At 32.2% G+C, this 72,089-nt stretch overlaps 2 protein-coding genes and 1 long non-coding RNA gene across 4 annotated transcripts; 1 reads left to right on the forward strand and 2 right to left on the reverse strand.

Annotated features, from left to right (window-relative positions):
• The first annotated feature begins 475 nt into the window (after positions 1-475).
• LOC134680974 (uncharacterized) lies at positions 476-15,611 on the forward strand. Of its 2 annotated transcripts, XM_063540299.1 has the most exons (4): positions 476-1,551; positions 6,776-6,929; positions 13,082-14,494; positions 14,528-15,611. In XM_063540299.1, the coding sequence occupies exons 1-4, from the start codon at positions 496-498 to the stop codon at positions 15,577-15,579; spliced, it is 3,675 nt and encodes a 1,224-aa protein (XP_063396369.1). In that variant the 5' UTR covers positions 476-495; the 3' UTR covers positions 15,580-15,611. The 2 variants fall into 2 exon arrangements, with proteins under 2 accessions (XP_063396369.1, XP_063396368.1); XM_063540298.1 differs by having other exon boundaries at positions 13,082-15,611.
• Positions 15,612-21,610: 5,999 nt separating this feature from the next.
• LOC134727685 (uncharacterized) lies at positions 21,611-40,357 on the reverse strand. Its single transcript, XM_063592067.1, has 3 exons — positions 40,345-40,357; positions 36,507-36,878; positions 21,611-22,032 (listed from the first exon to the last, which is right to left on the reverse strand). Exons 1-3 carry the CDS (start codon positions 40,355-40,357, stop codon positions 21,611-21,613), a joined length of 807 nt encoding a protein of 268 aa, XP_063448137.1.
• A 10,671-nt stretch (positions 40,358-51,028) lies between these two features.
• On the reverse strand, positions 51,029-53,219 carry LOC134681925 (uncharacterized). The gene is made up of 3 exons (XR_010100722.1): positions 53,166-53,219; positions 52,247-52,363; positions 51,029-51,108 (listed from the first exon to the last, which is right to left on the reverse strand). It is a non-coding gene; the product is annotated as an uncharacterized LOC134681925 (long non-coding RNA).
• Between the last annotated feature and the right edge of the window lie 18,870 nt (positions 53,220-72,089).

Below are 72,089 nucleotides of genomic sequence, written 5' to 3' on the forward strand. Positions count from 1 at the left end.
ATATTTTGTTGGAAGAAATATAAGAATGAGTGTTTAATTGGCAAGAGTTGGTGCATTATATAATTTAGTTTATACTGAAACTTGAAATTTTCAAAAAAGATGGTTGAATAAAAAAATAATTGCTGGTGAAGTGGGGGACATAGAAAATCGACTTTTTTATATATTGTCTCATATATAATATGAAAACTTTCTATAGCATGTTTTGGGAAATGAGCGAAAAAAAATCTATTATAGATTTAAATTTAGACACCATCCCCTATTTCCCCCTCTTACTTATCCATGAAAGTAAAATATTATATTTTATTCAACTGACTGTTCTATATTGATGAACTTTATTTAATTATTATGCAGCTGTAGGATGCTAATTTGCGGGTCAGGAGAACATTGATTTAGGCCAATCAGATCGCTTCTTTCATATCACTGCAAGTTAATCAAGTTTATCGGAACTCCTCGGTGTTTACTTTATCATGTTTATGCGATGACAACAACAACAAAATGGAAGCGCCCAGGGTAGAACCTTTGACCAAATTTGTAGAGAATATATGTGTCATTTGTGGGTTTGTGTTTGTACAAAAAGAAACAAAAAGCGACGGGTTTGTAATAACTAATAAATTTCTTCATCGAAAATTGAAATTGACCACAGAACGTTTTTGCGAGATAGAAAAAGTAGTTGGAAATTTGCAAAGGAAAAAGAAAGATGATAACGGTGTCTGTATAAATTGTTATAGAGCAGTCGAAAGAGTGTTGCGATTAGAAAAGGAAGCAAAAAAGACAAGGGCTCGATTATTAAAATTGATAGAAACGGTTGAGCAATCAGGTAAACAAAGTGACACTGAACGTTTACCGGGGAACACCACAAACCGAGTAGGAGCAAATAGCGGTTGTAATGTAACATGTAACAAGGCTATTCCATTTAATGAACATAATCACTTAGCAAAGTATGTACTCATTGCTGTAAAACCCTCTACAGTTAACAATTGTGATCAAAATGTATCAAAACAAGCTGATAGTACAGAAACGGTTAGTCGCTTACTGGGGTTTGAACAAGATGATAATATTAATACAGAGACTTTTGGTCGCTCACTGGGACTTGAACAAGCTGATAATACAGAGACTTTTGGTCGCTCACTGGGACTTGAACAAGCTGATAATACAGAGACTTTTGTTCGCTCACTGGGACTTGAACAAGCTGAAAATGTAGACAATGTTGTTTGCTCACTGGGACATGTTGGACGTGAACAAGCTGATAATATAGTTAATAGTGGTTGCTCACTGGGACTTGAACAAGATGATAATATACAGACTGTTGGTCACTCACTGAAACTTGATCAACAAGCTGATAATACAGACAATGTTGGTCGCTCGATTGGACTTGAACAAGCTGATATGTATACAGAGACGGTTAGTTGCTCACTGGGAATTAAACAAGCTGATACCTGTAGTTCCGAGACCGTTGGTTGTTCCCTGGGACTTGAACAAGCTGATACGTGTAGTTCAGAGACCGTTGGTTGTTCCCTGGGACCTAGAAGTGGTTCTGATGACAGTAATCAGGTAATGAATGGGAAAGGTAAAACATTTGTAGTGTTGAATTTATTCTGATTAGAAACCAAAAAATGAAAGACACACATGCATGACATGTATGTTTGCCAGTGAGAGGGAAAAATATACATGATATATGCCCTAATGCCACCATCGATCAAGCATGAAAATGTCATTTTCAACATGTTCAAATACAAATTGGTTGAAATTTTACCATGTTTACAGTGATTCATCAAAATAAAATATACTTATAACAGTCAGGGGTGCTACATGTACAAGTTATTTTTATTTACTTCTTCATTTTAGTAAAGAAAAATTAATTGTACAAGTAGGACCCCTGAGTGACTTACCAATACGTGGATCATGATTTACTGGAATTTTCAGGAAAAATTAACACGATTTGTCAAAATCAGTAAATTTTAAAGAAAGTGTTCAAGTACATGTATAAATGTACCTTTTATCGTCATGCACTAAAAAATTATCCCGTCAACAGCATATAATGGCAAGAACTTTTTATACAATTATTCTACATGAAGGTGCGTACCCCATTATGACCCTCTCAGACAACTATCCACAAGAGACCAAATTGCATTATATTTTGGCTTTCTAGTAAGTTTGGAAATAACAAGGTGCAAATGACTGATATATATATTTATCGCTATTTTGTGCATTTTTCGTTTGATCTTTTTTTGTGATAATTTTCATATCATGCTTCTCGCTTGAGATGAAAAAATTACCACTAGAAACTAAGGAGGCCACGTGGCGTTGCTAACGAAATTGACATTGAAATTGACAACGTTGTCATAGGTAAAATAGCGATAAACAGATTATCATTGGTCATCTCAACTCGATTGCTTTTCTCGCTTTCGCTGTTCCAGCTCAAGCGTGAAAATCAATCTCGTTGAGATAATCAACGATAATCTATAAATACAATATTGTATTGACACAAACTCATTAAATAATTAAAAACCACGATTGTTCAGAGAAACATTGAGAGTCTTTCCATCCATACAGATCTAATTTGATATGGAAGTATTAAAACTTGGTTTAAGGGGGAATAACTCTCATATGGATATACATTTACAAGTGTCTCCATAACGCTTCGGCGTAAATGAAATTCAACATCCTGAAGTTAATATAGAGAGCATAATTTGGTAAACTTAATTTGTCGTAATCCGTTACGGATGCGAAGTAGTCGCTACAACAAAAATCAGGGTGCTTAATATATACTAAGGCGAGTCCATAAGTCCTGGACTCGTGAGAATCTGACCATTTTCAAAACTGGTGATGAGTCCAAAGATGCATCAAGATTGAAATATTTGTATAATCTGAACACATGAAATAACCTATTAATTTTATAGCAATATTTTAAAAGAAATCTGAATTTAATGTATTTTTATTGCTCAATTAAAGGTAATGTAGACTAAAATGATAAACTATATTTCAAATGTTGCAATAGAATACATGTAATTCCTGTTTCATTTGGACTCACCATGGACTTGCCTTCAAAAATCCTTAGCGAGAGCCCTGAAAAATGGTGTTTTGGGAGATAATTCTTCCAAGAAAAAGTGTTCTGTGTAAACACTGTCAGTCTTATAAGCCTATAAACTGTTTGATATGATCATTTACCAAATATCTAAGCTTCATCTTGTGAAATAATAATCATGATTATACTGTGAGAGAAAAAAAGATAATCAGAACAAAAGCAATTGGTCTTTCCATGGAAAATGGAAAGACCAAATAAACAATAAATGATTTATTAATACAAAAAATTTAGAAAATGAAAATGATACTACATGAACATTGTGTAAGTGAAGAAGAGCATAAGTTAAGGAACATAATTATAAGCCAAGAATTTCATATGAATGCTAGGTTATGGAGCTTCTTTTCGAGATGTTTCATTATTTGAAATGGTGAGAATTTAAGGTGGCTCAGGACTTAATTCGCACCTGGAGACGTCCTTCAGCTGGCCCCTAAACAAAAACTTTGCATTTGTATTCAGATATCGCAAATAAAATTTATTCGTTCATTGTGTAATCATACGTTTTTTGATTGAGTTAAGTCTGCCAATTGATATTTTATCGTGTGTTTTTCTATGTTGTGATGTTATGCTATTGTTTCAGAAAAAGGGAGAAGGTTTGGATCCATTAAAACGTTTAATCCCGATGCAAATGTTTGCACCTGTCCTAAGTCAGGGATCTGATGTACAGTAGTTTTCGTTTGTTTATGTAATATATATACATGTTTCTCGTTTTGTTTATATAGATTAGACCGTTGGTTTTCCCGTTTGAATGGTTTTACACTAGTAATTTTGGGGCCCTTTATAGCTTGTTGTTCGGTGGGAGCCAAGGCATCGTGTTGAAGGCCGTACTTTAACATATAATGGTTTACTTTTTAAATTGTTACTTGGATGGAGAGTTGTCTCATTGGCACTCACACCACATCTTCCTATATCTATATATGATATTTTATTGTGTGTTTTTCTATTTTGTGATGTTATATGCTATTGTTTCAGAAAAAGGGAGAAGGTTTGGATCCATTAAAACGTTTAATCCCGATGCAAATGTTTGCACCTGTCCTAAGTCAGGAATCTGATGTAAAGTAGTTGTTGTGTGTTTATGTAATATATATGTGTTTCTTGTTTCTCGTTTCTCGTTTTTTTTATATGTATACATTAGACCATTGGTTTTCCCGTTTGAATGGTTTTACATTCAGTCTGGTGGTTTTGGGGCCCTTTATTAACTTAAGAAGTTAAGTGTTGTTCGGTGTGAGCCAAGGCTCCATTTTGAAGGCCATACATTGATCTATATTCATGTATTCATGATAATGGTTTACTTTTTTTTAAATTGTTATTTGGATGGAGAGTTGTCTCATTGGCACTCACACCACATCTCCCCATATCTATATATACTAGTTTAGTGATAATGAACACCATACTAACTTCCAAATTGTACACACAAGAAACTAAAATTAAAAGAATACAAGACTAACAAAGGCCAGAGGCTCCTGACTTGGGACAGGTGCAAAAATGTGGTGGGGTTAAACATGTTTATGAGATCTCAACCCTCCCCCTATACTTCTAGCCAATGTACAATGATGTAGAAAAGTAAATAGTAAATGCATTTTGCATTCAAAATTGAGGATTATTGCGGCCACTCCATAGTACATTGTAGTATACTTATTTCAGATTTCAAGAAAACCAGGGGTTATTTTTAGTGGTACCTCTATTTGGAAGACCTTTTCTTTTTTATATGATTTTAAACATGAAAATTGGCATGTAGAAAGCTGATACATACAAGTACATGTACAATTCAGCAATGTTCAGGATATACATGTACCTGATTTCTATGAAGTTAAACTTAAGGTAAAATATTTAAAAAGCTGTGGAAATTGCAAAATTTGGTTGAACAGATAGGGACTTTTAATTTGTGGTATGACAGCTTCATTATAAATAAGTTATAACACATTATAATATGATTTAATTTATGTGACATGCAAATAGATAAAACAAATTGTGAAAATGCAAGATGGGTAAAAGAAAGATAACTCAAATCTTTATTTTGTCACTAAAATTAAACCTGCAAATTACAAATTTATTGATTTTCCTTAAAAAACCTTCTGATTTGTAAATTGATGAAAAAAACACATTCTATCAGTGAGGGGTACTTCTTATGCAAATAAAATCATAGTTTGCTTGCATTGAAAGTTGAAGAAGTAAATAATATACTTATATCAGTCATTCAGTAATATTGTTTTTTACAATCCCACAAATCACAAGTTTTGAGATGTAAAATCATTCCTTTTACAATTTTTCTCAGGTTAGCTCATAATTAATCTATTTACTAAAGTACAATGTTTCATTCCAATAATTCAACATACACTTATTGACCTTGAGTAATTGTGCAAGCTAGACTAAATAAAATGCACCTATTAGGGGCTTGAACAAAAGCAATGTTCTGAACATGCTGAAGATATTACAGACAAATGAGATTTTCGTTGTCTACAAAATAACACTTACATGTAAATGATTTACTGTCAACCAACTTATTTTCGCGGATACTTTATTTTGCGTTTAGCCCTTTCGAGTCCATTTCGCGGCAATTAAATTTCGCGATTATCTAATTAACTTGATGTTGTTAAATAATGAAAGGTCCAAGTTTTACATAATCGCGACAATTTAACTTCGCGATATTTTTCTACTCGCGAAAGTCGCGAAAATAAATTGCTCGCGAAAATAAGTTGGTTTACTGAGTAATAGTAGAGACATCTGCAAAGGAATTAGACAATTAAAAATTCTATAAGACCAAAGAAGTCGTTAGAATAATATAAGTAATAAAATCTGAATGTCTAGCTATATATAGGGACATATACCATGTATACATGTAACTAGGCCAACAAATAATTTACTTATACAAGTGTATTTTATTTACTTGTATTGGTAAATTATTTTTTGGCCTATAGTTACATCTATGTCCCTTTATATAGCTAGACATTTACCAATACAAGTAAATAAAATACACTTGTATAAATAAATTATTTGTTCAAAAAAATAAAAATTACTAATACTTGTACAAGTAACACCCCTGACTGTCTGTTCAAGCAAACAAATATACATGTGTTGTATGCTGCTTTAGATTTTCCCCATACCTTATAGTGTAATATTTTTATCAAAATAATTCGATTGAAAATTTAAAATTTAAAACAATTTAAATTCTTTAAAGCGTTGAAGAACTTGACAAAATTGTGAGCCAAAATCTTTTTTCTAAAACCGACAAAAAAACATAACCCCCCTTAAGTTAAATGTTTTTTTCCATTACTGAATAAAACTGAGAAAGGAAATGGGGAATGTGTCAAAGCAACAAAGGTGTCCTTCAGCTGGCCCCTTAAAAAATATGTATACTAGTACAATGATAACGGACATCATTCTAAACTTGAATTATACACAAGAAACTAAAATTGAAAAGCAAACAAGACTGACTTGGTGCAGGCACAAAATTGGGGCAGGGTTAAACATGTTTATGAGATCTCAACCCTCCCCCTATACCTCTAGTCAATGTAGAAAAGTTAATGCATAATAATACGCACATTAGAAGTACAAATGTACAGTTACAATGTATATATATACACACTGTAAGAGAACATATTATTACATGTATTAGTGTCAGCAACTTTTGATAGTAGAACTTCTTTCCATTAATCCAAGAATTATTAAATGTACATGTAATTTTTATTTTAGACATTTATTCCTGAAAGCAGAAAAAGAAAAAGAAAAGTGGACATCAGACCGAATAATACAAGGACCAACAGAAACAAAGATAAAAAGGTCAAATCTGTCCCTGCAAAGAATTTAACCAATCAAGATTCAAATCAAGATGTCACATGTTCTCAAGGTATAACTCATGTTCATAAAAGAAAATTAAGGGAGTGGGGCTGGATGGAATAACAATCCTATTAAGCATGGCTAACTTGATAAATTTTGAGGATTTTTATCACGAGATAAAGTAAAATACAATGCATTAGACGGGGGAAAAATTCAAACATTGAATTTTAACCCAAGTAAACTGCTCCAAAAGTTTGTCATTGCAACTTCAACTTGCATTACTCCTGAATTTCAGGACAAACTATACACCTAATCGCTATTTATTCCATTCCTGATAAGTTCTAAAATTACACAACTTTTTTCATCCAGTTGAAGCTATCTGGGACCCTGTTTAAACAATTCACCATGCATGATACTTATTTTGAGACCTGTTTAAACTACCGTAAATACTTCAAACAAAATATTTTTTTACTTTAATTTTAATTTTGAAAAAAGTGGATCATACTATATCAAAGCTTCTTGATGATCACTTTATAAAAATTTTTCTCCCTCAGCTCACTACTGATGACCTCCATTTTTCGGCCGGTGACCTAAACAGGAAGTTGTATAAATGACTGTTTTTCCCGGAATGGACTAAATAGCGATTATAAGGTGTATTTGTAGATGTGTATTTCAACAATAATTCTATTAGTAGCACAGTGTGAAATTGTCCTAGTACAGAAATTTATCTGGTCAATAAATTCAAGGCTGAGACAAAGTTTAACTCGATTTAAATTTTATTGACCCAAAAAATTTCGTATTTAAAGGACAATTGTACACTGTCATGACTGTCTAACTGATTTATCCTGATTTTGTTATCACACCACACATTTATAGTCTAGTCAAACTAAAATTTAACCTCAAACTAATTGCAACACAAAATGTTTTAGTTCTAATCTATAGCATTATGTCCTTTATATACACAAAAAAAGTCAAATAAAATTGAAACCTCAAAATCAGCATTTTTAATTTCCTATGGAAATTAACATTGGAAGGGGAGATAACTCTCGCAAATATAAGTCATTTTTGGTCAGTTTTTGGTTGTTTTTCTTGAAATTTATGTAAAGTATGATACTTTGATGGGGCAATAAATAGATATAGGAAGATGTGGTGTGAGTGCCAATGAGACAAGTTTGTACAATGTTGTATTTGACTAAATTATATAATCTTCATGATCTTCAACTCATGAAATGTACAAAACTAAAGTGTTATGGTTAGTTTAATTTTTTTCATGTATTTTTCATTAAAGATTTTAATTTTTGACCATTTTGAAAAAGTAATGTGAAAATATGGTATTGTTAATATCTGTATATTATATTTTTAGCTCACCTGGCCCAAAGGGTCAAGTGAGCTTTTCTCATCACTTGTCGTCCGTCGTCTGTCATCCGTTGTCCTCCGACGTTAGCTTTTACAAAAATCTTCTCCTCTGAAACTACTGGGCCAAATTAAACCAAACTTGGCCACAATCATCATTGTGATATCTAGTTTAAAATATGGGTGGCGTGACCTGACCAACCAAACAAGATGGCTGCCCTGGCTAAAAAAAATACATAGGGGTAAAATGTAGATTTTGGCTTATAACTCTGAAACCAAAGCATTGAGAGCAAATCAGACACCAGTTTAATTGTTTGACAGGTGAATATCTATTTGCTCTGAAATTTTCAAATGAATCTGACAACCTCTTGTTGGGTTTCATCCCCTGAATTAGTAATTTTAAGGAAATTTTGCAGTTTTTGGTTATTATCTTGAATATTATTATCATGATTAAAGATTGAGATAAACTGTAATGAACAATAATGTTCAGCAAAGTAAGATCTACAAATGAGTCAACCATGAAAAAAATTGTCAGTTTGCCCCTTAAGGAGTTATTGCCCTTTATAGGGATTTTTTAACAATTTTCATAAATTTTTGTAAATTTTTGTAAATTTTTTCCCACTGTAATAACTTGGCCATGTTCATTATAGATAGAAATAATTGTAGCAACAAGAATGTTTAGTAAAGTAAGATCTACAAACACATCACACTCACCAAAACACAATTTTGTCATGAATTTATCTGTATCCATTGTGTAATATGCACTTAGACCAAGGTGAGCGACACAGGCTCTTGAGAGCCTCTAGTTTACTTATCTTAAGAAACTTTAAACCACAAATTGAAGAATACATGCTTAATTATTTTTTATTAAATTTGAGATTCTTTACCTTGACATGTTGAAAAATTCAATAAATTATCATGCAACTAATGAGTTACAAAATCTAGATTATAGCTTAATAAAAGATATAAAAGTTGATTTTCATACTCTAAAGACCCTAAAAAATCAAGAATCAATACATTCTGATGAATAGGAGTGGTAAAGTTATACTTTTGTATCAATTTAAATTTATATTTCTGCCTTTTTAGCTCACGTGGCATCCATCGTCTGTGGTTGCTGACGCCATTAACTTTTACAAAAATCTTCTCCTCTGAAACTACTGGGCCAAATTAAACCAAACTTGGCCACAGTCATCATTGGGGTATCTAGTCTGGTGACCTGGCCAACCAACAAAGATGGCCACCATGGCTAAATATAGAACATAGGGGTAAATGCAGTTTTTGACTTATAAACTCTGAAACCAAAGCATTGAGAGCAAATCTGACACGAGTTGAATTGTTTGACAGGTGAATATCTATTTGCCCTGAAATTTTCAGATAAATTGGACAACCAGTTGTTGGGTTGCTGGCCCTTAACTAGTAATTTTAGAGACATTTTGCTGTTTAGGTTATTATCTTGAATATTATTATAGATAGAGATAAACTGTAAACAGCAATAATGTTCAAAAAAGTAACATTTACAAATTAGTTAACATGACCAAAATGGTCAATTGACCACCTATTAAAGGAGTTATTGTCCTTTATAGTCAATGTTTAACAATTTTCATAAAATTTGTAAATTTGTACTAATATTTTCCACTTTAACTACTGGGCAAGGGCCAAGTTCATTATAAATAAAAATAATTGTAAGCAGCAAGAATGTAGATGATTTCAGCTTTCCAATTGTGAACTTTCCATTTCTAAGTAGCAACATTCCAGCAGCACCTGCATACGGGGTATATATCTCCCAATTGATACAATTTTCCCGTGCTTGCATTTCTTATCATGATTTTCTTGATAGAGGGTTACTGCTCACATTAGGAAGCTATTATAAATTAAGAGTTCCAGAGTGAAGTTGAAATCATCCCTTCGTAAATTTTACGGATGCCATCACGAGTTGGTTGACCATAATGGAATAACTGTTCACAAATGATTTCGGATATATATGTTCCTTACGTTGCAACTACAATCCCCTCCCCTTTCATGAATTTGACCTACCAAATTAGACTATTTACTGGATTTGTAATCACATAAGCAACACGACGGGTGCCGCATGTGGAGCAGGATCTGCTTACCCTTCCGGAGCACCTGAGATCACCCCTAGTTTGTGGTGGGGTTCGTGTTGTTTATTCTTTAGTTTTCTATGTTGTGTCATGTGTACTATTGTTTTTCTGTTTGTCTTTTTCATTTTTAGCCATGACGTTTTCAGTTTGTTTTAGATTTATGAGTTTGAATGTCCCTTTGGTATCTTTCGTCCCTCTTTATGTATAGTAAGATGTACCAACACATCACCATCACCAAAACACAATTTTGCCATGAAACCATCTGCATCCTTGATTTAATATTCACATAGACCAAGATGAAGAGTTATCTCCCTTTTCAATGCAAATCTCAATAGGAATTTTAAATGATGATTTTTAGCTCACATGGCTCGAAGGGCTAATAACTCTGAAACCAAAGCATTTAGAGCAAATCTGACATGGGGTAAAATTGTTAAGTAGATGAAGATCTCTCTGCCCTGAAATTTTCAGATGAATCGGACAATGGGTTGTTGGGACGCTGCCCCTGAATTTGTTATTTGAAGGAAATTTTGTCCATTTTCGCTTATTATCTTAAAAATGATTATAGATAGAGATAAACTGTAAAAAGCAATAATGTTCAGCAAATTAAGATCTACAAATAAGCCAACATGACCAAAATGGTCAGTTGATCCCTTATGTAGATTGACTGGACTATTATTGTTTTTTGAAAATAGTATTAAACCTATCAATGATTAGGACAATATCAACCAAATATATTAATATATTTTTTCTAAAACTGTGATGAATGCAAAATATTTAGACTTATAATACCACCACAAATTTTATTTGCATTGTAAAATTATATCATGGCGTATTCGTCTGCGTTGTCGTCATCCGAAGACACATTTAGTTTCCGGACAATAACTATAGTTTTAGTAAATGGATCTTTATAAAATTATACCAGAAGGTTCATTACTACTAACGGAAGGTTTGGTTGATTTTGGGGGTTATGGTCCCAATAGTTTAGAAATTAGGGGCAAAAAAGGGGGCCCAAAATAAACATTTTTGTAGTTTTCAAACAACAACTTGTGTTTAAGTGTATGAAGCTCTCTGAAATTATACCACAAGTTTCCATACAATGAAGGGATAGTTAGTACTGACTTTGTTGGGTTATGGCTCAAACATTTTTGGAATTAGGGGCAAACAAAAGGGTGAAACTAGGTTTTTCTGGACAATTAATATAAAAAAGATGTGGTATGATTGCCAATGAGACAACTATCCACAAAAGACCAAAAATGACACAAACATTAACAATTATAGGTCACCGTACGGCCTTTTAAAAGACAATTTAAAAACAGTGTAAGGGAGGTAATTGAAAAACATTTAACATACAATGTTGGGTATGTTGTATTCATCTCCCTAAAACTATACATGTATATAGCTACTTGTAAATAATGTATAAAGAAATGTCAGGTTTTAGACTAATTGCCAAAAAAATGGGTGTGTGGTAGTTTTCAAATATTTTCCCCAAAATTAAAAAAAAAAATTGAAAAGTTTCAAGAAGAAATCTTTAATTGCACAATATTGTGCAATAGATTTGTAAGATCTTGATATTTGTTTTGTGTAATAAACCCCAAGTATGTCAAAAATTTGATCACAATGCAAATTCAGAGCTGTATCAAGCTTGAATGTTTTGTCTATACTCACCCCAACTGTTTAGGGTTCGACCTCTGTGGTCGTATAAAGCTGCACCCGCTGGAGCACCTGTTTTATTTATTAGGACAATGGTATAAGGGAGATAATTGGAATTGACTCATAAATAAAAAAATGCACTGAAATGTTTTAGAAAAATATCAGCCAATCAAATTACAAGGAATTACTCTTAATCAGGAAAAGATTTATTTACTATAAAAAACAATGTAGGAATAACCTTAAAGTTTGTTGTGTGTCATGGTAGCCTGCTCGTCTCATTGTTGGAGGCCACAGGTTCTGTTCCCAGCTTTGTTATATGGAAGACTTTAAAATTAGTATTTGCTGCTTCACAATATTCACTACATATAGAAGAAAGAGGGAAGGCTGTTCGGCTCACAGTCAGAATAAAAAAGATCCTCTGGCGTTGTATGTTAGTCTTGTTACTCTTGTTTGATTTTCAATTTTAGTTTCTTGTGTTAAATTTGGATTTTAGCGTCCATTATCACTGTACTAGTATAGATATTTGTCTACGGGCTAGCCTCTGGGTGCGGGACTTTCTCACTGCATTGAAGACCTATTGGTGACCTTCTGCTGTTGTCTGTTCTATGATCCGGTTGGTGTCTCTTTGACACATTCCCCATTTCCATTCTCAATGTTATGTCTGTGTTGGGTGATACATATTCATCATGTTCATGTGAACTGTTACATGGTTGTCTACATTATTTAATTGTGCATATATACATTTAAAATGCTATTACAATTTAAAAATCCTCCAACCACTTATCCAAGTTTAAATGAAAAGAAAAATGAAATATAGACAAAAAATACAATTTAAGGCAAATCAAACTCATAATTACATGTAGATGAAAACAAATTGATACATGTATTATGCTTTGGCAAACAAGAATCAAAAAACAAACAACAGTTAATACTATTAGTTACATGGTCATGATGGTGTGTTAGTGACCTAATAGTACCATATATACATTTGATATATGGGGTCAATAAATTCCATATGTTGCTAATATAACAACAACAAAATTGTGAAATGTTGCATTCATCCAGGTTTTTTTCATATAATATACATGTTCATTGCTTTATCACTTGAATTATTTTCCAGACACAGTTGATGATGATGATGATAGTAACCCGACTATGTACCTAGTAAAGACTAGACTGCCCAAAGGTGCTGATGAAATCCCCAAAAATAATTACCAATTTGTTAGATCAGATTTTGAGCACAACTATACCAAGAATGCTAAAGTATTACCCTGGGTCCAAGGAAAGCAGTTTGTTTGTCCGTATTGCTGTACTGATAAAACGGGAAGATCATTTGATACAGAATATGAGCTCAATATGCACAAAATAACTCATACTGGTACGATGCCTCAGATTTGTCAATCATGCTGGAAATGCTTTGGAACAAAGGAAGAATTATTTAAACATAACTTTATGGTACATAATGATTTATATCGAAAGCAAATAGAAGCACAAAAAAATAAATATTATCGCAAAATCATTCCTGTTGAGGAGGGAACAAGTTTACAAGCAATCCTTTCTATGGATAAGTTCAAGGAATCACAAACACAGAATAAACTTCAGGTATTTTCTGGCGATCGTGAAACAATAGAAATTCATATTAATGAAGAATCTGCAAGCTCTTCCAAAATTAATCCTTTGATCCAAGATGCAGTAGATCTCATTGATAAATCACCAGCACAACTAGAAACAGTGAATCCTTCTTTTGATAAAGATGCGTCAGAAAATTATATAAAGATAGAACCTGAATCACCAACAAGTTATCCTTTGAATCAAAATGCAGTACACAATAACGAAGGACAACAAAGACCCATTGAGGATTTTTCTTGTAATTATAATGCAATAGAATCTCAAGTTGAGGAAACATCTGGATTACCCACAATGCATCCTTTGAACCAAGATGCAGTACACAATCGTGAAGGATATGAAGCATATAAACTTTCATATGATTATAAGTTGATAGAACCTCAATCTCCCACATCTCGAAATTTGCATGAACATGGAAAACATAATAATGACGTATTGAAAAAACACTTTAAAATGCAGAAACTTTCAAATCCTAATTCAATAGAGTTTTGTATTAAGAAAAAACCTGAATCATTCAAAATTTATCCTATAAAATTGGTTGCAGTTCATCCAAGTGGCAATGATAAATTACAAACTGAATTAGAAACAAAGGAATTGTCTAGTCGTTATAATAGGATAGAAACTCAAATTGAGGAAGCACCTGAAATACACTCAGTTCATCCTTTAAAACAAGATGCAGAACACAATAATGAAGGACAAAAATCACCAGGAGAAACACAGAAAAGATCTGAATTAAATACAGTTTATCCCGTGGAATTAGTTGCAGTACATACCAATGATGGATTACCATCCGTTCATCCTTTAAATCAAGATGCAGTACACATGAAAGAGGGATTTCAGACACACCTAGAAACACAGAAAGTCGTGTCTGATCATGATACAATTGAAGTGCACATTAAGGAAGAACCTGCTTGGCCTAAAGTGCACATTAAGGAAGAACCTGCTTGGCCTGAAGTTCATGTGATAGACCAAAATGCAGTACATATCAATGAAGGATTAAAAAATCACCAAGAAATAAAAAACCTTTCTTGTGTTCCTAATACATGTAATAAGAAAGAATCTGTAACTATGGAAGAAACTGAATTACCCACAATGCATTCTTCGCAAGGAGATGCAATGTACAATCACGACAGAATACAAAAACACCTAGAGCCGCATAAACTCTCTTTAAATCATAATCAGGATAATACAATTGGATTTTGTATAAAGGAAGAACCTGAATTACCCACAATTCATCCTTTGGAACAGGATGCAGAAGCTATTCCGGAAGCATCACAATTACAGGCTCAAGCTAGTGCAACTATTTTTGAACAGTTGCAAAAGGAACCATTGATTTCACACATGGACTGTTTATCACAAACAGAAGACAGTAACCATGGTAACTTACACATCTGTTCAATATGTAACAAAGAGTTCAAAAGTTTAAAAGGCCTGCAGTGGCATCTTTGCAAAAAGACCTATACATGTGAAATATGCAATGCAGAATTTGTAGCTGATTTTCTTTTACAAAAACACATAGAAAAACAACATAGAAATCAAAATATATTTTTGTGTGGTATATGTAAAGCTCCCTTTGATGCTAAAATTGATAGAGAAAACCATGCAAAATTGGTGCACGGAAAAAGAAAAAAATTTCACTGCAAAATGTGTTCGATTGATTTTCCCAACAAATACAGTCGGAAGAAGCATAATAGGTTGATTCATACAGGGCAAATTTTTTTTTGTAACCTTTGCGAAAAAAATTTGGCGACAAAAAGTTCTCTAGAGAGACACAATGCTGAAACGCATTCGGGGCTTGCGAAAAAAAATTTTGCATGTGAAATATGTCACAAGACTTTTTTGCGCAAAAGTGGCCTTGTTAGGCATATGGCAACTCATAAAAAGACAAAGTCATTCACTTGTTCAACATGCTCTGAAACATTTGATTGTGAGAATGATTTGTGGGAACATTACAAATTATGCAAGAAAGATGTTTTTCAGGAATCAAGTTAATGTTATATTTAATAAAACCTATATGTCATTGGTGATTAATACTATGATAAGATATAGTGTATTAAAAAAATCTTTTTCATATTTTGATTAAAGATTTAAATTGGTATAACATTGTATTAGTTATAGTGAACCATTTTAGTTTTTTTTAAGGTGATTCTCACAGATTTTATATCCCTACCTAAGAGTTATTCAAGAAATAGCAATTTGTGATAAACTTCCATGCTACAAATACCAATTATGCTGGCTTTTTCATCAGCAATCAATCTTGAAAATAAAACTGTTCGATCATTGGGAATTAAAAAGTGCACATGTTGAACATGCAACAATTAATAGATGAGTTTTGAAAATAAAAATCAGATTTGACAAAAACATATTTGTTCTAGATATGGCAATATCATCCCATCCCTTTCCCCCATTTTTTTTTATAAAAACATAAAGAAATCTATCTTCTTGTCTCTACCTGACCTCAAGGTCATGGATCAGTGATCAAGGTTAAAGTTACATGATTTCGCATAATCTCAGATACTGTATAAGCAGTTAATGATACTCTATCTGTGGAATGAATGTAAGGTGTACATATAAACATTAAAAGATGTGGTATGATTGCCAGTGAGGCAATTCTCCACAAAAGACAAAATGAAACTGAAAATAACAAATATAGGTTAATGTATGGCCTTCAACAACGAGTACAACTAATACCGCGAATTCAGCTATAAAAGGCCCTGAAAAGACAAATGTAAAACAATTTTAACTAAAGAACTAACTGACTGATTTATATACAAAATAATGAACGAAAAACAAATATGATATACGGAAACAAATACATGTATTACAACCACTGAAGTACAGGCTCCTGATTTGGGAGGTATCATCTGTTGTCTCATTGTCATGATTCAGTTGACAAAAGTAAAATCACAAAAGTACTAACCTCCGAGGAAAATTCAAAACGGAAAGTCCCTAATCAAATTGGAATTTCTCAAACACATCAAACGATCGCATGGATAACAACTGTCATATTCTTGACTTGGTGCAGGCATTTTCTTATTTAGAAAATGGTAGATTGAACCCAGTTTTAATGTCAAGTTTCAGTGTTTAGCTGTAATAGGTTATCTCCTATAATCTATAGGGCAACTTTGTTTGGTGTATGATATGATTGTAAGAAATAATTTTAAGGCGGTTTCATATGCCCTTTGATCCTATTTTCGTGGTCAAATGGTCAAAATAAAGATTTTGTGTTTTTATCTGTTTCTCAAGTACTATTAGCAATAGCGCCCCTTTGACGTCCCTTCGGTTTATTTATGGACGTTCACTGAGAGTAAAGGGCAGTATATCGCACGTATAAAAAAGGAATCTGCAGAAAAGTTGTGGAGAAAATAAAAACATTCATGCCAAAATACATCAATCCGGGTCTGTGGCAGTGTCTGATGATGAGTCCACTCTACATTGGTTCATTCTTGCATGTCTTAGGTTTAACTTTGTGATGTGTAATTATGATAATGTAATGCTTTTTGTATGATTACGTCTATCTGAATAATTCTTCACTGGCCAGAGTCCCAATAAAGCGGATTTAGCAACTACAATGTATATGTCACACTCATAGGCACTTGTCTCAGATTTTTTTCTATATAAATACCTAAATGGTATTAAGGAAAGCACAATTCTGAGACAGGTGAATGTGGTCACTGTACGGGCTTAAACAATGAGTGAAGCCTTGAGTTATGCACATAGACAATGCGGCGGGGTCAAACATGTTGATAACTCAAACAACCAAACGACGACCACTCAATAATCAACCGTTTATAAAACGTTTTGAATTTTGAAATACTAAGGCTTTTCTACCTTAGGAGTAGTTTAACTTAACTGTATTTGGCAAAACTTTTAGGAATTTTGGTCATCAATGCTTTTCAACTTTGTACTTTATTTGGCCTTTTTAACATTTTTGGATTCGAGCGTCACTTTTGAGTCTTTTGTAGTCGAAACGCGCCTCTGGTGTAATTACAAAATATAATCCTGGTATCTTTTATGAGTTTATTTACAGGCTCCTGACTTGGGAAGGGTACACACACACACACACAGAATGTGGCATGGTTATAAACATAACGGCGTCAATCCCTCCCATAACCTTGATCAGTGTTGAACATAAGAATTAAATATAAACATCAGTTGAAAAAGACTCAACTCATAAGATGGGTACAAATAGAAATGTATAATACTAAAACATAGAGTGCATGTGGCTGTGTACTTGTACATTCCAACAAAAAAAGGAAAAAAAAAAGATCTGAGAGTACTCTCAGTTACTGACAGCTTGTTCAAAGCCAAAAAACAACTAATCAACAAATCATGCATCTAAGACTAACTTATTCAACTGCACACATCCAACATCAATATATTAACTGTGAAGACGGCATAAACAGGTCAGAGAAGACAGGACCTTGTGCGATGCCATGACAGATTGCAGATCCACGCATATTTACATGTATATGAATAAAACAATTATATTTAGTTTGATTAAAATTAAAATTAATACTAATAAAACACTATTCAACATGTTCAAAAGATCTGATTATAGTGCTGTATTGAAAGCCTTTTGTGTGTGATTCCAGTTCTGCCATTTCTGCAGAAGCTTGTCCTTTAGGTGCATCGAACTTGGCAGAAGTTAAACATATAGTAGTGTCAATATTTCGTCGTATAGGTTTGCCAGATCTGGTCATCAAAATATGCACCACTAACTCTTCAGAATTTCATTCAGCTTCAAAGATGTATGTTACCTGATCAGTTAATGCAGGTTCGTTCATGGTATATTCATCCTGAGTGAAACTACTTTTGACATATGTTCATATCTTCGATTGTCTCTCTCTATTTTGCCAACTATTTTGTAAAACTTGCAGAGCCTCTCTTAAAGCGAATAAAGCTAAGGCGGCTCTATATAATAAAAGAAACATGAATTGGTCGGTCTTCCAAATCAGGGGTACATTTAAAACGAATAAATGACTTACATTCGATCAAAAATCTTAAAAGGCATTGGTGACATTTGAGGTTTACATTGTTAAACTGTATTCTGCATAAATTACAGTAATTTTTTTTCTTTTCCGAATTGATTTTCCTTTAAGTTCAGTATTTTTGTGATTTTACTTTTTAATTCTCTCTTCAGAGGGATATGGAGTATAGTTACTATACCTTTGCCCAACAGTTATATCACTTAATTATCTTACGATTTCAGCAGGTTCATTTGTAGATTCCTGACATACACAACATTTTCCAATCAGTTTCCCCAACTATCTGTGGAGGAAACTAAAGTAGATTCTTTTCGCCATATCAAAAATCAACTTCACGTTTTACTATGTTTAATAAAATAAAGTGAATAACAATATAACAAGAGAATAATAACTCATATATTGTCTGAGTAAAATATCTGAACATATCTGAATTTCACTCCGAAGGATAACCCCCTTACCAATGCAACTGTGTACAGGCCCGTAGCCAGGGATTTCCAAAGGGGGTTCGTTGGACTCACGAACTCGACTTTAACAGTCACAATTCGAACAGAACATTGACTTTAACAGTGATTATTTGTTTTCAAAAGGGGGGGGGGGGGGGGGGGGTCGTCCGAACTCCCTGACTACGGGTATGGTGTAACACCTTGTTGTATGTGATTCAACTGATTTCGGTTATTTTATTACAATTCGTTCAGTGTCATTTGACTTCCATGCGATCTGTACACCATGCATGCAGCTGAAAAAGCTTCCTTAGATCTGCTCTCCTGCGATGGCATATCCTGTCGATTCAATAAAGACTTCAGGACTTAAATTGATTATTATCAAAGCACTAGCATTTAAACATTAGGGTATGGTACTGATATAGGTCAAGTTTTAAATCATTTATAAAACCGGAAGTGAGTTATCGGTCAATATTTGACTGGAAGTTATGTTATGTTACTACAGCCAGACGGATTAACCTTCATTCATTTCACCTAGTCACTTTTTTTTTTTATAAATTACAAGCATTATGTATGCAAAATGGACCAAAAATTCGATGTGTTATACTTGACATACGCCAGTTTAAAAATCAAATATAGTCTCTATGATCGAATGGATTGTGCTCGTGGCTATACCCCTTTATGATTAAATACACATTAAGGCATATTCCTACGAAGTTTCATGCTTGCATCAACATTTGCATGATTTGTGTGGTACACGTATGCTGCTTCATGGAAGAATTTTGTAAAGGTTTTATTCCTTGACTTAATAATTTATTAGTAAAACATAGATTACGTTTATTAAAATTACAACAGCAATGGTAGAGCGAACGAGTTGTGACATATACACATCCTGATTCGTAAGATGGTGTCAGAGGATCATCACTATCCATAAAAGGAAAATTTATAATGTAGAACGAAAAATCATCCCTTTTGTCGTAAATTTTCATTTGTAAAACTGAAACATTTAAATGTAGGAAAAAGCAGTTATATTTGAATTATTCAAAGTAGGATCCTTTGGGGGAAATTTTGGCAGTACAGTTAGACAAGTCTTGATTATTTAACAAAAAAATATCATTAACATAACAGAAAAAAAGGGGACGAGAGATATCAAAGGGACAGTCAATATAAACTGACAACTCCATGGCTAAAATAAAAAAAAAAACCAGACAAACAATAGTACAGTAATTGTTGTTGGCTTTATTACTTGAATGCAATTTCCACGAGTCTTCACGGAGTCTCGTCATAAACTGTGTTTTATAACAGTACAATAACAAGTCTGTTATTAAAGAGGCACACTTGGTGCCCATTTAAATTCCCACTACAGTACCTGTCGATAATTAATATTGACGGAACGTACATATATTTTATCAAGGAAAAAATTACAGCTTCAATCTTCTCATCACACCTCCAGTTGGTATATATAGCATATTTACTTTTTTTTTTTTTAAAGAACAAGGATTAAAATGAGTTGCATCAAATATATTGGCATGACTATTTACAGTCAATTAAATAGAAAACATTGTGTGTGATAAGGTTGAGTGAAAGTGTAGTGTAGTGTAAAGAGTTGAAAAGTCAAAACTGTCACAGCATTAAAAAGACCACAAAAAGCACGTAATTTTATCAACAAAAAAAACAACCAAAGAATTTATCTAATTCGACTATTTTCATATATTTTATTTCAAAAGTTAATGATATTTACTTTGATAGTAGTGAAGAATTTAGTCAAAATCACTTAAAGATAAGTCGTAGAACACTTTCTAGTGACCGAGATGAAACCAGGTTTTCTTGTTTTTTGTTTAGTTTAGATAATCGATATATACATTTCCAATTTGTTTTTATATTTTAGCTCCACGTTATTTTTCAGATCTATTCTTAAATTTTTTAGATCAATTTTCTGTATTCTTAGTTATTTTTTGCCACCTATTTTTATATATTCTGTTAACCAACATCCACTTACTCATTAATTTAAGAGTATAATACATGTATACGTCCGCTCATTTTGAAATACGCACTTGCTTTTACTTTTAGTTAATTTTGTAGGTTGTTGTATTAACATATGCTACTGATCGAATTTAAAAAAAAGGGGATGAGATACCATTAAAAGTAGTTGAAACCTGCAACATCAGCATCTACCTGTTCCAAAAGAGTAATGAAGGATATTTCTTACTTGGGTAATGAATAACATGCAAATAAAGAGATTCGATATGATTGACAATGAGACCACTAATGTCCAAATAAAGTGGATGCACGCAATTATAGGTAATTATACAGTCTTCAAACACGGGAAGATTCATACCGTCTGGATTGCTATAAAAGGCCTCGACATGAAAAGTATGAATCAATTCTTGAGGAAACTAACGGCACTATTCATAACAAAACAAATACGACACACATAAACCCACGACAACCATTTAACTACTGGCTCCTTATCTTACTTGTGACACGGTGCGTGTTTTATCTAAATCTTTTTTTTTTATATATATTTAATGAGGGAATTTGAATGTTTCTATTACAACGACAAAACATAAACACACTGCAATTGAATATTTGTCTTTATTTTGAAATCAGAAAGCCAGAAAATGAGCTGTAGATATCGGCATTACTGTGAACTTTGAAATTTCCACGTGATCTTATTGCGACTTTGTCTCCTTTCTTTAGATCTAATACCATATTTGTTGTGCCCATTTCATAAGTGGCATCTGCAGGACTGACCCATATACTGGTTATCTTCATATCATTGTGATACATACTAACGAACAGCTTTCCTCCTTTGGGGCTTGTGACGGTACTCGAGATATGATACACTCCATCAGTAGGTGCGGTGAAAATACCTGTAGCTGGATCATAGCCGTCTTGTATATTTGTTACAACTTTGTCAAACTTGACAGCCGTATTTGTTGCAACGTTTTGTGCATGCGTGGGAACAGCTGAAAACGCTGGAGTGGTGTCTCTGTTTAGACACTGACATTCTGCGTCTGAAATTATATCGTAAATATGATAATTGAAACTATCTTCCTATATAATGTAATATTTTTGTTTGATCATGTTTTTTAATCAACTGTTAAATAAAGGCAACAGTAGTGTACCGCTGTTCAAAATTCATAAATCGATTGAGAAAAAATCAAATCCGGGTTACAAATTAAAATTAAGGGAAACACATCAAATATAAGAAGAGAACTACGACACAACAAAAACACAACATTAAAATGTAACATACACAGAAACGAACTATAATATAACAATGGCCATTTTTTTCTGACTTGGTACAGGACATTTTAAGAACAATATGGTGGGTTGAACATGGTTGTGTGGCATGCACAACCTCCTAACAAAAAGTACCTGGTTTAACCAAACGATGTAACAATAAACTAACATAGATGTGATATTATTTGAAATGAGACAACTCAACACCAGCGACCAAACCAAAAAGACAATGCGTACAGATCTGCGAGTTCTTGCAGTTACTGACAGCTTGTTCTAAGCCAATTAGAACAAAATTTAAAAAAAAATATGTATCCCAGACTGCCATACCAATCAGTACACATTCAACATACAATGCATATACTGTAAAGACGTCATTAACAGTAAGAAAATATGCATGTTTAATTCCAATATACTGGTATCTACAGATTGATGGACCATTAATATGTATATGTACCAAAGTATTAATATATTGTGTACAAGTTGTAATGTTGTACAAATTATAATTTTTACAGTTTTTTTTTGTGTCAGTTATCAGTGTTTTATTAAACGCTTAACACAAATGGTTATAATTTACCAACAACACAACGCATCAATGTTTAAACAAATAAAACCAAAATTTAAAGACTCAGTTACAGTGTGTTATTTATATTCTTTCAGAAGAAGTAAATTTATACGATCGATAAATTTACTCGGATCGAATCTAAATGTCTTTGCTCGGTTATCAACATATCCGTCACAATATAATTTCAAAGGTTATTTCCTTTAAATAGCAAAAAAGGATCACAAAAAAAGAAACACATTATTAGAAGCACAAAATAGATACATGTTGTGGCTGAATATAGAAATTAGAATTGTACCAGAATTTCTATCTAATCGAAATTCCATATTTCATTTCTTTGAGGGAACGACAAAGTCTCTCAAACATTTGAAATACGCAGTAAACAAATATCCGTGAAAATAAAGAAAAAAAATAACGAACTGACAACTAATGCAGAACTAAGAAGATGATGATTTCCAGCTCCGTTTGTTGTTCCTGTCCTTATTATTTATGCATTTATGCATTTGCTATAAATATGCTTAAGTCAAAATGCACGAATAAAATATATTAAGCAATAAAAATTTAGTCATAATGTAAATAGTAAGCACTTACATGTACATGTTTTCTTATACCAATAGGAGTTCCCTAAAATATAAAGCATAACATTTGATGCAAATGAATGGAAATGATGAATTTCCTCAGAGCATCCTAACTGAAAAATTTTAAAATTGGTTTTGGATTAAGTACTACAAAGTATATATTTCGATCTTGACCACGGATTACTTTTCAAACGATGTGAGAAAAAAAAAGTTTGAAAACCAGCGAAATTTTACCATTCACAATATTGCTCAACTACTGCGTAATGCTTTTACATATAACTGTTGTGTTTTTATTTGTATTTTTTAATGTTGTCTGCTAACAATCCTAAATTTTGATTTACGTTTTTTAACAGCCTAACTATATTTACTGATTAAATCTTGCTTGTTACAAATTTCCTCAAGAGTTCAAGCTACTCTTGATTTATCTGTTACCCGCCACTAATTGTCCAGGGAAATAGACAGCTGATTCAACTGATTAACATATAAAAATAATATGAAGGATGTACAATTTTCCTATACAGAGGCTAATTAATTGTCAATAACATTGAACATCTTGATTTAAATGTATCACTGCACTAGTATACATATTTGTGTAGGGGCCAGCTAACGAACGCCCCCGAGTGCGGGAGTTTTCGCTGCATTGAAGACCAATTGGTGACCTTCGGCTTTTGTCTGCTCTTTCTTTGACAAATTCCCCATTTCCTTTCTTAATTTTATCTTCACTTTAATTAAATTAATTTTCAAAAATACTAAAGACATTAACAATTTCTGTTCTCTGCTTGGATACATAGTATCACTTATAAATAAAAAAAACGCAGTATTGTTAATAGATAATTCAAAAAGTAATATTTTTATCTGTGATTTTATTTCCAAATACAAGATGTTGCAATTAAATATCTAATTCTATTGTACTTCTTTTAAAAAAAATTAAGAATTTTAAACACAGGCAAAAAATCCATATACATTCTCTTTAACATCACAGAAAGCAATTAATATGTCTGTTCATTTACAGATAACTTTACCAGTTTACTCGATGTTGCCAATCCATTGTAAATCTTGTTTGATTTAATTATTTCTATCTTTAAAGTGTAGATCACTTTATGAATTTGACCTACCGAATTAGACTATTTACCGGATTTGTGGTCACATGAGGAACACGACATGTGCCACATGTGGAGCAGAATCAGCTTACTCTTCAAGAACACATGAGATCACCCCACTCTTTTGGTGGGATTAGTGTTTCTTAGTCTTTTTTTATGTTTTGTCATGTGTACTATTATTTGTCAAAATTGTTTAATTTTAAGCCATGGCGTTTTCAGTTTATTTTCGATTTATGAGTTTGACTGTCCCTCTGGTATCTGTCATCCCTCTTTTATAAATGGAAAAGAAAACAAAGTATAAATGCATTTCATGAAACCACTTTTCATCTAAATCATTATCATTATTGTTATACAAATACTAACCAAAATACATAAAAAAATATTGGTTTTACCTTTCCTTTTGTTATATCTTGTATTATGATATCCCATACGAGTTCCACCAACTATCTCGACCAAGAAAATCAGTGTTAGAACATTCACAATGCTTATAAGCTTCATGGTCTTTGTCATGATTGAAATCTAAAAGAACAAAATAATACATAAATTTTCGATTATTAAACATTTAGATGTTATTCTCCACGTCCTTTTTTGCAATACTATCCGTATAAATTATCACCGGGTTGTGTTTTGTTTCCATTCTTTAAACGAAAAATCAAATTCAATATGGCAACCTCTTTCTTGGACTCGCTCGATTCCATCAGGTTTTATTTTTATGCAAAGATATAATTATATACTCTAAATAGCAGCACAACAATGTTAAATCTGCAAATTTTCAGAGGCACATTTTTGTTCTTCCCGTATTTCCAAAATAAATTATGAAACAAAATGGTGTACATATGAACTGTACCATAGTTAAGTGTGTTTATATTACTATAAGCATAAGAAACATTAGTGATGCGCGAATAAAAGCACTTGAAATGCCAAATCAAATAATGAAGTTGAAAAGCAATTTTTAGCGAAAGTTTCGAAGTTGTGCCGAAATCAGGCAACAATATGTTACGCAGATAACTAGAAAAAGGTACAGACTATTAATCCAATTATGAAGAAAGGTATTTTCAGAACCCAACTTTCAACTTTAAGAGAAAGAAATGTAATTCAAATAAAAGCATCATTGCACACACACAGAATAAGATTAATAAGCGCGTTCCAAGGATATGTCAACTGTAGATTTTGTAATTTCAAAAACAAAATTATTTTCTAATTCACATTACCTGTTCTTGGCAACACTCAAAATGTTTGAGTTTTGAAATGGAAATATAATTATACGGTAATAAATGCATGGTTATATGAGCACATGCTGAGTAATTGATTTAAGTAAAATCAGCTGTTTCCAGAGACTTCAAAAATGAATGAAGTGCGTCAAAGTACAATAATGCAAGGAGGTAGAACGTGTTTACATGAACGCATGATGATTAATCGATTTAAGAAATGACAGCTGTACACAAACATGAAAAAGTAAAGTTACAAAAATACCAAATGTAAAGAAAACTTATAATAAAACAATCAGACTCATCTTACGAATGGAAAACAGCTGCCACATTCCTAACCTGGTAGATTGAACACTGAAAATAACATCATCATTTGCTCCACATATGTTACGAGTTCGTCGTTTTTGAAGTTTAAAAAGACTGTACACGTTCATGTACATACTGTCCGTAGTACCGAGTCTACTGGATCATCTGAATTTTGTTTAAATTTACGTTTTTTCTCAACCTGATGTACCATGTTGGATCTTAACAGTACTAATACCTTAAATTCACATTGGTCAGTTTTGTAAGATGAGCACAATTGCTTGTCACGCTTTGTTTTATAAGTATTACTTCAATGATATCTTGATTCAGGCCAATAAGAACACAAATTTCATTATAAATTTAACGAGAGAAAACAATAGTCTTATCTATATGAAAAAGGAAAATCATATCGACAGCATTGAACAACGTATGACAGATGCAAACACATGCGTCAGGTTTAAACGATTGAACAGACGTCAACCTTTACCCTAACATGAAATGATAGTCTCACATCTCCACATATAAGTACATACTCAGTTGTACAGAATAGCAGCAAAAATGTGTTAATTCTACCCTTTTTAACTACAACATGTAAAATGTCCCTAAGCTAGCATGCTAGTAGTATGATAATCATATTATGATATTTTTCAGCACTTAACTGCTGATGACGATTGAATACAATACAGGATAATGGTTTTTTTCTTTTATTCTTGTTAGTTGTCAAGGCTATTTGATTTTAAATCTATTTTATTCATTAAGATAGGAAAAGGATTGAGGAACAGGCACAGCCTGTTACAGCTCTCTCCAAAATACATAGTACAAGGTATAATTCAATTACAACAACTGTATTTAAAATAATGCAATATAGTGGAACATGCATGCCACAGTCCATTAAATATATGTTAACAGTGTAACTTACTAAATGCAAAGTATATTTTAATATATAGGCAATTAATCATTCGTTTTTGCGCCTGCCCCAAGTCAGGAGCCTCTGGCCTTTGGTAATCTTGTTTCATTTTAACTTTTAGTTTCTTGTGTACTATTCGGAGTTTAGTATGGCGTTCATTATCACTGAACTAGTATATATTTGTTTAGGGGCTAGCTGAAGGACGTCTCCGGGTGGGGGAATTTCTAGTTGCATTGAAGACCTGTTGGTGACCTTCAGCTGTTGTCTGCTCTATCTCCGGGTTGTTGTCTTTTTGGCACATTCCCCATTTCCATTCTCAATTTTAAATAATCATCGGTTATTTAAAGGACCTTGAAACATGCAAATATCCTTTATAAGTCATTAGAAATATATAATACATGGCTTGAAAGAGACACTTAGCCTGCTTAGTGGAATAAATGAAGTAATGTTAAAAAAATCAAACTAAATGAAACAAAAATTGAGAAAGTTTCAAACAAAACGTTGAGTGTCACTGATATATTTCTGACCAGATTCAAAAATAGCAATAGTATAGTTGAAAGCTTTAAATTATATCATCAGTCCTATAAAACTTATCCAGTCCACTTCTAAATATTCCCAAACTTGGTGATTTTTGTAAACTCAAAGGAAGACTTTTACAAAGTCTTATAGTGGAAGAAATTAAACTATTAAGATAAGAGCAAGAATCGGGTGAAATTTGTTATTTTCATTTCTCAGAGAATCAGGGGTTTGTCTGTTAAGATATGACTGGACTAACTCATATAAGTATGCAGGTGTCACGGCTAGCTCCTTCGATCAAAATTGAAGTCACATTTTACTAGTTTTACCGTAATTAATTGTATTTTTCTGCGGTTTTCTATCTGTTTACGTCATAAAAGGCAACCCGGAAACAAACGTCGAGAGATTAATGTAATTATTTAATTTCAAAATATAAGTTTGAGAAAATTCAGTAAACAATTTCTAAAACCATGTCTTGAATTCAAATTATTTCTGGTTTACTTTTAAAACTCAAAAGCTTTCGTATTTCTTTCATAAAACTGAAATATACCCTAACGTTATGTTTTGCAATAAAACAGTAGTATCATTCGGCAATGTTGGGCCCTTCGAATGGCCTTGTTAATAATCACTGTATGTTCGAACTAAATTTCGATGCTGACCTTATTACTTTTTAATACTGTAATAAGAAAAGTCAGCATTCATTGTTTTTGTATTTCTTACTCTAATTTTTGTCAATCTATCATCATTTCTTGTACTAGCATTATATACCAATCAGAGGAGCACCAGACTTTATTGGTATACAGAAATTTCTCCTCTAAATGAGTTTTCTTTGATGACGTATATTTAGTTACTGAATTAAACCTTACAAAAGCAAAACACAACTGATCATGCCACACTAATAATTTAGAATGCAATACGATTGTAACTATTTACGAAATGGGAAGGATGAAGGATCATGTTTTTCACAAAATTTGACAAAATATTTAAGAAGATGGCTACACGTAAGATAAAAGTTATTTAACCTAACCATTCGACTTGCAATGTGTTTCCCTATATGTGAACAAATGATTAACAATCTCTTATTGTATATTCATTTCTATTTTGAATCTTGCTGTTTTATTAAAGAGGGGCGAAAGATACCAGAGGAACAGTCGAACTCATAAATCCAAATTAACTGACAATGCCATGGTTAAAAATTTAAAAGACAAACAGACAAATTAGTACACAAGAAACAACATAGAAAACGTAAGACTGAGCGTTAATTATATAATATTAACTTCATTGCTGCTACGCTCTGGATTTTTAAACTGAGAAGGCCAAAATAGAAAAACAAGAACCATCTCCATTTTACCGTTGGGCAGGTAAATGGTTGATTCGACTTATGAATTGGCATTTTTGCATTTTTATTTTAGAGATGTATAATTCTGTTGTAGTTGGTATCTTCATGAGCAGGTAAAATACCGCTACGCAATTAAGCATAATCTACTTACATTTTTTTATATTTAGTTCCGAAAATTATCATGCTCTCTTTTTAAAAACCTTAGGGAGTCTATGTCTATTGATAGAAAATCTTTATCACTATGACTCATTTACAGAAAATGAACGTATCAATTCAAAGACAGTATTTTAAAAATATGACGTCACCGGAAACAAGGTATAACACAGACAAAAATATATCAGTTACATACTGTTCATCCTATTTTGGTAAAGGGTATTTTCTGGACACAAGATTTCAAACTTAGATAAAATAAAAACTGTCAAGCACGTACTCAATTTAAAAAGGCACCACAACCCACATATGCAAACACAGAATGAAAATAATCGGTGTGTTCGAAGGATATGTCCACTTAATAAACTATTTTCTATTTCTAAAAAACAAACTAAAAAATGTTCAAAATAATTTATAATTGCATTACCTGTTATCAGAGACAATCGAAATGTTAGATTTTTTAATAATATCGTTATGAGGAAATATATTTATACCTGAACGTATGGGCTTAATGGATTTGAAAACGACAGCTGTATACAAATTAAACATTGAAAATACTTACATCTTTTGTTACAAAATCAAATGAGTACATATACACGTTTACAATTAATTATTCAGGTGCATGTACATAACACGTGCAATCTCAGAGGTTGTTCGGTATTCGTTTTTAATCTAGGTAATTTTTCACTGGTATCATGAAAACCTATTCTAAGTTGCATTTAACAGAAAACTAAATAAAGCTTTACGAGAACGTCACGATGGTGCTAAGAGCGTATATCAAGTCCCCTCATGTTCATATAGTTAAGGTCTAATATAAAAAAAATTTGACGTTGGATAGTCTCATATTTTTACGAAAGATTTTAGTTTTGTTTTCCCTTACAGAGAAGATTTTTTTCTAACCATTAAAGTTATCAAGAATTGTTTCATGAACTTTGAATATTTCAGTCCGCAAAATGTACAATTATTGGGCTTACCCATGACATCCCATTGGCTGGATATGTCAGTATAAATAAGTTATCGCTGACTAGGCATAAAACTTTAAATGTCCTTCTTTTCTACATTCCAGTTTAAGTAGAGAGTATAAATCTTATAAGGATGAATTTGCATTCTGGGGTTTCATTATTAGTTTAGATACGTTTAAAATGAACAACATGTCATGAGAATGGCTAATTAAAATTTGATTACTGGTCAGATGGTAACCAAGACTCGTCAAAAATCAAAGATTGCCTTCGTGCTTATATCTTAAAACATATTCAAGACTCATGATATATCAAATATATTTCGTGTTCCTTTATACAAATAACTTGAATTACAAGGAAAACTAATGAAAAATTAAGAAAAAAGTCCCATTTCAGACCTCTACTGGCATGTTTTTTTTTTAATATCCAATGAACGGAAAAGATCAAAATACTGATATACTCAACATGAACGTATGGTCAAAATTTAAAAGAAAAAAAGATATAAGCAGTTTGAAGGAGGCTATTTTACCTTTAAACAGTAATATAAAGTGACAATTGTTTTATTGAAAAATCAGAACATATGAACAATAGGATCTGAAATTATATTACAAAATTTATTAAAACAAATGTTTGTCGAGCACGTACTCAATTTTAAAAGGCATCCTATAACATCTTTGCACATACAGTATGAAAAATAATCGGTGTGTTCGAAGGTTATGTCCACTTAATTAAAGTCAAATGAAACGAGTGAGTGGTGAAAAATAATGTTTTTCCAATTCTTGAACCAATGCATGTATACATCATAAACTTAGTTTTCTGTGCAAAATTTTCTCATTTTTTACGCAAATATATAGTATAATCGTCAATTTTTTTTCTCTCTGTCTGTTATGATTCAACAAATATGGCTGCTCATTAAATGCCGTGTTTTAAAGCCGAAGATAACCGATTGTCACCTTTTAGTAAACAAATAACAAAAAGCATGGGAATTGAGCACGTGTTTAACATGTACAATCAGATAATTGTTTATTTTTATGACATATCCATGCGTATTGCGACCACCGGATTTTTACGGGGGTTACGCTCAGGTGACTATGAATACGGAAAATATGTCGTCGAATTGCTTAGGAAGCAATTAAAAATTAGTAAACATCTTCTAAATGTGGACAAATTAAAGAATTTTCCTCAGAAAAAAGTATATGTACATAAGTTGTATAATGAAAACTATCCATTTAGTTATAAAAAAAACCATATGCATATTTTTTTTTTAATTTGAGGTTTCTTATGACTTTAACAGTTGATATTTTTAAAACCACAGTAAAAAAAGTTTAAAGGAGTGTATGTAGATCTGTGAAATACAATAATGTTATGAGGAAATGAGTTTATACGTGAACGCATGCTGATTAATCATATAATCGATTTGAAAATGACAGCTGTATACAAACTAAACATTAAAATACATCTTTTGTTACAACATCAAATGAGTGCATTTATACTTTTAACATTAATTATTAACGTGCATGTACCTAATGCATGCAATCACAGAGGTTTTTCGGTACTTTTTTCTAATCTAGGTAATTTTTCACAAGGGCCAGTATCATGAAGAAATCTTAAGTTGCTATAAGAAAAAACTAACAAAAGCTTTAAGAGAACATTACAATGGTGCTAAGAGCATATCATCAATCCCCTTGTGTTTATAAAATTAAAGTCTGATAGAAGAAATTTTTGATGTGGGATAGTCTCATTTTTGGACGCAATGTTTTTAATTTAATTTTTCCCTACATAATAGATATAGGAAGATGTGGTGTGAGTGCCAATGAGACAACTCTCCATCTAAATAACAATTTAAAAAGTAAACCATTATAGGTTAAAGTACGGTCTTCAACACGGAGCCTTGGCTCACACCGAACAACAAGCTATAAAGGGTCCCAAAATTACTAGTGTAAAACCATTCAAATGGGAACCAACGGTCTAATCTATATAAACAAAACGAGAAACGAGAAACACGTATATATTACATTAACAAACGACAACTACTGTACATCAGATTCCTGACTAAGGACAGGTGCAAACATTTGCAGCGGGATTAAACGTTTTAATGGAACCCAACCTTCTCCCTTTTTCTGAAACAATAGCATAACATCACAACATAGAAAAACATACGATAAAATATCAATTGGCAGACTTAACTCAATCAAAAAAGCATTTTTATCTAACCATCAAAGATATCAAGAATTGTTTCATGAACTTTGCATATTTCACTCCGCAAAACGTACAATCATTGGTCTTGTCCATGACATACCCTTGGCTGGATGTGTCGGTATAAAGAAGTTATCGCTGACTAGGCCTTAAACGTTAAATGCCCTTCGTGTATACATTCAAGTTTAAATTGAGAGTATAAATCGTATAAGGATGACTTTGCTTTCGGGAGTTTCATTATTAGTTTTAATAAGTTTGAAATGAACATGTCATGACAATTGCTAGTTTAAATTTGATTACTGGTCAAATGGTAACCAAAGACTCATCAGAAATCAAATATTGCTGTTGTTCTTATATTCTTAACATACTCAAGATCCAAGAAATTACAAATACAGTTTGTTTTCACTTATACAAATGACTTGAATTGCAAGTAGAAAAAATCAAACATTGTGGAAAAGTGGTATTTCAGACCTTTTCTGACTTGTGAAAATCCATTGAAAGAACGAATTTCTTGACTGCCTTTTACAATGAGATTTTTTAAAAGAGTAATTTGTTGTTTAATGAAGCAAGATCTTTTTTGATACTCATATTCATGCTTGTAACGTGGAAACCACTTGTTTTGTACCAAATGAACTAGCAACACAAAAAATAGCAGCTTCCACATCATCATGATCATTGTCAGAACATAGCTTTTTGTTTTTACATTTTACATCTGTAACAGGTGTAAACATACAATTACGAGCGTGAAATAACCTATATTTTAAAACAAACATAACAGTTAAAAAATATCAGTCTCCACGTCAAAGACTGTACATGGTTCTTTTTCTTGTAGTTTGCATCTGTAACAGATGTTAAAAACAACTCCAAGAAAAAATATGTTGTACCAAATGAAACACTACAAATACAAGTATAGCTTCTACCGATATTGAAAAGTTTTATTAATTTTTCACATAATTCACGTCATTGTTTATTTAGAAATTGTAATTTGATATAGAGTCTGGATTTTTTGAAGCGTACACGTTTTATTGATATTAGAATATTATATATAGAGAGGCGAAAATACCAGAGGGACATTAAAAATCCAGTGTCAAAACTAAACTGACACCACAATGCCTAAAAACGACCAACACACAAACATTATAATACGAAACACAAACTCTACCACCAATTGGGTGGAATCTCATGTGCTCATGAAGGGAAAACAATTCCTGCACCACATGTGAAACCCATTGTTTTGCTGGTGTTAGTTTATTCAAAGAAAGCTGAGCATAATCACTTCCGTTTTTCAGATTTTATTAAATGGTTACACTGTAAATGATGGCTAGAGACTGTCTAAGTTTCTAATGTGCAAGCGAATATTTTCGTCTGAGAATACCCGTTATTGTTAGATAGTTGTAATCAAATTGCCATTAACATGACTAGTACAAATGATTACACGTGATTTGATCAAACTTTAATTTCATTAAGAATTCAATGAAAAACGTTAAGAATGATCTATGCATGAAAACATATTAAGAAACGATCTTTAAAATGGAAAATTTTATTATTAATACATTAGAAATGTGTGTAATATAATAACACATTAGTAATACTATCTACTAATCAACATGTTCATTACTGCCTTTACAAAAATCCTAAAATTAATCAATTAGTAAAGTAGTGGGTTTTTTTCGAGACAAAAGGAGGGGGCATCTGGTATCAATGGATAAGTCTCAATAGATATATATATATATATATAGAAAGCAAATTTACAGATCTAACATTGTTGGGTTGATGTTTAGACGAGTTGTATATACATTATGTACACAGCCATGTATCACCATCATTGATGGCGATCCGATGGATACATCTGTTGTAGGGTTGTCACTGACTCAGACGTACTTATGAATATAATTATTTTCTGTGACTGTATCTTACATTAATTTGTAGGATCCTTTACTATAGATAATTTAGCTGATCTGTAACAATAACATCTTCATGCCTTATATATCATGTACTGTAGTACGCCGCTAGATTAAAACTGACGTGGAAAGGTAACATATGGCCACCGAAAGCTCTTTTTTTGAGAGCCCAGGTGGTCGTGTGGTCTAGCGGGACGGCTGCAGTGCAGGCGATTTGGTGTCACGATATCACAGTAGCATGGGTTCGAATCCCGGCGAGGGAAGAACCAAAAATTTGCGAAAGCAAATTTACAGATCTAACATTGTTGGGTTGATGTTTAGACGAGTTGTATATACATTATGTACACAGCCATGTATCACCATCATTGATGGCGATCCGATGGATACATCTGTTGTAGGGTTGTCACTGACTCAGACGTACTTATGAATATAATTATTTTCTGTGACTGTATCTTACATTAATTTGTAGGATCCTTTACTATAGATAATTTAGCTGATCTGTAACAATAACATCTTCATGCCTTATATATCATGTACTGTAGTACGCCGCTAGATTAAAACTGACGTGGAAAGGTAACATATGGCCACCGAAAGCTCTTTTTTTGAGAGCCCAGGTGGTCGTGTGGTCTAGCGGGACGGCTGCAGTGCAGGCGATTTGGTGTCACGATATCACAGTAGCATGGGTTCGAATCCCGGCGAGGGAAGAACCAAAAATTTGCGAAAGCAAATTTACAGATCTAACATTGTTGGGTTGATGTTTAGACGAGTTGTATATATATATATATATATATATAAATATGCATCCTTCTATATAACCTTCTTATGACACTGTAATTATATACTACAAATGAGGTCACAATCATGATTTGGTGGAACTTTTGAATACAATACGGCCTAGGAAACCAAGCGGCTGAGGTAGAAAAAGGTCAATAGTAGAATATCTGTGTTTTAAGTCATAAATCGATTAAGCTAACAAATATGGATTACAAATCAAGACTGAGGAAAACACCAACTATAAAAGAAAAACGGGTTTACTAGAAGGGAAAGGGAGTAATCACCTGTAATTTTGGGATAAATGGCGAAGACGTTAAGAAAATAAGTTTTTCCTGTCATCTTGGGATAATATTTCAGTCATCAGCTTCATGGAACACACATATTGATATTATTTATAAAAAGCATGATCTCGTCTATCTGTGCTTCGTCAAGTTAAACAATTATTAGATAGACGATCACTTATACGTATGTGTTATGCTTTTATAAGACCTAAATAAGAGTATGATGATGTTGTTTAGGGCAATTGCTCCCAACGCGAGTCTGAACTTCTTGAAAATATTCAAATAAAAACTGCTAGAATTCTTACAGGATTACGACGTAATTCCTCTTGACAAACTTTATATTGAATTAGGTTTAGACATTGTGGAGAATAGACGAAATAAACAATTCTTATACTATTCTATAAAATATCAAATGGGATGACACCTGCATACTTTATGAGTAGGTTCAACCATATCTTTCTAGAAAAACCCCTTATACTTTCAGGATTGAAAATAACATTTTCCACCCACCTCTTGCTAGAACTGGTTGTTTTATTAGTTTCATTCCTTCCACTGTAAGACTCCGGAAAAGTCTTCCTTTGAGTTTACAAAAATCCCCAAGTTTGGGTATTTAAGAAGTGGACTGGACAAGTTTTATAGGGCTGGTGATATATATGTAAACCTTTCAACTATTGGATAAGGAAACTTAATATAAGTCATTGTCAACTCAGAAACAATACTAGCAACCTAGAATCTCATTCGTTTAATACGTTCTTATCTGAGAAAACTTTGTTGTACAAACTGTAATCACCCTGTTGCGGATAACCAACATTTCTTTTGTATTTGCCCAAAGTACATTTACAAGGATACATATCCTACTTGATTCCATTAACTCAATTGCTGATAATGTAGACATCAATATTGCATTATTGATGCAAATAAAGCGATTCGATATGATTGCCTATGAGACAACTATTCACTAATTTGAAGTCCAAAGGAAATGGATGCACGCAATTTCAAAATATTGATATAAAAGGCCCTGACATGAAAAGTATGAAACTATTCTTAAAAAAATTTTTTGAAAACAAATATGACACACATGAACCAACGACACTTACTTTGGAAAGGATGCATGTTTTATCCAAATGCTATTTTTATATATGTAATGAGAGAATGGGTGATCAAAATATGTTTCAAATGTTTTGTCCCTTGTTCTGGGTTCTGGGCAGGTTATATTTGAGTTTTCGTCTTAATTGATTCAAAATGGGTCGATGAGAAGTTTGGCATTTTTGTCTCTATTGATTCATGTTTATTCAGACAAGTTTGAGACAGGGTTTAAAATATAATCAAAGGCCATGGCTTTTGTTCTTGGAACATCGAAAACATGTCTGCTTGTTTTTTGTTGAAAAAATAAACATATATATACTGTGATCGAACAGTTTACTTTATTGTGAAATCAGAAAGCCAGAAAATGAGTTGAAGCCATCGGCATTACTGTGAGCTTGAAAATTTCCACGTGACCTGATGGCGACTTCGTCTCCTCCCTTTAGATCCAATACCATGTTTGTTGTGCCCATTTCATAAGTGTCATCTATAGGACTAACCAACATACTACTTATCGTCACGTCATTGTGATACAGACTAACGAACAGCTTTCCTCCTTTGGGGCTTGTCACAGTGCACGAGATGTGGTACACTCCATCAGTAGGTGCGGTGAAAATACCGGTAGCTGGATCATAGCCGTCTTGTATATTTGTAACAACTTTGTCAAACTTGACAGCTGTATTCGCTGCAACGTTTTGCGCATGCGTGAGTACAGCTGAAAACGCTGGTGTGGTGTCTTTGTTTAGACACTGACATTCTGCGTCTGAAATTATATTGTCAATAAGATAATTAAAACCGTCTTTTTTTAAAATAATGAATGATTTTGCTTGATTATGTTTTTTGATCAACTGTTAAGTGATTAAATCAAAGTATATAACAATAAACACAAAAGGTATGGTATTTTTTTTTTTTTGAAGAAATTGAAGTTTGATAAACATTGATTAAATCTGAGTTATTCGAAGGGTAAACTTTTTTGGGAATCAGATTTAAAGACCACCATTGATGACCCTCTAGTGAAGGAAAGATGAGCATCATAACCCCCTTTTCTTGTTTCATTAAAAGGCGACGTTGTCCAAAGTTGATCGAGAGTGTTTAATTTGCTAAATGGCAAGTGAATAGTTTCATCAGGGAAAACTACATCACTCACCCGGTTATTGCTAAATAGATATAGAAAAATTTCAATTCAAATGGCTAGAATCAAAACGATTATATACACTTGAATCGTTAAAGCTTGAATTACATTGATGATTGAATTAGATATTTTAACAAAGGCTATTTTTGCCAACGTGTACAGATATACTTCAAACTAAGATTCGCTTCGGTTAAAAAATATGTCGTGAAATCAAATTTTAAGTGCTATTCAACTTTGTATTTACAGTGTTTGTTGTTGTCGTTTGTTGAGTTTGTTGATAGTGTACATGTATATGTCGCAGTTGATACGTTATTTTAGAGCTAACGTTTCCCATTATAATTTCCTTGGTAGAAGGTTGCTGTTGAGAACTACATGTACAAGAAGTGCTGAAATGGTGCTAAAAGGAGTTCACTTTCTGTAAATTAGATAATGATTTCTAATTTAAGACCCGTGTCACGATTTTCGAAGGAACCAGAACTGACCTACTTTTTCACATAATAATGAATTGTTCATATGATGTGATTATTGGATAGGCTCAAATTTAATTCTGCAAAGTTTACGTTATACTTAATAAGTTTTTCAAATTTGTTATTACTTTTATCTTTTGTTTAGCTAAAACCTTTTGAAATTAATTGGTTTATTTTATTAAAGATTGGTTAAAACTTTTTAATTATCTCTTACAATTTTCTTGTTTTTCATAAACATTATAATTTTGTTTTGTCTAGTTAGGAACCAGCCTAGTAATAGCAAAGGGAAACAATTTGTAATAAAAATGTCAAATAACAAATCAAATCTGAAAATGGCCTGTACACATTTGTCCAACATGTTGTAAAAAAGAATATTAAATGTCCTTAAAGATAGTAGAAGGACAATCAAAGTTAAAAACAAACTAACGACGCAATGACTAATAAGACAGATAAACAATTGTATACAAAACACAACATAGAAAAAAAAACTGAGCAACATGATCCCCAACTAAATATGGGAGTGATCTAAGGTGCTGCAGAAGGGTAAGCATTCAGATCCTGCTCAATATGTGGCACATAACACTACCGGGAGATAAATCTTTTATAGCATCTCGACGTTTTAATCACGTCTGGTTTTTGTTGCAATTCAGTGTTTTTAATGTTCCGTTGTTTTACTCTTATAATTGAAATGTGTTCCCTTGGTTTTACTTTGTAACCCAAATTTGTTTTCTCTATCGATTTTTTATTTTGAGCAGCGATTTATACTACTGTTGCCTTTCTTTATCTATTGTTAAGGAAGTATTTAGCTTCACTTTGACAGAACCCAACTGCTATATATCCAATGACAATTTTCAAAAAAAGGGTGTGGTTCAAGATTTTTGAAATTCATATATTTTTATCAAAGGGTCAAATGAAATATATTCTATCAACATTTTATGAAATTAAACGAGCCAAATTATTTTTTTGTATTTTTTTTTTTGTACCACTTTAATACCATTAGGTCAACATATAAATTGTATTACTCAGAGTTGGATGCCAGATAGATATAGGGTAACCAGATGTAAACAACAATAAAAAGAAAAATGGGATTAAAACAACAAACAGGTGACACCAAAACAAAACACAAACCATTTACAGTTCAACATACAATGGTATTCAACAGCATTAAGGGCTTACGCTACAGTTTAGATCCCGTCTTGAAATTTTGATGAAAATTTGCATAATTTTTTTGTTTTAAAAGATAAACACAAACTGTTTTATGTTAAATTGTTTCTAATTTCTGTTTTATATACTATCTTCTTTACAAGTAATGTGTCAAAGATACAACAACCGATAAAAAAAACCCACCAAAGACAACCAAAGTATCATTCAACACAGCGAGAAAATTCTGCAATCGGAGGTGGACTTCAGCTGGCCCTTAACATGCAGCATGTAGTAGGACTAAATCGGAGTTAATTTTTTTTATGATTTTTTTTTTTAAATGCTGGTAAGTTCCAATTAAAAATAATTTGTCTGAGTAGTATAAAGTAAAATCCCGAAAATACTGAACTCCGAGGAATATTTACAAAAAAGAAGTCCTTTATCAAATGGCCAAATCAAAAGCTTAACCCTTTCATTTTCCGGCGTTTGTTAAAAATCTTCCAATTTGGCACGTAAACTTATGTAAAGACACTATCGAAATTCAATCGCATATATCATTCGCACTAAAGCTCACACAAAGGTCGTTTTGGGTCCATTTGAAAGATTTTTAAGTAAATATTGCCAAGAAATTATTATATCAGAAAATTTGTCTATTTAGGTCAATTACTGTCTATTATCTGTCCAAAAGTCACGTGACTTGCGGGAAAAAAGTGAAAAATTACAAAACTCTTGCGAAAAAGGTCGTATGGGGACTTTTTTATGGGCTAATTGGGTACAGTTGTGGTGTCAAAGTAATGGCCCGTGTCAGATAGAAACAGAAAAGTTGCCATTATGGTATAGTTGGAGGAAATACGTGCTATATGCCTTCCAAATGTTGATGCCCGCAACATGCAAAATAACGGATTTCAGCCCTTTTTTCGTCCAAATCTAATCATTGGCACACATTTCAGGCTAAATCATGTTCATTCAAGCAGCAAATAGAATTTTGACTTTAAAAGTTAAGATTCACTGAATTACCAATAATAAGTTTTCGTGTTTTGGGTCTATGATGTTTTTTTTGTTTGTGTTTTTTTTGTTGTTGTTGGGGGGGGGGGTGCAATTAGGACACATATTCTTTAAAAAAACATACATACATTCTTTTAAATTTGAGTTTTGTATATAACCCTGACTCTCTTTTTGAAATTGAAAGTAAAGTTAAGTAAAGTTACATTTAATATAGGAATTTTATTTTCACCTCCCGCTTTGAGGATCGAACATGCAATCTCTCTGCTATGGGTTAGTACAGCTTTCCACTGCACCACTGGAGTACCAGTTTAAAGTATGGAAATTTTAGTAGTTAACTCTTCCATTAACGAAGTAAGAGTAAACAAATAATATTCAGCCTGTTTTCGTTTAGAAATTAAGTCTCGATATAACATATAATTGCTGTAAATCCCATCATTTTGAGCAAATATAGGATGATATCATATAAAAACGAAGATGTGGTATACTTCCGTCTGCCATTTTTTCTTAACTTTTACCGGTTAACAGTGTTTTCGGCATTTCCAAAACCAGGCACTTCAGAAACAATGTTCTGTTACATCTATTTCAGTTTTGCAAAAAAAATCATGATTTTTGGGGGTTTTTTTTGTCTCTGTTTTAATTGGTTTGGTAAGAAATGACCACACATTTAGAGTGCATTGCAAGTTGATGATTGCGTTGGTACACTTTAAATCACTAATTTAACTTGTGTACAAGTTTTAATCATACTATGAATAGTTTCCCTCAAAAATACACGGCATAGTTAATAAATAAAAGTTATGTTGCCCCCAACATCAGCATTATACTCTATGGAAATATTGTGTTCAAATTAAAAAAAAAAACGATTTTCACAGGAGAAAATGTTGGCCGTTAGTGGCGATCGGATACCAAATCGTAATTGTACTCGGAAGACGTTTAAGGCACCACAATTCACACAGCTGTGATATAGGGGATTGATTCGAGCCCTCAACCACTGATGTACATAAACAAATGTCAAAGATTCAATACTTTACGCAAGCTAGTTGCCCAAAAACATATCATATTGGTGTCAGAGTACCGATTGGAACGTGAAGGGGTTAAACACATCAAACAAATGGATAACAACGGTCATATTCCTAAGTTGTTAGTTAACTTCTTTTACATCGTGAACTAGAATCATAACATGTTGTCACCATATAAATACTTGTTATATTTGTCCTTTCATTATAATATTACCATAATATTTGTTTTAGTTGTCTACTCTCATTCGAATATGAAATATCGGAATATTGGCAAGGTAACCACATAAATCTAAAACGACAAGTGACCTCCAATTCGAACTTGTCTTGTGGTTATACGAATTGTTTAATGGTATATAAACATTTGCAGACAAGCCAAAGTTAGAATGCAGAACGAAATTGGGACGGAGGGTAAAGAATAACTCTTAATACCCCGCTGTTGATATGTGTTTTCTTTATTTGGATATCATAAAACCAGAAAATGAACTGTAGAAATCTGAACTGCTGTGAACTACGTAATTTCCACGTGACCTAATGGCGACTTCGTCTCCTTCCTTTAGATCCAATACCATATTTGTTGTGCCCATTTCATAAGTGGCATCTGCAGGACTTACCCAAATGCTAGTTATCTTCACGTCATTGTGATACAGACTAACGAACACCCTGTGTCCTTGGCGGCTTATGACAGTACTAGATATATGATACACTCCATCAGTAGGTGCAGTGAAAATTCCTGTAGCTGGATCATAGCCGTCTTGTATATTTGTTACAACTTTGTCGAACTTGACAGCCGTATTTGTTGCAACGTGTTGCTTATCCGTGAGAACAGCTGAAAACGCTGGAGTGGTGTCTCTGTTTAGACATTGACATTTTGCGTCTGTAATTATATTATGAATAATGCGATTAAAACAATGGATTTGTTTTTGATGCAGGTATGTTTGATTATTTTTCGAAATTGTTTTGTGATTTCAATTGTGTAATATGTTGATATGAACTTCTTTCATACTCAGTTGTAAACTAATATATATGCATTTGGTATTGCATAATTATCTTAGCCCTAATAGCACGACTTTTACATATATCTCAATACGGGTCGATTTAGCAATATATGGTCGTTTAAGAGGAAGCAGTTTTACAAATCCCATTAAAATCTAACTTTACACTATTTTTGTTGACATACTCCTACTTTTCGAAGAAGGGCAATACTAGGTAAACGTGTTCGAAATTGTCAACCTATTCCTTATAGGATTTATTGCCTTTGAAAAACACAAATAAATCAATAGAAATGAATATGTTAAACGACTCCTTATAAGATTTCTTACCCGTGGACCGTGGTTCATATTACCAAAATGTTTACATGTCTTCGTCTTATCTTTAAAAAATATAATGGGTACAAGAGCTATGTATACAAAAACGTTAAATATAGGCCAGCCAAATTATCTGCAAAATAGATCTTATCCCACAAAGTTTCCTTTCAACTCTTGAAATCTTATTGCATTGTGTTTCCGGGTTTTTGTTTGTTTTGGCTTATAATATTCTGTTTTCCTTGTCCCAGTCGTGTCTTCTTCCTCTTTTAAAGATGTGTTTATGTAAACATAACATTTCTGGACAAATGTATCATATGATCTTAAAAATGATGTAAGATAATGCAAGCATGGAACATTTATTTTTAAGTTAACCTCAAAGTTTTTGTTTCTTTAATGAGTTATATTTAGAGAATGGAAAAGTGGTGTGGCTATGTTCCGGACCATACGAGTATTTGGACCATGACCGTACGCGTATGGTCGGACCATATGAGTATAGTACTCGTTTGGTTATTAATTGGCTGGACCATATGAGTATTTTGACCATATACGTATTTTTTTATTTTAAATTACATTATAAAAGTTTCAAATATATAAAAACTTTATCTAAAAAAAATGATGGTAACATGACAATGTATTATTTTCATAATACAAATACTACTTAAAAATTAAATATCGATACCATAGTTAGGTTTATCGTTAATTACATTCTTACATGTAGGCTTGGTGATATTTACTTCCATACAGTATCATATTTTTTTGCATTTGCAAGTCTTGGTTGTGTACGATCCTTTTCATTTACACCTTTTGTTTGCGAGTGAAAAGCTAGCCTTTTTGTAGCTCTGCGTACAGTGAAACCGAGGTCTTGGTCCATTCCGATATGTCTACGGTGTTTTTTTAAAAGAAGCTCTAGATCTCAAATATCGTAACATGACTGCAATACATCATATTTACAAACCACTTAAATAAACTATGTTACTTTCCAGTTACTTCTTAATTGTGTAAAGTTTTTCAGTTCATTAAGAAAGTTTTGGAAGTTATTTTTTTAAGTCGAAATATTGCCATTCACTCGTAATAACAATCGAAATTGACCATCGGTAATGACCATAAGTATAAAATGTGTTTATTATAGATTTGACAAGTAAAATTAACTGATATAAACTTCTAATTTTTATTTAGCTTATTTTTTTATTATATTAATATAGTAATAAAATTACCTATACATGCTATATGATAGCGTCTTTTTGATGAACGGTCATACCATATGAAGAGTTTAGAAGTATTAAAAGTAAACTGTAATATAGTGTCAATTACTCCGACCATACGCGTAGGGTCGGACCATACGCGTATGGTAATCTCTGGCTTTTATATACTTTGGCCACGAGCATCACTAAAGAGACATGTATTGTCGAAATGCGCATCTGGTGCAGCAAAGTTGGTACCTTTAATGCTATTTTGTATCAACCGAAACGAGAATAACGGCCAAACAAAAAGAGAACATAAAGTAATAAGTGTGCCAAAGAAAACAAATAACTGTGAAAATTTCGAGAATTAAGTTATACATGTAATAAATAAACTCATCATAGATATCAGAATAAAATTTTGTATTTACGCCAGAACCGCGTTACGTCTACAAAAGACTCGTATAAGCAGTCATGCTCGAATCCAAAAACCTTGAAAAGGCCAAATAAAGGACGAATTTGTTGAAATAATATTTAAAAAAGGAACCTTCTCTAGGTTAAAATTGATCATAAAAATAACTAATACATTTAATAGTAATATTATTGATGCGAGAATTTTACAGAATAAACTTTATTTTTACTGACATAAAAAACATATTCACAGAAAAGAGATTAAAAAATGTTCATTGTCTTGAAATATTGATTAACTAACATACGTTTAAAATAAAATTTGTAAGGGTTTCGCGCAACCCAGTGTCTCGCCTACTTTTGCTGTAAATCGCAGGCTCAACAAAAAACGAGGAAAAAAATCAATAAAAAAATTCCTCTTGATACTATCTTTTGATTGTAAGAAGCTTCTGTCCAAGTTTGGTAAAAATCCAGGATAGTTAATGAATCTAATTAATGTTTTGAAAACTTAAACTGCCGACTGTATATAATGTTAACTGGAAGAAAATCTAAGTCCATTTAAAAGTAAAATACAGAAAAAAATGGAGTTATCTTTTTACAATATTTACTTCTGGATACTATCTTATGGTCATAAATAAGCTTCTGTCCAAGTTTGGTACAAACCCAGGATAGTTTAAGAAAGTTATTAAAATTTTAAAAACTTTAACCACAGAGTGAATGTAATGTTTCCCCGCAGAAAAACTAAGTCCATTTAAAAGTAAAATACGGAAAAAATGGATTTATTTTTTTACAAAATTTACTTCTGGATACTATCTTATGATCATAAACAAGCTTCTGTCAAAATTTGGTTCAAACCAAGGATAGTTCAAGAAAGTTATTAAAATTCTAAAAACTTTAACCACAGAGTGAATGTAATGTTTCCCCGCAGAAAAAAACTAAAGTCCATTTATAACTAAAATATGGAAAAAATGGAATTTTATTTTTACAAAATTTACTTCTGGATACTATCTTATGATCATAAACAAGCTTCTGTCCAAGTTTGGTAGAAATCCAGTATAGTTAAAGAAAGTTATTAAAATTTCAAAAACTTTAACCACAGAGTGAATATTTGTGGACGCCGCCGACGACGACGCCGACGCCGACGGAAAGTAGGATCGCTTAGTCTCGCTTTTTCGACTAAAGTCGAAGGCTCGACAATAAACTGTAAACGGAAAAATACGAATTCCATTTTTTAGATGTTTTTCTGATAACCTGTTTTATGCTATTTGAAGGTGTTGTTCACTGTTATTTCAAATATATATTACCTGGTAACTATTTTCAATCCATCTGCCTGTTATCTGTTTTGTTTAAATAAACAATGCTGTTAACTGTTATATGCAAATGAGTTTGTTCCCTGTTTTAACATGTTTAATTAGTGTTAACTTTTTTCCAGAAAAATGAAAATGGTCAGTTCTTAACGAGGTCCTCATGACATTCATCCTCTGCTTTTCGAAAGCACAATTAAAGAAGAATGCTCCGGTTTGAGAGATGTACGAACGATTAAGCGCCTTATGAAAAAGGGAATATAATGAAAATGAAATTAATACTGGTATGCAGGAGCTTACTGCAATCAAAGAAATTACACATTGATAGTTAAACCCAATTCTGTTTAACAATCTCCTCACGTAATACTCTTCAGAGAAAACACACTAAAAACAATATTCTAAAGTGTCACCATGCATTGGCTATGGCTCCTGACAATAGAAATGGCTATGGTCAATTAATATCTTATTGGTCAAAAGTAATGTACAAAAACACCTTTAGCTTGTAATCTATAGTATTGGGGTGCTTTGATAAAATTTGAAAACGAATTATTGAAATCATCAGAGACATAACTAATGATTCATTCGTGTTGGTTATTTGTAGTTCATATTTTTTCAAACACTTTTACCGTAGTAAGATTCTTATCATTTTTCATCTTTTCATATTTTTTTAGCAAAAATGGTAAAAATCATCATTTAAAGGCAATAACTCTTTTAAGGGGTAACATTAAGGGGCGTTTTCTGCCAAGCTGACCTACTTGATTTTTATATAATTTATACACTTATTAGTTTTCTATGTCTTTTATAGTAGATAATAGTTACAAATTGTCAAAGAGACCAATAAAACATGTTGTTATCAAAGGTACAATACTTATTACTTGAAACAAATAAAATTTCAGGGACTTAAAACTCCAGCATATGCGTCTCCTATATATCTGATAATTAAAGAGGAGATAACCCTTGACCGGTGGTAATTCAAGAGGACATAAACCTTAACCGTTTGAACATTTTTGTATATTTCAGATTTCCTCTGATGCATAGATTTTTCAGACATAAGACAAAAACTACATTCTACTCTTATGATTAGAAAAAGCAGCCATGTTCAGGTAGAGTTTGGTAACAGTTGTTGTAATTTCAAAGGAAATAAAAAAAAAGAGTTTAAAACGACGGATGGAACGGAATTGCCAGATTAAAACTATTGATTGTATACCAAATGAACCAATACACTTTGTATTAAATTTCAGTTTCTATGTCAATGTTTAAATTCAGCTGTTTTTTTCGTATAGTATTTTTTCTCTGTAACAGATGTATACCTACAATTACGAGTTGAAAACCACTTATTATTTTGTACCAAATAACACAATACAAAACAAATATATCTCCATGCTTTACATAGTTTTTATTTTTTTAGTGTCATCTGTTACAAGTATTTACATACAATTACTAGATTGAAAAATACATTGTGTTTCAAATGAAATAGTAAAAAAAATCGGTTTCCATATCAATGTCTTTACATAGATTTTACCTTATATTTAAAGTTTTATTGACTTTGTTTGTAAGTAGTGGCAAGAGAGTTTCGAACTTTTGAAGTAATGTAAGTGGCATGTTGCTTTTTTACATCTGAAAATGCTTCTTTCAATACTCAAGTCAACTTTAGATTACAAAATCCGATTGTTATTACATTGAGAATTGAATCAGATACTTTTAGCAAGGGCTATGCACACCACCATATTCAGATACACTGTTTAGGGAAAAGCGGCGAGTGCTATAGTAAAAATGTCTCTGCATCTCATCTAATGTGAAAGTAAATTCTTTCTTTGTAAATAATATACAATTTTGTCTTTGTAAAGATATTACTATTTGGTGTCAACGTGAATAAAAAAAAACAAGGTGTTGATCTCTATTTTGCTCGGGTTTGTTTTTACGGGAGAGGCGTTGAGCGTCTGCTGCAATTTGCAGATTACAGAGAAGTCCCAACATATGTTGGTAACACAAGAACTTACATATTTATAAGAATTATAAGCTGACATACTTGTGGGATGTGCGGAATTGGTCAACACTCTTATGTATCTTTTTATTTATTTATTTAGATGGACAGTTGTTCATTTTCCCCCTCAATAATTGAAAAAAGGCAAACAACTTGTTCTTAAAGTGTGCAATACTAAACACATAATCAAATCGGGAATTGGCTAATAAAATATTGCCCAACCTGCAGCAAGAAAGAATTTTTAGTGTCCTTTTATACCCTACTATATTTTTAGGTGGCGATAATGGATATAAAAAGTAACCAGATTTATATCAGTAACCAGGTCAATGTTCTAACAGAGTTTAGTAGTTTACATCTGTAACAGATTTATACATACAATAACGAGCTGGAAATAACCTATATGTTGTATTAAATAAAATAATACAAAAAATATCGATATGCCTTGGCCGTGATATTCGAATTTTATCCTGAGCATTAGCAAGGGATAACATTAACGAATATCTCGGCCCTGTCCATGTGTACATTTCCAACAGTCTATGGCTTCCATGTATTATTTCGATTGCAGATTTCAGTGCTCCTTCCTCGTTCATTTTCGTGTTGGGAACACATCCCTGTCAATGAAGTCAATAAAGTGTTACTGCTAATTATTATATATTGGAAAATATCCATTTCCAGAAAGTAAGAAGTCATTGAGTTTCGGAGGTCTCTTTACTTCAAGTTCACTGGGGGGGGGGGGGGGAATATAAGAGCTCAATAAAATGAAGAAATGTAATTGATTGACAATACATCATCATTATATACGAATAAGAAATTGAATAAGTAAGCAAGATGCTCTTTATTATTGTCTTTGAAATGGTTCTGAATAAGTTCTGCTTGATATGAGTCAGTCAGCAAATGCTCCAACTTAACATATGCACAATGAAGAAATGTCTAAGGCTGTGATCATCTTTTATAGTTTTGGAAATAATTTCATAGGAAAGAGATAGCAATTTTGATTTTAAGATTCTGGGCATTTTTGCCTTGTAAGATTTGTTCTAGCTATAATGATTTTCAAAATATTTTGCTATTAAAGATGCTTTTCACCCTGGTCATTGATGGCGACACAGGAGGCCAATTGATGTCTATATCTCATGATGCCCATATGACTGAGTAAGTTAAAATGGCATAGGGAGATTAATTCATGTCACAAAAACCTACAAATAAGAAACATATAAACACAAGGCAAAAGAATGTGTCCATAATACACTATCATTTTATTGTTCAGTGGACCATGAAATTGGGAACAATCTCTTGTTGGACATTCAAATGAGAAAAATCATATCATAGGAAGTATGTATACTAAGTTTCAAGTTTATTGAACCTCAAGTTTATCAAAAACTATCTTGATCAAAATATAAAGCCTGAAGCAGACAGACATACAGACAAAGAAACATATGAACAGATGCACAGACCAGAAAACATGATACCTTTAAATGAAACATAAACCAGTGCTTTTTGGCTATTTGTCATGCTACCTGTTGCACAGAAAACTTTTTGCAGTGTCCTATAATATAACTAGGTCCACTAGGCTGGCTCTATTGAACGACAGGTAAGTTAACCAGATGTAAGATATGGATGGGTATATTTTCATCACACATTAAAAAAGTATGTTAAGGGCTAACAAAGGGCTTTAAACGACGTGAAAATCATTTCTTTATTGTAAAAAAAAAATTTGAACATTCTATAAATGTCACCAATATTAATATTAATTATAATGTTCTCTTCAACAAGTAAAAAAAAATCTAACAAACATTAAACTGTCTGAACATTTTTCATTCTGCAAACAAACAAAAAATGATTAACATATAAAAAAAATGTCATGTTAGTGGAAACAATATACCTTATTAAATGTAAAGAAACATATTTAATAAACAGAAAAATGTAACAATTGCTCAACAAAAATGGAAATCCTTTAAGTTCTTGAATTGATCAATATAGTATTTTTTCAGTAAATACTGTTCCAATAAAACATTAATGGTACCTAGTGGGATTAATGAACAAAATTGAGAGGTAATTAATTGTGATTTCAGAAAATAGTGCACCACTTTAAATACCAGTTTTCACATTTCCAAAACCTATCTAGTTGTAATTCCATGTAAAGAAAAAGAAGGTAACTCAGGAATTTTGCATATCATGTAGCATTGTCAAAATTGTGACAGGAAAGGTTTTGCAAAAATAAATTATTGCATTTTTGAACTTTTTGCAACACCCATATAGTGTCTGAATTAAAAGTCTAAAAGATAGCAAATCTACTATCTAATTTTTTGTAGCCATGTTTGTATGCATGTGACAATGCTAGATCAACAAATACACACAGATATTGTATTTTAAATACTGAATAAAAAAAATAAAAATTAAACAAAGAATGTTGGCAGCATGTTTTAACTAAAGAATTTCACTACCAATACAATATTGTATGCAGCCTCTCCTATGACGGTACATCTAGGTTTTTATTCAACCATGGCTCATTTCAAATACAAGTATTTTCTACACAAAAACTTCCTAAATAAGCATAAGTCTTGTTCTAAATGCTCACTGGTTAAAGAATATAACCTTTATTGGTTTGTTTTTTTTACAAAACAATAAATACTGGTAACAAAACTTAATACTTTAACAAAAAAAGCTATCATTATTTTATAATCTGTAATGTTGTACAAATTTTCTGTTTCTGGACACAAATATAGAATGGCTACATTGTTTTATCACAGGTTTCTTTTAGGTTCTTGGTCCTCTTGGTTCTATATAGGTTTAGTCTGAACAAAGACATCATCTGTCTTCTTGGTTCTATGTAGTCCTAATCTGATCACAGATATGGCTGAAGTTCCTGAAAAGATGGAAATCTTATTTTAGTAAGAGCTTAATCAATAGTCATTATGAATATTTCCTGAACTATCTTATAAAATAGAATAGACTTTTTAGAGTGATACCTTTAAGCTTCAAATATCAACTATTATAAATATATGTAAAACTGTTGATTATGGGTTCTTGAAACTCATCTACTGAATATGCATGACTTGTCTTAAATCGAGATAAATTAAAGATATTCTGAGTGTGCTACTAGTTTAGTATTGGTTAGAGTAGATATAGACCTATCAACATTTTTTTGAGTTAAATTTATTATAAGAATGATGTATATATGCATAGGAATTTCCTGTCCAGCAGAGTCCAAATGATGAAAATTTAAGCCAATATAAGAAAAAGAAGGCCTTTAACAACTACCCAATAAAAGGCGTGATAAATTGTGAAACAATACCAAAGAAAAAACAAGTGAAACTGCGAGCTACTGCTCCCTGATGATACCCTCGCAGCAAGTGGATAATATAAATAGTGTAAAAATATGCAAGTGTTCGGTAAACAGTAAGTTGTCGAGTGATGAATCTGAAAACACATCACACGGTATAGCTGACTTATATAAATCCTAAAACCAAATTACAGAAATCCTTGTATTGTAGTTCCTGAGAAAAATGTGACGAAAATTTTCAACTTGGCTATCATGCATATGTGTAAAATCATACAAGTGTTGGGTAAACAGGAAGTTGTCAAGTGATCAATCTGAAAACACATCACACGGTATAGCTGACTTAGATAAACCCTGAAACCAAATTTCAGAAATCCTTGTATTGTAGTTCCTGAGAAAAATATGACGAAAGTTTCATGGGACAGACTGACTGACAGACAGAGGTAAAACAGTATCCCCCCCCCTTTTTTGAAAGCGGGGGTATAACAAATGGCTTTCTTTATGACAAACAATAAATAAAACATAAATGTGACAGACAGCAATCAAAGACAACCACTGAACTACAGGCACCTGATCACTAAAGACAGAATAATTAAGAGTGTATCAAAACTTATTGTACTGTGAGATTGGTGAACAGATTCCCTTATCTTTTCTATTCTGCTCATTTTGATCATATTCTAATTTTAAAACTTCACCACATACTTTGCATGATGAGGTCTTGTTCTCTGTGTTCTGCAATTTTTACCCCAGTAACAATCCTGTCTCTTTTGAGCATCCTCTGTAAGAGAAATAATGAATACAGTAAATAAACATTGTGTTATTCATTCTAGTAAACTCATTGATATTAACTTATTGATTTTTAATCACTTATAAAAAATATACTTAACTAGGCAACAAACAACACCAACAGATGTCAAGTGATAATGAAACATTGTATATAAAGGTCAGGTTAAACCGTCATAAAGTAAAAATATGCTTTTTTCAAAAATAATTTTTTACAGAAGTAACTCTTACAAAAAGGGTAATTAAATCAACTTTTCATATGAGGAGAACAGCATCATGTTCACAAATTTTCAAAATAAAAAGAGGCTAAGCGTTTAATTCAATTCCATTAAAAACTCTTTTGGCATATACATCAACTGATCACGATCGACTGATAGATAGGTCCATCTATTTATTAATAAAATGAATTTAGAAAGTATGATTGCTTGATTAGTTAAGGGCTGTTGAACACCCAGCAGCAAAAATTACATGTATATTTAGGATGAAAACATATTATTGTGATTTGACAAATAATAACCTAGCATATATTTTACCTTCAATATAAGATGGATATTTCAGTTGGATTCTAGGTTAAAAAGAAACAGTCAGAAGACATATCACTCTACCAAGACACAATTATCTGACTTTGAGTCAACCAGTTTCTGATCTTACTGCTACATATGGCATGCTTGTTGGAAAAGAAAATGTTTAGACTCTTTTGTTTCTTTCTCCTTAAGATACAGGTTAAAACATCTTGCCCCATAACACCCTTTTTCTTTTCATATAAGACTTCACTAGCTCACAGAAGATAATTGGCTAAAATTTAAGCAGATTCTAGATTTTTTTCTTTCGATTTGAGATACAAATAAAACCAATGCAAATATAAGGTAAAAGTCTAAGATAATCTTTTCCTGCCATTTTCTTAACATTTTATATCTTGAAAAGGAGCTCCAAAACCTATCAATATTTTTAGCCTCATTTGTTAAAATTTATCAATTTTGAAAAATATATTTTTTTTTTAATTTCACTTCCATAATTTTAAGGCTGTGGCTAAAACAAACTTTTGATCGACTGCATTCCAAAAAAACATGCTACTGCAAGACAACCAGGGCTGTTTGCAAGCACAATAATATATTTGTTTATTTTTTACATACCAGGAAGGTCGTCTTTAGGAATATCTTTCCTGTATTGATATGCTAGTTCTTTAAAGTTTCTCAGTCCACAGGTATAGCATAAGGCATTGTTGGAATTTATCGCAAATCTTGATTGATCTTCAAAATAAGAATTCAGCTCCATTACTTCATATTAAACATAAAAGCAGTACTAGTACTATAGAGTAAAATTATTTCTCATAATTTTGAACATTTACACTTCAATTTAAATCAATCAAAAGTTTATGACAAAATGCATTTTGCTTGACATATACAGTGTATATATATATACATGTATTTGTATACAATATTGTAAAGTCTGTGTCCTTTCCAGTTTTGATGGACAATATATTGAGCTTTCAACTCTTACATGTATCGTATTCTATATAATGAATGCAGCTTTCTTTTTTTTCGGTTCTTAATCTGTTAAATCAAAATAAAGCATGATTTCAATACAGTTTCATTTGAGGCATACCAAATACAAAATGTGTATTTATTGTAAATAATGCCATATGTATGTATCCGGAAATGTTTTGTGAGTCTTATTTTCAGTATTGTTGCAATAGGCATTTTAAAATTAATTGATCTCAATGCAAACACGTCCAATCATTGTCCAAGGCTACTAAGTAAGAATAATGAACATAGTTAAGATATAATTGCCCTTTCTTAGATGCTCTCTGGTGATGAAAACTAACACAAATATATACAGTATAAGAATCTTATTTTCTTGTATATATGACAATCCAGCTCTTAACAGGACAGGTGTTTTGTCCAGCGTTTAACTTCACTAGGGATTTTCTCACAACTTACCAGGACTGGTGTATTGTCAAGCGTTTAACTTCACTAGGGATTCCCTCACAACTTACCATGACAGGGGCATTAACCAGCGTCTAACTTTACTAGAGATTCTCTCAAAACTTACCAGGACAGGTGTATTGTCCAGCGTCTAACTTCACTAGGTATTCTCTCAAAACTTACGAGGACAGGTGTGTTGTAAGGATCTAACTTCACTAGGGATTTTCTTAAAACTTAAAAGGACAGGTGTATTGTCCAGTGTCTAACTTCACCAGAGATTCTCTCAAAACTTACCAGGAGAGGTGTATGGTCCAGCATCTAACTTCACTAAATATTCTCTACAAACTTAAAAGGACAGGTGTATTGTCCAGCGTCTAACTTCACCGGGGATTCTCTCAAAACTTACCAGGACAGGTGTATTGTCCAGCTTCTAACTTCACCGGGGATTCTCTCAAAACTTGCTTCACTGACATACCATTAGCCTCTACATAATTCTAAAAAAAGGTATTTAAAAAGATATTATTTACCACTCAATATCACCGAAAAAAACTAAATAGAACTCTATTTAAAATTATTTTCTATTGATTTCAAACAATTGAATTACAGATTTATTTAAATATAACAAAATCAGTATAAAAAAAATTCTTCCTAAAATAATTGTGAAATAGACTCTAACGAGCCTGTGTTGCTGACCTGTATCAATAAGTATCTGATACTAACATGACTAAGGTTGAAATAGGAAATAAGTACATGAAGTAGATCACGGCATTTTGAGGTTTTTTGCTCTAGTCAGCTTCCTTAATTATTGATTGTGGTTTTCAAGATACAAGACAATTAATGCCATATACCCTTTTATTCTATACCAGCCGTACGGACATGATTGCCATTTATATATGTTGTGTACAAGATGTAAGTTTTTAAAAATTATAATTTGTACAGGGTTTTTGTACAAGTTATAAGTTTTTTGGCACAAACCTATTTGCACCAGGTGATAAACGTTTATCTTCTAAAACATCTTTAATTCAAATTTATATACTTCAACCTAACATTCAGTGCTATTCTCCTTGTCTTTGTATTCTTATTTTTCTCCTTATATCAAATTCATATCCGTAAAAAGTCTTTTTGTGTTCTTATAATGTTTTTTGTATCAATGTTCAGTATTAAACTGTATCATAAAGTCATGAAAATATGACAGAGGTATGCGAAACAAAAGACTGTGTGCTTGCATTATTCATTTGTGTTTATTGATTCACTGTACAATTGCATTTTGTACACAACATATATATGCATATGTAATTACAGGAATTAAAAAAACCCACCAACTTTGTACTTCCCGAGTGTATACTGGATTATTCAACCCATGTTTGGTGGAAATTGGTTCAGTAGTTTCTTAGATTGCAAGGGATAATCAAAGTTAGAAAGTAAAAAGACATCTACAATTAAAACAATGGATGCAGTAATTGTCTCCTACACAGAAAAAATTTACCAGCTTGCATCAAGATGAAGGATGGCAACAGTTTCTAATAAACTGTTTTTTCCTTGTCTTAATTTCATCCTACCAATTAGTGTTTCTTTCTAGATCTTTAACAGTTGTTTATGTTATTTAATAATTTGCCATACCTTGAATATCTCTGATTCATAGACATTTTCTAAAATGAGGTTATTCAAGCATTTCTTCCCAAAATTTAAATCTACAAAAAAAAAGTCATGTATATGAGCTCCTAATTAATGTATACCTGTCATTATATGCTTACAGTCTTCATTGATAATTTCAATGTCTGTGTGATGTATTATGAATCACATCTGTCTCATAAGCATTGCTTGGAAAATGAAGTGATAACTTCTTAATCCCTATTTTTCTGTTGTATATTTGTCATGTGTGCACTTTTGAAACATGCAAGTTTGTTTATACTAAGGTTAAGAATCTTCTGTTGATTTCATTAATAATGTACGTACTGTAAATGAATAAATTGTTGCAAAGCTTTTATTATTACAAATAGAAAGACTGAGCAACAATTGCAATAATAAGAACTTGCATTCTGAAATCTGGAATATATACATGAATGTAGCTTTGAAATTCCCTATACTCACAATATAAGTTATCTACGTTCATATCCGTAGATATGGATATTTTAACACCCTGAAGTACCCCAGTACACCATGAGTCCGGGAATATGGGTTAGCAACACCCAAGGGCTATAGGTTTTGTAACGACGTGCGTTAACCAATCAAAATCCTAGATATATACTAATTAGTTATCAAAGGTACCAGGATTATAATTTAGTACGCCAGACGCGCGTTTCGTCTATATAAGACTCATCAGTGACGCTCAAATCAAAATATTTATAAAGCCAAATATGTAAAAAGTTGAAGAGCATTGAGGATCCAAAATTCCAAAATAATTGTGCCAAATACGGCTAAGGTGATCTATGCCTGGAATAAGAAAATCCTTAGTTTTTCGAAAAATTCAAAGTTTAGCAAACAGGAAATTTATAAAAATGACCACATTATTGATATTTATGTCAATACCGAAGTGTTGACTACTGGGCTGGTGATACCCTCGGGGACGAAACGTCCACCAGCAGTGGCATCGACCCAGTGGTGTAAATAGTTATCAAAGGTACCAGGATTATAATTTAGTACGCCAGACGCGCGTTTCGTCTATATTAGACTCATCAGTGACGCTCAAATCAAAATATTTATAAAGCCAAACAAGTAAAAAGTTAAAGAGCATTGAGGATCCAAAATTCAAAAAAAATTGTGCCAAATACGGCTAAGGTGATCTATGCCTGGAATAAGAAAATCCTTAGTTTTTCGAAAAATTCAAAGTTTAGTAAACAGGAAATTTATAAAAATGACCACATTATTGATATTCATGTCAACACCGAAGTGTTGACTACTGGGCTGGTGATACCCTCGGGGACGAAACGTCCACCAGCAGTGGCATCGACCCAGTGGTGTAAATAAGCCGGGGATAATAAGCCTTATTATTTACCGTCTTTATTGAAAATTTTAATATCTGTGTGATGTATTATCATGATTATGAATCACATTGTTCACATAAGCATTGCTGTGGAAAAAAGCATCTATATACTAGTTTTTATTTATATTTCCTGTGTGTACTAGAAATTGTATAAACTAAATTCTAGCATATTTCACTTTTATATAATAGATAATTTAAGTACTGTAAATTAATTTTTTATTAACGCAAATAATGGAACTGATCATGAGTGATTTTGCAATAATAAAACTTGCATTCTGAAATCTGACACATATATGTATGCAGCAATCCTTGTAATCTCAATATTTATTCTAACATTTTAGTCTGCCATGTTGAAATCTCATTAATAAATATGTACATCCTCAGAAAATATTCAACATTGATGCTTTGTATTCTGAAGCCTCCAGTTAAAGTAATTCATCATATCCTCATTTTTTATTACTTTTATATTGTTTGGATTATTTGAGAAAAAGTGTGGATAAAAAAGTATCTCCGAATATCTTTTCCACCATTTATACTTTCGTTTCCAATGTAAGCACATGGTCAGTAAAAATGTGAATGAAAAGCAAAATATCAATGCAAAAACAATATTAAATACAACATTCCGCCATGAAAGACGATTTCACTAAAACTTACTATAACTTTTACACTGAAACCCATCGGAAAATGATCAAAAATGAAGATCAATGAACAGAATTGGCCTGACTAGTAACATTGATTAAACTAGTAAATCTGGACTTTATTTGTTTTTGTTTTTCATTGAAAATTTTTGATATCCAAAAAGATGTCCTTTATAAAAATAAAAACGAAAGAGAAGAGGCCAAATATTGACCCTTGGGGTATCAATTTCGGATGTTTTTCCAAATTATTAAGGATTAGCCAATGTTTCTACACTGTCTACGGCTAAACAAAGGGAACCTAAAAGAGAAAACAGTGGAGCTACTCACACGTAAACATAAGCAGAAAATACTGATAATTAAATTTCACTAGGGAGACAATTAAATGCATTGAGGAGATCCTTATTCAATTTGATGCAATGTCTATTTCTAGTCCCCAATAAGTTCTTAAGCACTGTTTTGATATGGTCATTTTTATAAATTTTCTGTTTACAAAACTTTGAATTTTTCGAAAAACTAAGGATTTCCTTACCCCAGGAGTAGATTACCTTAGCCGTATTTGGCACAACTTTTTGGAATTTTGGGTCCTCAATGCTCTTCAACTTTGTATTTGTTTGGCTTTTTAACTATTTTGATCTGAGCGTCACTGATGAGTCTTATGTAGACGAAACGCGCGTCTGGCGTATAAAATTATAATCCTGGTACTTTTGATAACTATTTAATTATTTTGCCCTTTTAAAAACACTTTATATTGCATAGGAAGAACACTTACTGGTCAAAGTTCTTGATATCCAAGGCTCCAAATTTTCGGCAATTTAAAGAGGTATTTGACCTTATCACTTTGTCAGGTGATGGCCTTTATTGTAGTATATCTAAAAACTCTCATACGAATGTAAGAACAAATATTGTTATTATGTCTGTACTTGGGTCTTTTTAAGCTTTTCATCGGTAAATAACACTTTCGACTTTAATAGGTTTGTAAACTCATTTTTGAAAACCTTTCATCTGCTATATTTGCAAAACGTTTTTCACTTCCTAGGAGAATGTAATTGGCAAAAAGTAGATGAGTGTTTGATCTAAAACAATGCTGATTCTCAAATTTGTCTACTTTAATTATTACATTAGATTATTTCTCAGTTTTCAACCTATGAAAAGATCAAAAGACATTAACCGACAATTTTGAACTCAAAATAGCATCACAATCCGTGTAATGATAATGTGCACTCATATGACCAAACATACACTGAACTAAATACTGACATCCCCTCCCAAACGGATACCAGAATTTATAAGAATAACAATGTAGAGTTTTGATAAAGATAGGCACTATGTGCGGATAAGTTTGCATTCATTAAACTTATGAGTAGTCTTAGAAATAAACATTTGGACAATAGCATCAACTTAGTTATTATTGAAAACTTGTTTTCCCATTTATGATGGATCAACCGATTTTGCCTGGATTATTGTGTGCTATTGTTTATAATTGATACTTGTACGAGAATCAAGACGTTTAAACCAGCCTTACCATATGCATTGTTCATTTATGTTTTCTTCAACTTATGGTTTGGTGTTGCTTACTAGGTAATTTCTTCTTTTTCTTTTAAATATTAAAGCTGCTAGAGAATTTTTGCGCCAGATCTGCAGTACACATATTATTGCGGTTGTATCAAATTGCTTGTAGCAATACTACTCGTAAACGCTATCGTGAGAAGGACTTTTCGGCAGGTTTTACGCAAATTTGCATAGCTTCATAGGTTTCCAGTTATTCATGGTAACCATTTGTGCTATGTGACGTAGACATGGAAATAAGGACCCGTGGCAAGCTTTCCGGAAATTTAAGTTTTTGGACAGTTTCTTACATGTATATTAGGTATAAAGAGGCGAAAGATACCAATGGGATATTCAAACTCATAAGTATAAAACAATTGACTATGCCATGGCAATGAAAGAAAAAAATAAAAACAAAATGAAAAAACTGAAGACTGAAGACTGAGCAACACGAACCCCATCATAACTAATGGTGATATAGGAAGCTCGAGAAGGGTAAACAGATCCTACTCCACAAAACGCACCCATTGAGTTGTTGATGTAAGTGCAAACCTGGTAAAGTCTAATTCGGTAGGTCATATTAAAGGAATAGGACAGGACTGAGGTTACAGCAATTGTAACGTACCTGTCGTCATCTGTGAATCACATATGATATAATGGTCAACCAACTCGTGATGCGTCCGTGAAAATTCCAAAAGGATGATTTCAACTTCATCCTCTTGGAATTCTTGTGAGCAGCAACACTCTACCAAGGAAATTATAATACGAAATGTTAGCTCTGAAAAAGCTTTCAACTGCTAAAACGGTGCTTCAAATTTCCATATATATACGTATTCTATCAATGATTAAAGACTGTTAATTCAAATGTCCAATATAACGATAATGAATAAGGTCAATTAAAATCTTTTCAAACTCCAAGTCTTTGATAAACCATGAGAATAACAATTTGTAAACTTAATCAATTATCATGTACTTAAAAAATAAAATAAACACTGTATAAATTGCATGCGTTCAAAGCGGTTTTTTGACGTTCCTTCATCTGGGACACTGAACACCGAATATTTGGAAGTCAATGATAAGAACCAAATCAGTTGAAGAGCTATCTGACAAAAACAAATACCTAAACATGATAGCGAATTTAATCTAGCGTCAAGTATGCATGATAGAGTTGAAGTCTAGTCTCTTTATAATTTCTCAATTTATAAACTGAAAATTGGTGACATTTTATGCCATTTCCTCCCGAGTACTGACTAAAAAAACTGATGATAGCTGATAAAATTCGACAAACAGGACAGAAATAAATTTAGATTGGCAATATTTCAAAATACTTTGCCATGTGATTGGACCTTTGTATTTAAATCGAAATTCAATTGAAATTTCGTATAACTTTATATATACTTTTAATATTTACCTACGGTATACATATGTTATATGGACTATTTTTCATGAGAATTATAACAGAATGGAGGTAAACATTTTTTAAATACATAGATATCAATCATTACTCATTCGAAGTATATTTACCATCAACTTCATATAGTTTCAAAAAGAGAATTAAACACCATGCATGCAATTGTTTACTAAAATTTGAAAAGTGATTCGAAATGAACATAAGTAGTATAACACACATTTAACGTTGCTACAAGGTCCAAACATTGGCCGTTGCATTTGCAGGCAGATTATTTGTTCTGGCAAATGTTGCAGTGTTACTGATATAAAATAATATTGATCATGTTTCCTTAACACAGGGAATGGGGATTATGGATTCAAACCTCTTTCTCGTTATAATGTAGAGCACGTCATGCGATCTGCTGCCATTAAACTTGTTGAAGGTTTTAGCAATGAATAGGGGTTAAGAGCCAGAGACTTATGATACTTTTGATATCATCATAATATTTCCAATTGTTGTAGTTGAAAATTTTATTGATACGAATTAAAAAAAAATTGATACGAATTTTATTGATACGAATTAAAAAAAAAAAACTTTGTGAGGAATGATTTTAAACCTTGCGTGGTATTAAATATCCGGTCATTTCATCAATCCTTGTATCTTTTTATTGGTTCCCACATAAAATAAAATATATATTCATATTTAGGGTTATTTTGCTTTTGTGTTTTAAATGAATTTTCGTAATTAATATTGAAGACTATATAGTTTATTCTATACTGCATTTCGATCTTCTAACTAATTGACAAAAACAAATGACAGTTAAAAGCTAATATCCACAGAGAGTATTCAACAGTCATTCGATAATAACATTATCTACGGATTGACGCGAATTTTGTGGGTACATAGACTCTCTTACTGTTAAACTCAAGTAGTGGTTATCAACTTTGTTCGTTAAATTTTATTAGTGAAAGAATACTGTGGGAGTTGACCCTACCTTTTTTAAGTACAGCTGTCTGTCATGTTTATTGCTGGTAGATTTGAGAAATCCTCAGAAGTGTACAATGAACTGTATATGTTTGATATTTTTCTCAAGGTAAATCCTACCCTTTGCATAATGTTTATCTGTAACATTCCCTGGTCAATAAATTAGATTAAGTAGATTTTGGTAGCGAAATCCGTGACATTAAACCCCCTTTTGTATAGTGAAAAGCCCCATTTCGCATCATAAGTCTTTTACATAATGATAGAAGATGTAATAATTAATTTGACCTTAATGAGCATAATCTTGCATAAAGACAAAAGTTAATTCTACAGGATAACAAGTACCAAGAGTCTCAACTGTAATGACTACAGGCGTGATATGCTAAATAATTTAGCTAACAGTGTTTTCTCTTTTGATGGGCTGCCCAATTATAACAACGTATTATTCTCTCAAAAGTAAAATAAAATGTAATTGAATTTAAGATGGGTCTTTAGCTGCTATATTTTTCATGCTGAACCGTATTCAATTTATAGATCTAGCTACAAAAGCCGAGTTTGCGATAGTCGCGAGGCTCAGCACATTTTGACTTTGCTTTTCAAATTATGTGCTGTCTTCCCTGTTCAAAATAGTAGTCACCCAGTAACGTCACTATTCATGTTTTTCTTTCGTGTGTTCATAATACAAATTGTACCAGAACCAAATAAGGCTATTTTGATAATTTTCATAATTCCTTTTTGCCTTTCTTTTTCCTTAACTTTCTCAAAACAGTGGGGTGCAGATGATTTAAGCTGTCGGTTGTAATCTCGAATATGATTATTTGGTATTTCTTTTTAGTATTCTCCAATCTATAATTGATTAATATTGCCCTTAACAGTAATGCGTTTGACTGATAAACATATTGATAATAAAGTAATACTGTTGAAAAAGCATTTCATTATGTAGAAAGGGTAGACGAAATGTGGTTTTTTAGCTAGCGCCAAACCTGTCACTTGTATGACAATCGCACAGAGGTTGGACGACATGTGCACACGGTACGCAGATTTTTCTTTAGTAATCGATCGTTCCATGTGATTATGTTTCACTAATTGAAAAAAGCAATTCGTGTGAACCTCACGTGGATATTCGAAATATGCCGAATAAACTTTTAAACATATGCAGTAATGTCCATTCTGATTATTAAACAATGTACATTTGTATATATACAGGTAAACATTATAAACGATTCTGGTAATTATATGTATTTGTCGGGAATATAAAAAAAATTATATGTAGCAACCGATGACAACGAGTGTATAGAGAGTCCTGACTTACAACAGGTGCATGCACAATTCACGGGGTAAAACAAATTTGCAGGCGCACAACCATAACCTGATCAGGAAGAGTGGTGTAACATCCTGACATTAGAATAATCCACAAAAAGCCTTAACTTATCACCATGACACACCTGAACAAACAAACAGACAAGCCAAAGTCATAAAGAATCGATCTACGTACGCAGTCATTGCAAGCTAGTTCAAAGCCTTGTAAACCTAATAAAATTGTATGTATCAGACTTCATTATCAATAATAACATGTCCAATGATATAAGTGTAAAAACGAGATAAACTATAAAAGAAAAACATAATCTGGTGTGTTGCAAGCATACCCATAAAGACATAATGTAGGACTGTAATTTATCACAGCTGAATACTGAATAACAGTGACATGTTGTTATGTTTTAATTGATTGATAACAAAACCAATATGTGTACCGATAAAAACAATACTCAAAGATCGTATTGAACATGTTACAGTATTTAATTCGTATTATTTTGGAATAAGTTTATTTGAGAGATTGAAACATTTACATTGCTCTTATCTAAATGTACGAGCTCTTTCAACAACACCGTAAAAAATGGTTATGATATCCCTATGTTATAATTTTATACAGGTACAGACAAACTTCAAATTCAAATCTTTAGATCTATGAAAGAATTATAAATGTTTTAATAAAATTAATGATAACAACATCCCTGACTTATTAATCGACCAGTGATAAAATTGAGAATGGAAATGGGGAATGTTTCAAAGAGACAACAACCCGACCATGGAGCAGACATCAGCCAAAAGCCACCAATGGGTCTTCAATGCAGCGAGAAAACAATGCAGTGATACATAGATTACAGTGACATCTTCGACGGCAATACAGAAACGGACAGAGGGAACAAGGTGGGACCAGTGAATCATATCCGTCTTTAAAAAAAGGAAAACTTGCAATAGGGAAAGAAAAAATATCCCTTTCATCGTAAATTTTTGTATAAGTTCCGGTGTGAAATAGAATATCAAAACATTTGGAGGGACATTTACTGCTGTGTTATTTGTGTTATTTTAATTTTAAGAAGGTTTCTTTTTATCAATTTCGACAGGATATTTTGATTGTTCTTGATTATTTCACCAGAAAATATTACCCCAAAAAAAAGATTTATTGAATGTATCAATTAAGTGAATTTAGGCGGAACTTCAATAAGTTTGGCCATAAACTGGTTGGCCTAATTGATGCCCATGGCAATACCTACAACAAATCGCTAAACGTTATTGTCGAAACGTACATAAGTGTTATCTAGGAGAAAATTTACAGCTTGAATTATCTCATCATACTTACAGTATAATAGAGATTCTAAAAGTGAAAACTATCACAACCTCCTAGTATTAAACGGTGGCCTCAAGCTGAGACGTGGTTATGATATGATTGTGTCCTTTTTTAATCTCTGTGGAGCGCAAATACCTTAATGTAGAAGACATTCGGTGTAGTATTTTGGTATGGAACGACATAACTGTCTTGTTATGCTCATTTTCAATATGTTATGTACATTTATATTTATATGAATCAATGTGCACTTGTCTTTATATGATGTGAAACACCTTTAAATGGTGTACAGTTGACATTATATGCTGTGCAAATATCCTTATATGATGTGCAAACATCCTTATATATAATGTGCATATGTACTTAAATGTTGTGCAAATATACTTTATGATGTGCAAATATCTTTTATATGATTTTTCCTTATAATATATGCAAACATCATTATATGATGTGGTTCTTTCATTATATTATGTGTTGCTAGTTCAGATTACTTCATTATATCATGTCAAAACGTAGGTATGTGATGTGTTTTCAGCGTCGTTATGGTCAATAAACATCATTATGATTGGAACGATTACGCTCTACCTCATAACTGATACCGATCTGCTTCACCGGCATTACTATAAACTAGGCGCAAACCTGTATCTATTGTTTGGCAAATGGATGAGATTTTAAAAGAGATAAACCTTCGCACATTGGAACCTCGTTTTACATGTTTTAAAGATGAAAAAATCACATCTGATCTAGTTGGAGAATTACCAAAATATGAATTGCGAAGTTTAAATTTAATGAGTGTACAATAATGAACATACGGTTAAAGTTACTAAGTTATTGGTCCTGGACTGTGAAATGAGAACCGTGAGTTTAAATAATTGATCAACCAGAGGATATTCTGCATTTTTGTAATGCCAGTTGACTGTTTCTGATCTAGCAGCTTCATTCTCTTATCGGCTTCCGAAATTGCAATTTATAGAAAAAAATGAGATTCTTTTCAATATGTGATCCCAAAATTCTTGAAAAAGCACATTATTTTTTAAAGGAGGGAATAGTTTCCATTGTAGGAATCAAATCTATGGTGGGTTCCAAATCTATGATAAATGTGACGTCATGCCATCCCAAATACATGGCAAGTTTTGTAATTTTCTAATCTATGGCGGATTTATGTTGTCTTTAAATTTTCAAATGAAAAACAATGCAGTACATTTTCGACCAATGACTTGTTTTAAGCAAGAGGAAAAATGCGAGAACGAGAGAAAAAAAATTGTGAAATATACATTCCATAATGGTCAACCAAAAAAGTATCATAAATGATAAATTCATATATAGATATAGGAAGATGAGGTTTGAGTGGCAATGAGACAACTCTCCATTCAAACAACAATTAAAAAAACGGTAAACCATTATAGGTCAATGTACGGCATTCAACACGGAGCCTTGGCTCACATCGAACAACAAGCTATAAAGGGCCCTTTATTAAGACTCAGTCAAGATTAAAATTATGTGCTCTGTAAAAAATTAACATTTTTAATCTGTGCATGGTACCTGTTTAACCAATTCATTAAACCAACTAATAAGACCTTTAACAAGCAAGAAGGCCGCCTTTTATTATAAAAAAATACAGTTTGAATTTTCAAATAATATTTATTTAAGCGACATCAAAGGAGTAGGTCTGGTAAGGACCGATTTTTGCCTCAAATTCCAGGTTCATCTGACGAAACATTTTGACCACTTTGTAAACACTCAAGTGTCAATTTCATTTGAATTTATTAGTATATGTGAAAGCTTTCAACTGATTTAGTCATTTTAAAAACGATCTGATTCAAGCTCAAATATGAAAAATCTACCAAATATGCCAAAATATGTCACCTTTCAGATGGTTTATGTCAAATATGAAAGTGGCCGCATACGTGTTCATCCTCAACCTTTGTATATGTTATTTATTATCATCATAAAATACAATTTACAATTCTGTAAAACTGCTATATTTTGGTGCCGAAAAGGGGTCTTACTGGACCTACTCCTTTGTATCTCTTAATATTATATATCATTTTATAAACTTTGCCAGCCGTAGACCATAAACTACTTCTAACTTGATATAGGAAGATGTGGTATGAGTCCCAATGAGACAACTCTCCATTCAAGTTACGATTTATAAAAGTAAACCGGTATAGGCCAATGAACGGCCTTTAACATGGAGCTTTTACTCACACCGAAAATGGCCCATTAATATCCTTTTTCTAAAACATTTGGTACCATAATTCATCGCGGGATTCGGCCAGTATACAGCACGTTTGGTCCATCTTCTGGATAATAGGTCACATCTTCCTTTATACAATTCGCAAATTGTTGTCTGGGAAATATCTTCATCTTTTGGTTCCACCATCGTTAGCTGTCGCGAAGATGTAATGTGGCTTTATATTCAATTGTGACGTTATACGGTACTCTTTCCCAAAGATCTGCCATATATTTGAAGTAAACAAAAATCTGCCATAGATTTGAGTTGTTACAGATTTGTAACGTCACCTTTGCCATAGATTAGGAATCTGCCACATATTTGGAACCCGCCATAGATTTGAGTCCTGCATATATTCCTGTTCAGAGATAGTTTCTTCAATAAGAACATGGAGAGGTTAATTCACAAAGGAGTAGGTCTGGTAAGGGCCGATTTTGGCCTAAAATTTCAGGTTCATCTAACGAACTATTTTGGTCTCTGTTTTAATTGATTCAATACGTTTGTGTGAACGATTTTAACTGATAAAGTCATTAAAACACTCCAATTTAAGCCTAAATATGAAAATCTATCAAATATGCAAATAAACGTCACTTTTGAGATGTTTTTTTTGTCAAAAATGAAAGTGGCCGCATCCGTGTTCATCCTCAACCTTAATATATGTTATGAATTATCATCAAATACAACTGACATTTCAAAATTATGAATGAACACGAATGCGGCCACTTTCATTTTAGATGGAAACCGTCTCAAATTTAACTAAAATGCTTAAATTATGAAGGTTTCAGTAATTTACAATGACTTAATGATAGTAGTACCTGATACATGTGCATTGTAATGTCAAAAGCAACCCATATTTGTGTAGCAGAAACATTCTACTTTCTATTGAATAGATAAAAGATTAAATTTTCACAATTTTGTAAAACTGCTATATTTTTGGGCCAAAAAGGGGTCTTTCTGAACCTACTCCTTTAAAGTATGTTCTTTTTTATTTTTTAATTTTTCATTGTTGATCATTCAAAATAGCTGTTCAAACTACTTTTTATATATTACTTTTTGCAAGATATTACTAGTAGTACATCTTGTAAAAGAGAAAAATGGACAAAAATTGGACATTGGAAGGTAAATAACTCCTGTAAGGAACCGGTCATTTGTAACCTTAAAAAGGAAAATTGAAAGGGTCTATGTTTTTATACGAACGCTAATATTTACGGCCATATAATGGTAATGCGATGTGGTCGTCGTCGTCGTCGTCGTTCGAAGGCCTTTGTTATCGAGTCAATAACTTGCGTATAAGTGTATGGATCTCAATTAAAATTGTTCCACAAGTTTACATATCACACAAAACAGTTTGGGATTGATTTTGGGGGTTATTGTCTCAACTTGTTTAGGAATAAGGGACCAAAAACAAGCATGTTTATGGACAATAACTCGTGTATGTGTATATAGATCTCTATAAAATTTTACCACAACGTTCCATATAAAAGAAAGGATTAATTTTGGGGCCATGGCTCTAACTGTTTAGGAAACAGGGACAAAAAGGGGCCAAAACAATACTTATCTAATACTTTGTATAAACTGCTTATTTCGTTGACCAATTTCAATGTGTTTAAATTTAAAGTCTTGAAACTTGGTGTCCTTACATATATTAAATCTAACCGTCTGTATTTAGGTTTTGGATTTTGGGCTCGGTATTCAAATGAGTCCATATTGAAGTCGTCAGGGTCCACATTGAAGTAAAAGGGTCAAAAATAAATCTTTTTTTATTTCATCAAAAATTGAATTCTATATGTACTTGAGTATCGAGAATCTAACCGTGTATTTAAATTTTGGATATTGGACAATAATAGGTAAATGTTAAATTTAAAATCTTTAAGATATTTAACCACATTCAGTCTTTGGCAGATACCTATGCTGTGTCAAATATTAAATCACAATCCAAATTCAGAGCTGTATCAAGCTTGAATGTTGTGTTCATAATTTCTCATAATATTAAGGGTTTGCTGCCCCCCACCTTCGCGGAGCATATTATTAATTCTTCAATTGGGGGAGGCCATAGACATTTGTTGACAAAATTTAAGCAATTCTGTATTTCAAACATGCAAATATTATAGTTTAAATGATGAATATACTAAATCAATATCTGATTATTTAGCAGTAGTATATTACGTTTGATTCAGATGTCATATTTGTATCTTTTATGTCATAATTTTTTACTTCAGTTGTCATTTCAATATTTGTTATATGTAAGTTTTCTGTTTGTTTATTGATCACGACAAACGACATTATCAGAATTTAATGGTTTGGTCTCTAAGTGTTTGCAGGTTTTCCAGAAGCTTTTCTGATTATTTTACTTTCCATATATTACCAAAAACTCATTATACACTTTCCCTTACAGTAAACAAAATATAAAGCATTGTCTCGAAAGACATCCATTTCAACATGTTGTTATTATAGATTATTACATGGCATTTTTCATATGGCCCTGGTATCAGCCCTAGACTCCCATATCAAGCCAGAGGGCTTTAGCCCGAGGGCTTGATATTGGTCGTGGGCTGATACCAAGGACCATATGAAAAATGACATGTAATAATCTATTTATCACATATTTTTAAGCAAGAGAAAACAAATAGCTAACACCCAAATTATGTTTGATATTTTATCAAAAATCAAAGAGATATTTAACGGGAAAAAAATTAAAAACTTATGATGTATCACTGTGAGTTAGAAAAAAGTTCGTATCACAGTAGGTAAACAACGTTTTGTGAAAAGTTTCAGAAATAATCAACAATAAATATATTTATTCTAAGAATTGCAAATATTAAACGACTTTAAAGTGTTACATTACAAATGTTAAAAAATGCTTCAGAAGAATCATATTTCGCTACTCATTCCAGTGTGGCGTCATATATTTTCTAAAGTCTTTATGACGTAAAATTGTTTTTCGGGAACTTAATTTTGTGATTTTCACTGTTGATTTCTACTGTTTTCATCTACAGCAGATTCGTTACTTTCTAAATTTCTTTTCATTGTGTTCAACTTGTTAACAAATAGTCTTTGATTGACAGTTTACCGGAAGTTAAACTCGGGGACTTGATATGGATTTCGAGAGCTGATATCGATATCGGCCCCGAGGGCTGATAACCAAAATTGACTTCCGGCTATTATTGGCCATGCAAAAACGTACATATCAGTACAAAATATGTGATAATAGGAGAGTAACTTTCATCTGAAGCTAAAATTGAATGAGATACAAGAATATCAACAATTTTCTTACGTTTATTAAAATAAGAAAATAGACTTTTATCAGAGTTGTTTCGTTCTTTTGCATTCTCACAATAAATTGAAAGAGCGTCTATAATACCTGATTGTGAGGAAAAATGACGTGCATGAAAATAATATTGTAATAAACACTCTCTTTATTGTTAAATTAAGGGAATAAAGACAACGAGAAGTATTTCAGGCGTAGTACTTTCAAAACTGTTTCTGACAACCAACACAGATGTTTTCAGAGTGTTTACAAAAATAGAATAACAATCTGACTATGGCAGAGTTTTTATATTCTAAAGTAAGAACAAAGGTGTATTTACATTTAGTCTCCTGCTAGACATATCGCATTGCTGACATACACAAACCGTGTTAATCTTGAAGAAAGCAGTGGAAATTTGTGTTATTTTAGTATGTTCCACGGCATGATACAAATGTTAAAAGATTTTAAAATAAAGGTTGCAATGGCATTGCAATAAACTGCATTTCATTTTATAATAACTTTATCTCTCTATTGCATCAGTTGAACTTATATGTGGTCATCAATGTGCTGAACGTTAAATAGTGACAAATCAATCTACGATCGATACAATAAAATGAATGTATTTATATAAATCCTTTACTCATAGCAAATGAGTTTCGATATACTAGTAGGATACAAACATCTTTAATTTACTTTAATATCATATATGCCCATTGCAATGAAAATGTTATAAACTTCTCTCGCTTAGTAGTACACTTGATTTTGGTACGTTATTTCATGACTCAAAAAAACAACTGGTGACATCAGACACAAATGTGCTATGAAACAGAAATATAAATATAACACTTTCTTTTAATCAAGCGTTCTGTAACATATATATTTTACAAATGGTTAGAAAATTGACATATTTAAAAAAAAAAGAAAATCAAGGACTTGTATGTCTTTTATATGTTTTGCATAATCAAAGTCATGTGTTTTTATTTCTTATTATTGTCCAAGATCTAAAAGTTCGAAAAGTCGAGAACTGTCAAAATCCGGTTTTATATACCTTATATACTTATATAGATATATATGGTTCACTAAAATAAACACAATATTCTGTTATTCGTGTCGAATTCGTTTTAACAATAACTGTTTTGTTCTGCCCAGGTTACCCTTGTGTTTGATAAAACGACCATAGTATTGCATTGTTGTACTCAATGGCTATTATCAGTCAAGGGATCCATGGTAATTTATAATTATTTTGATAAAGTGTAGCCATCCGTATGGATTGCCGGTTCATTTTATAGATATTTATTGAAATCATTAAATTAATGTAAATACCTTTCATCAAAACATCTATTGAAATATAAAAAAAATGAGAGACTTACTTTATGCTCGAAGTAAATTAGATACGCAAAACATTTCTCTTTTGACAATTAATTTGTCAAGTGCTCGTATTTACTATGTTTATATATACGATGATCATATATTTTAACATTCGTACACCTATTAATCAATTCTGTTTAAGATGTGTTTATGACAATCAATAGATTATTACAATTGATATGTATTGTTGATTGCAAGAAATTGCAGGAAATATTTATTTTGGAACACCCCTCAATGACGCACAATAAAAAGGGGACCAAATAAGTTAATAAATAAAAAGCATTAAAAGATTGCAAAGCCTGACTGCAAAGTTTAAAACATTTACAGTCGTTTTTAGGTTGATATAATTATTATTTACTGTACGATACCAACTAAATGTTATAACTTCTATCGAAAACAGTATAACAAAGAACAAATTTGTAATACATCAATTTACCTAATTTAATGAATTAGACATTAAGCTAAATATTAAAAAAAACTTATATTCTTTGTCGATTTTATTCATAACCCTTGATAAACAATGAGACGGTTTTGCCCGTTTTGCAACCGATTATTTAAAATTTACACTCGACGGAAATCATACATACAAAATCTTTAATTTACAGCATTTTTAATCTTTTGTCTGATTTGGTATACTCGTGTGTGATCAAGCCTTTATCGTACACAAGAACAATCCCACTTGCTGCTTTGGACATGTCTTAAGAGTCTTCAAATGCTTGCAGCCCTTATTTATCGGAACGGCGACGGAAAGTCTGAAAAAGTCATAATGTTTAACTCCGTCGATTAAGAATTGATCACACCAAAATGGCCGTTCCTTTCTTAAATCCGGCTACTTGTGAGTGAACCGTCATAAATTTTAGATCCTAGAAAGGTTGCCATATTGTCTGATTTGCATGTGACAAATGTCTACCAGAGATCAATTGAAACCCCATCAGGTTATCAATAGTTTGTATAAAACACATTTCACCTTGCACTACCATGTTAACGTTTTGATGTAATGTTGCTGTAACCATTAGTCTGAATTTGCAGTAGATCAACTGCAAAAGTTCAGTACAAGCTTTGTCTTTGAAAGAGGGAGACGATAACTAGGAGAATCAAAAACAATTGACAAAACCATGTCCAAAAATATATATCTTCTTAAGCATATAAAAAAATATGCAAGATATCAACCAACCATACCATATAATTAGATAGAGAAACGCTGAGTCCCTGATACATTACCGATAGTTCGTGGCGTTCATGTTGCTCCATTGTTCGTTTTCTATTTCAACAGTACTTATTTTTGGACCACTTCGTCCTTTGGTCGTTTTTTAACCATGGTTGTGTCAATTGTTTTTTACTTTCCTAGCTATCGTCTCCCTCTTTGAAAGACAAAGCTTGTACCGAACTTTTGCAGTTGATCTACTGCAAACTCAGACTAATGGTTACAGCAACATTTCATCAAAATTTTAACATGGTAGTGAAATATGTAATGTGTTTATAGAAACTATTGATAACCTGATGCGGTTTAAATTTGTCACATGCAAATCAGGCAATATAGCAACCATTCTAGGATCTAAAAAAGATGGTTCACCCACCAGTAGCCGGATTTTAGTATGGAACGGCCATGTTGGTGTGATCAAGTCTTTATCGACTGAGTTAAACATTAAGACTTTTTCAGACTTTCCGTTTTCGTTCTAATCAATAGTGGCTGCAAGCATTTGAAGACTTTTAAGGGAATACGATACAGTAGCAGGGGCAGATAAAAACGTTTTCAAAATTGTTTGGGTTATGTTCGCGACGTTGGTAACCAGAAAGTTGTAATTTCGTGATGTTTCTAATAAGAACGTTATCATTTCGCGACGTTGCTTTAAAATAAATCATATTTCACGGAATATTCACTGACGTCATTAATTTCGGCCGCGCGAATTTCAAAAAAGTACCTGCTAAAAAAGTGGCCATGCCGTTTCGTAAAGACGGAGAAATCCGCCGATGCAGTGAGATTAAAGGAAATACTTGAGATGTACAAAAATAAATCAAATACAATTTTGCATGACGACA

This window comes from Mytilus trossulus, chromosome 8 (assembly GCF_036588685.1).
Source record: "Mytilus trossulus isolate FHL-02 chromosome 8, PNRI_Mtr1.1.1.hap1, whole genome shotgun sequence".
In the NCBI taxonomy this organism is placed as follows: domain Eukaryota; kingdom Metazoa; phylum Mollusca; class Bivalvia; order Mytilida; family Mytilidae; genus Mytilus; species Mytilus trossulus.

Coding starts and splice junctions, on each gene's coding strand:
- LOC134680974 (XM_063540298.1), top strand. CDS start 496: ATGGAAGCGCCCAGGGTAGAACCTTTGACCAAATTTGTAGAGAATATA. Junction 1,552..6,775: donor GTTCTGATGACAGTAATCAG/GTAATGAATGGG, acceptor TTTTTATTTTAG/ACATTTATTCCTGAAAGCAG. Junction 6,930..13,081: donor AGATGTCACATGTTCTCAAG/GTATAACTCATG, acceptor ATTATTTTCCAG/ACACAGTTGATGATGATGAT.
- LOC134727685 (XM_063592067.1), bottom strand. Junction 22,033..36,506: donor TGGAAATTTTCAAGCTCACA/GTAATGCCGATG, acceptor ATATAATTTCAG/ACGCAGAATGTCAGTGTCTA.